This window comes from Aegilops tauschii, chromosome 7, assembly GCF_002575655.3.
Source record: "Aegilops tauschii subsp. strangulata cultivar AL8/78 chromosome 7, Aet v6.0, whole genome shotgun sequence".
NCBI classification, from domain to species: Eukaryota; Viridiplantae; Streptophyta; class Magnoliopsida; order Poales; family Poaceae; genus Aegilops; species Aegilops tauschii.
Genome location: NC_053041.3, coordinates 238,114,644 through 238,186,732, shown reverse-complemented (window position 1 = coordinate 238,186,732; position 72,089 = coordinate 238,114,644). Strand labels below are relative to the sequence as shown.

The following is a 72,089-nucleotide window of genomic DNA, read 5'->3' as shown; positions in this document are numbered from 1 at the left end:
TCGTCCTTTCTCTCTCTTCTGCTGTGGTCAGGTCTTGAGTCTTACTCAATACTCACACCTTGTAACACAGCCAAGAACTCCTTCTTTGCTGATCTATTTTGAACTCTTTCAAAATCATGTCAAGGTGTGCGTTCTTTGAAAGTATCATCGGGCGTCTTGATCTATCTCTATAGATCTTGATGCCCAATATGTAAGCAGCTTTATCCAGGTCTTCCTTTGAAAAACTCCTTTCAAACAACCCTTTATGCTTTCCAGAAATTTTACATCATTTCGGATCAACAATATGTCATTCACATATACTTATCAGAAATGTTGTAGTGCTCCCACTCACTTTATTGTAAATACAAGTTTCTAACAAACTTTGTATAAACCCAAAAACTTTGATCACTCCATCAAAGCGTATATTCTGACTCCGAGATGCTTGCTCTAGTCCATGGAAGGATCGCTGGAGCTAGCATACCTTTTAGCATCCTTAGGATGGACAAAACCTTTCTGTTTGTATCACATACAACCTTTCCTTACGAAAACTGGTAAGGAAACTTGTTTTGACATCCATCTGCCAGATTTCATAAATGCAGCTAATGCTAACACGATTCCGACGGACTTAAGCATCGGTACGGATGAGAAAATCTCATCGTAGTCAACTCCTTGAACTTGTGAAAATACTCTTTGCCACAAGTCGAGCTTCATAGACGGTAACATTACCGTCCACGTCCGTCTTCTTCTTAAAGATCCATTTATCTCGGATTTCATGGCTTTTAACCATTTGTCGGAATATGGGCCCACCATCGCTTCTCCACAGCTCATAGGTTCATCGTTGTCCAACAACATGACTCCCAAGACAGGATTACGCATTACTCTGAAGTAGTACGCATCCTCGTCGTCCTACGAGGTTTGGTAGTGACTTGATCCGAAGTTTCATGATCACTATCATAAGCTTCCACTTCAATTGGTGTAGGTGCCACAGGAACAACTTCCTGTGCCCTGCTACACACTAGTTGAAGTGACGGTTCAATAACCTTATCAAGTCTCCACCATCCTCCCACTCAATTCTTTCGAGAGAAACTTTTCCTCGAGAAAGGACCTGTTTCTAGAAGCAATTACTTTTGCTTCCAGATCTGAAATAGGAGGTATACCCAACTGTTTTGGGTATTCTATGAAGACGCATTTATCCGCTTTGGGTTCGAGCTTATCAGCCTGAAACTTTTTCACATAAGCATCGCAGCCCCAGACTTTTAAGAAACGACAACTTAGGTTTCTCTAAACGGTGTCGTCTCAACGGAATTGCGTGGTGCCCCTTTTAAAGTGAATGCGGTTGTCTCTAATGCCTAACCCATAAACGATAGTGGTAATTCGATCAGAGACATCATGGTATGCACCATTTCCAATAGGGTGCAGTTATGATGTTCGGACACACCATCACACTGTGGTGTTCCAGGCGGTATTAATTGTGAAACAATTTCCATAATTTCATAATTGTGTGCCAAACTCGTAACTCAGATATCTCTATGATCATATCATAGACATTTTATCCTCTTGTCACGACGATCTTCAACTTCACTCTGAAATTACTTGAACCTTTCAATAATTCAGACTTGTGTTTCATCAAGCAAATACACTCAGCATCTACTCAAATCATCTGTGAAGTGAGAACATAACGATATCCACTGCATGCCTCAGCACTCATTGGACTACATACATCAAAATGTATTACTTCCAATAAGTTGCTCTCTTGTTCCATCTAACTGAAAACGAGGTCTTTCAGTCATCTTGCCCATGTGGTATGATTTGCATGTCTCAAGTGATTCAATATCAAGTGAGTCCAAATGATCCATCTGCATGGAGTTTCTTCATGCATATATACCAATAGACATGGTTTGCATGTCTCAATTTTTTCAAAAATGACTGAGTCCAAAGATCCATCTACATGGAGCTTCTTCATGCGTTCTATACCAATATGACTCAAATGTCAGTGCCACAAGTATGTGGAACTATTATTACTATTTTATATCTTTTGGCACGAACATGTGTATCACTACGATCGAGATTCATTTTAGGTGCAAGACCATTGAAGGTATTATTCAAATAAACAGAGTAACCATTATTCTCCTTAGATGAATAACCGTATTGCGATAAACATAATCCAATCATGCTCAATGCAAACACCAAATCTCGATGGTAGAGGGAGCATGCGATGCTTGATCACATCAACCTTGGAAACACTTCCAACACACATCGTCATCTCACCTTTAGCTAGTCTCCATTTATTCCGCAGCTTTTATTTCGAGTTACTAACACTTTAGCAACCGAACCGGTATCTAATACCCTGGTGCTGCTAGGAGTACTAGTAAAGTACACATTCATATAATGTATATCTAATATACTTCTGTCGACCTTACCTGCCTTCTCATCTACCAAATATCTAGGGTAGTACTGCTTCAGTGACCGTTCCCCTCATTACAAAAGCACTTAGTCTCGGGTTTGGGTTCAACCTTGGGATTCTTTACTAGAGCAGCAAATGACTTGCTGTTTCATGAAGTATCCCTTTTGCCCTTGCCCTTCTTAAACTAGTGGTTCTACTAACCATCAACAATTGATGCTCCTTCTTGATTTCTACTTTTGCGGTGTCAAACATCGCGAGTAGCTCAAGGATCATCATAACTATCCCTGATATGTTATAGTTCATCCCAAAGCTCTACTAGCTTGGTGGCAGTGACTATGGAGAACCATCACTATCTCATCTGGGAGATTAACTCCCACTCGATTCAAGCGATTGTGGTACTCAGACAATCTGAGCACATGCTCAACGATTGAGCTTTTCTCCCTTAGTTTGCAGGCTTAAGAAACTTGTCAGAGGTCTCATACCTCTTGACGTGGGCACTAGTCTGAAATCCCAATTTCAGTCTTCGGAACATCTCATATGTTCTGCGACGTTTCAAAACGTCTCTTGTGCCACAATTCTAAACCGTTAGCATTACGCATTGAACTATCACATAGTCATCAAAACGTGTATGTCAGATGTTCCGCAACATCTACAGACGACGCTGAGGTCCAGCACACCGAGCGGTGCATTAAGGACATAAGCCTTCTGTGCAGCAATGAGGACAATCCTCAGTTTACGGACCCAGTCCGCATAATTGCTACTACCAACTTTCAACTAAATTTTCTCTAGGAACATATCTTAAACAGTAGAACTAAAGCGTATGACATAATTTGCAAAGACCTTTTGACTATGTTCATGATAATGAAGTTCATCTGATTATTGAACTCCCACTCAGATAGACATCCCTCTAGTCATCTAAGTGAATCATGATCCGAGTCAAACTAGGCCGTGTCCGATCATCACGTGAGACGGACTAGTCATCATCGGTGAACATCTCCATGTTGATCGTATCTACTATACGACTCATGTTCGATCTTTCGATCCCTTGTGTTCCGAGGCCATGTCTGTACATGCTAGGCTCGTCAAGTTAACCTAAGTGTTTTGCATGTGTTCCGAGGCCATGTCTGTACATGCTAGGCTCGTCAACACCCGTTGTATTCGAACGTTAGAATCTATCACACCCGATCATCACGTGGTGCTTCGAAACAACGAACCTTCGCAACGGTGCACAGTTAGGGGGAACACGTCTCTTGAAATTTTAGTGAGGGATCATCTTACTTACTACCGTCGTTCTAAGCAAATAAGATGCATAACATGATAAACATCACATGCAATCAAATAGTGACATGATATGGCCAATATCATTTTGCTCCTTTGATCTCCATCTTCGGGGCGTCATGATCATCTTTGTCACCGGCATGACACCATGATCTCCATCATCATGATCTCCATCATTGTGTCTTCATGAAGTTGTCACGCCAACGATTACTTCTACTTCTATGGCTAACACGCTTAGCAATAAAGTAAAGTAATTTACATGGCGTTATTCAATGACACGCAGGTCATACAAAAAATAAAGACAACTCCTATGGCTCCTGCCGGTTGTCATACTCATCGACATGCAAGTCGTGATTCCTATTACAAGAATATGATCAATCTCATACATCACATATATCATTCATCACATCCTTTTGGCCATATCACATCACATAGCATACCCTGCAAAAACAAGTTAGACGTCCTCTAATTGTTGTTGCATGTTTTACGTGGCTGCTATGGGTTTCTAGCAAGAACGTTTCTTACCTACGCAAAAGCCACAACGTGATATGCCAATTTATATTTACCCTTCATAAGGACCCTTTTCATCGAATCCGATCCGACTAAAGTGGGAGAGACAGACACCCGCTAGCCACCTTATGCAACTAGTGCATGTCAGTCGGTGGAACCTGTCTCACGTAAGAGTACGTGTAAGGTCGGTCCGGGCCGCTTCATCCCACAATGCGCCGAATCAAGATAAGACTAGTAACGGCAAGAAGAATTGGCAACATCAACGCCCACAACTGCTTTGTGTTCTACTCGTGCATAGTAACTACGCATAGGCCTGGCTCATGATGCCACTGTTGGGGAACGTAGCAGAAATTCAAAATTTTCTATGCATCACCAAGATCAATCTATGGAGTATTCTAGCAACGAGGGGAAGGGGAGTGCATCTACATACCATTGTAGATCGCGATGCGGAAGCGTTGCAAGAACGCGGATGAGGGAGTCGTACTCGTAGCGATTCAGATCGCGGTTGATTCCGATCTAAGCACCGAAGAACGGTGCCTCCGCGTTCAACACACGTGCAGCCCGGTGACGTCTCCCACGCCTTGATCCAGCAAGGAGAGAGGGAGAGGTTGGGGAAGACTCCATCCAGCAGCAGCAGGACGGCGTGGTGGTGGTGGAGGAGCGTGGCAATCCCGCAGGGCTTCGCCAAGCACCGCGGGAGAGGAGGAGGAGGGAGAGGGGTAGGGCTGCGCCGAAAGAGAGACGTTCTCATGTGTCTTGGGCAGCCCAAACCTCAACTATATATAGGGGGGGAGGGGGCTGCGCCCCCCTCTAGGGTTCCCACCCCAAGAGGAGGCGGCCAGCCCTAGATCCCATCAAGGGGGGCGGCCAAGGGGAGGAGAGGGGGGGGGCCCACTAGATGGGCCCTAAGGCCCATCTGGACCTAGGGTTTGCCCCCTCCCACTCTCCCATGCGCCTTGGGCCTTGGTGGGGGGGGGGGCGCACCAGCCCACTTGGGGCTGGTCCCCTCACACACTTGGCCCACGCAGCCTTCTGGGGCTGGTGGCCCCACTTGGTGGACCCCCGGGACCCTCCCGGTGATCCTGGTGCATTACCGATAACACCTGAAACTTTTCCGGTGACCAAAACAGGACTTCCCATATATAAATCTTTACCTCCGGACCATTCTGGAACTCCTCGTGACGTCCGGGATCTCATCCGGGACTCCGAACAACATTCGGTAACCACGTACAAACTTTCCCTATAACCCTAGCATCATCGAACCTTAAGTGTGTAGACCCTACGGGTTCGGGAACCATGCAGACATGACCGAGACGTTCTCCGGTCAATAACCAACAGCGGGATCTGGATACCCATGTTGGCTCCCACATGTTCCACGATGATCTCATCAGATGAACCACGATGTCGGGGATTCAATCAATCCCGTAGTCAATTCCCTTTGTCTATCGATATGTTACTTGCCCGAGATTCGATCGTCGGTATCCCTATACCTTGTTCAATCTCGTTACCGGCAAGTCTCTTTACTCGTTCCGTAACTCACATCATCCCGTGATCAACTCCTTGGTCACATTGTGCACATTATGATGATGTCCTACCGAGTGGGCCCAGAGATACCTCTCCGTTTACACGGAGTGACAAATCCCAGTCTCGATTCGTGCCAACCCAACAGACACTTTCGGAGATACCTGTAGTGCACCTTTATAGCCACCCAGTTACGTTGTGACGTTTGGTACACCCAAAGCATTCCTACGGTATCCGGGAGTTGCACAATCTCATGGTCTAAGGAACTGATACTTGACATTAGAAAAGCTCTGAGCAAACGAACTACACGATCTTGTGCTAGGCTTAGGATTGGGTCTCGTCCATCACATCATTCTCCTAATGATGTGATCCCGTTATCAACGACATCCAATGTCCATGGTCGGGAAACCGTAACCATCCATTGATCAACGAGCTAGTCAACTAGAGGCTTACTAGGGACATGGTGTTGTCTATGTATCCACACATGTATCTGAGTTTCCTATCAATACAATTCTAGCATGGATAATAAACGATTATCATGAACAAGGAAATATAATAATAACCTATTTATTATTGCCTCTAGGGCATATTTCCAACAGTCCTTGCGTGAAGGGGATGGTGGGAAGGACAATCCACAGGATCCCAAATCGCCATTGCTCTCAAGAGCTCGTTTCGTCAACTCTTGGGATTGAGAGGTTGACGAGTATACATGAGTACCTACACAAAACAAAGGAAAAGGGAAAATTGTGTGTGCGTGGTATATGTACACATCATCCGTCATGATGCGCACGTGCAAGTGTTGGTTAGCACAAAATAGCCAATGCTCAAATAAATGAGATGCGTGATATAGAAACATGTCATCCATCATGATAGGTTTGTTATTATGTATAACATAATGGAGACTCAAATTGTGTAATGCATCACGAGAAATATGTAGAGCATTGTTATTCATGGAATGCATATGGTGCGAGCAATTATGGAAGCATGCAAAGGATAGGATGTCTCAAAATCTCCTAATATGTATGAGGAAACTATGGGGGTCTCCTCAGGATCATTAGTGGAAACATCTCATGGAGAATATTTACAACATCCAAAACAAAGCATATTTGGTTCTATGTGATCATGGCATGACATAGTAGATGAATTGCGCAAATCATGTAAAGGAAGCATGGCAATATCATCACATGAAAAACAAAAGCCAATGACCATCATCTCGTCATCTATGCCATAAGTGCAAATAGGATTTATTTTAATGGGGCATGCATAGTTACTATGTTGAGATTGAAATGATGCAATATGGGAGATCTCACTCATAGCATATGACAAGTTCAATGGATTGTCAAACATGAAGTGACCAATAGAATTTTCACATGATATACTATGGAGCATAGCATCACAACTAGGCAATTCAACATGCTCATCATCATATTCATCATAAATGGGTGGCATATCGAAACATGACATAGTATGCGATGAATCCATAAGGTGATCATCATCATGCAAGCAATCATTTGTAAGATAGCCCACTAGTGGGACAAGAGGAGTACCATCACCTATGTTACCTTTGGAGCATCGCTCATGTGTTGTAGGTGTGGTGTCAAAGACCAAGTCGTGGTCATATTCATCTTGATGGAACCATGTGGGGGGTGCATCATCGTCCACCATGGCCATCGTCGTCTCCATTGGAGGTATGGACTCGTCGAGGATAGGCATGTCGTCATGTAGGAGACCTAGCACCAAAGAACAAAACACACTAGGGGTAGAGGTTAAGTCGTTAGAAATTGTAGTGGCCTCACAATCCGTCTCAACTACCTCACTCACTAAGTGTTGTGGCTCACTCACTCCCTCTTGGATGCTCTCACTCGTATGGTTGGTGGAGTCACTCAAATGGCTCGCAACCTCACATAGGATGTGTAGCATGCTCTCAAGTGTGGGGCTAGTGGTGGTCACACTCATCCTCTCATAGGAAATGCTCTTAGTGTCATGTATGGTGGAGTCACTCATGTCACTCATGTAGTAGTGGCTCTCCTCACATGGCACTTGGGGCATCTCGTCATATGTGGGTGTCGGAGAGATGTAGGTGCAAACGTCTCCATGCTCAACTCCTATCACCGCCTTGGTTGAAGGGCGTCCCATGCTCAACCTCCTCATCCATAGTGCCTCCAAAGATGAATGCCGTAGGATGTGGCAAAACATCACTCTCCTCCGAGACAAAAGATAAAGTCTCATAGCTTGACTCGGAGTATGTGTCCAATATGGGCACTGTCTTCATGTTGTTGAAGAGGTTCGTGCTCGTTGCCGTGGTCGAAGGGGATGGCCCTTGCTCGACCTTCTTGTCACCGTCTTGTTGTTGGAGGCCCATATGATGTGGCACCTCGTAGCTCGTCTCCATGACCGAAGGGAATTTCCCATGCTCGGCCATCTTCCTTGAGGGGCTTCCGAAGATGGAAGGGTCGCCCTCACTTGTAGGTGGTCGCCATGTCGTTGAAGATGTCGATGTAGGCGAACTCGTGGGAAGTAGGCGAAGATGTCGTACGTCCAAAGGCGAAGATGCCTTGATAGCACTTGGCGAAGATGCCGAAGTGGTGGTGGTAGCCGTAGCTCCGTCTTGGTGGTGCTCGTCTCGCGGTCTTCTCTTTTTCTCATGGAGCTTGGACATGGCGTGAAGTAGCGCTTGTTGGGACTTGTGCATTTGCGCTTGTGGAGCATCTTCATGTTGATGGTGTTGTTGTCGTACTTAAGCTCGTAGTAGATGTCGTTCATCGTCGTCGTGCACATGTTTCTTGGAGGTGACTTGCCCTTCATGACGATGTGTATCACGAATGTGATGGTGGTCGCCATGGAGATGTGGACTGTGACGCCCCCGATTTGACCGTACACTAATCATGCACGCAAATGTGTACGATCAAGATCAGGGACTCACGGGAAGATATCACAACACAACTCTAAAACATAAATAAGTCATACAAGCATCATAATACAAGCCAGGGGCCTCGAGGGCTCGAATACAAGTGCTCGATCACAGACGAGTCAGCGGAAGCAACAATATCTGAGTACAGACATAAGTTAAACAAGTTTGCCTTAAGAAGGCTAGCACAAAAGTAGCAACGATCGAAAAGGCAAGGCCTCCTGCCTGGGACCTCCTAACTACTCCTCGAAGCCGAACTCCATGTAGCATCATCCTCGGGATCTCTAGCTCCTGGACTCCAGCATCTGGTTGCGACAAACCGGTATAGAAAGGGGAAAAGAGGGAGAAAAGCAACCGTGAGTACTCATCCAAAGTACTCGCAAGCAAGGAGCTACACTACATATGCATGGGTATATGTGTAAAGGGCCATATCAGGGGACTGAACTGCAGAATGCCAGAATAAAAGGGGGATAGCTAGTCCTGTCGAAGACTACGCTTCTGGTTATCTCCATCTTGCAGCATGTAGAAGAGAGTAGATTGAAGTCCTCCAAGTAGCATCGCATAGCATAATCCTACCCGGCGATCCCCTCCTCGTCGCCCTGTTAGAGAGCGATCACCGGGTTGTATCTGACACTTGGAAGGGTGTATTTTATTCAGTATCCAGTTCTAGTTGTCATAAGGTCAAGGTACAACTCCGGGTCGTCCTTTTACCGAGGGACACGGCTATTCGAATAGATAAACTTCCCTGCAGGGGTGCACCACATAACCCAACACGCTCGATCCCATTTGGCCGGACACACTTTCCTGGGTCATGCCCGGCCTCGTAAGATCAACGCGTCGCAGCCCCACCTAAGCACAACAGAGCGGTCAGCACGCCGGTCTAACCCTATGCGCGCAGGGGTCTGGGCCCATCGCCCTATGCACACCTGCACGTTGCGAACGCGGCCGCGAGCAGACCTAGCAACCCACACGATCACGGCGGTTACGTCAAAGCGGTCCAACACGGCGCGCGCCACTCAGTCGCTGACGTCACGAAGGCTTCGGCTGATACCACGACGCCGGGATACCCATAACTACTCCCGCGTAGATGGTTAGTGCGTATAGACCAAATGGCCAGACTCAGATCAAATACCAAGATCTCGTTAAGCGTGTTATTTATCCGCGAACGCCGACCAGGGCCAGGCCCACCTCTCTCCGGGGTGGTCTCAACCTGCCCTGTCGCTCCGCCACAAAGTAACAGACGGGGGCCGTCAGGAACCCAGGCCCACCTCTACCGGGGTGGAGCCACCTGTCCTTTCAGCCCCCTCATCAGAATCACTTGCGGGTACTCAACGAGCCGACCCGACTTTAGTCACCACATGTGTCAGGTATATAATGTATATAGTATATACCCGTGATCACCTCCCGAAGTGATCACGGTCCCGTAGTATAGCAAGGCAGACGGACAAGAGTGTAGGGCCACTGATGGAACACTAGCATCCTATGCTAAGCAGTAGGATAGCAGGTAAGGGTAACAACTGTAGCAACAATGTCAGGCTATGCATCAGGATAGGATTAACGGAAAGCAGTAACATGCTACACTACTCTAATGCAAGCAGTATAGAGAAGACTAGGCGATATCTGGTGATCAAGGGGGGGCTTGCCTGGTTGCTCAGACAAGAGAGAGGGGTCGTCGGTGACGTAGTCGACCACAGGGGCATCAGCATCGTCACGGGGTCTACCGAAGAGAAGAGGGGGAAGAAACAGTAAATACATAGCAAGCAAGTACATAACAGGACAACAGGCAGAGCTAGACGTGTTCTAACGCGGTATGAGGTGATACCGGTGAAGGGGGGAGACATCCGGGAAAGTATCCCCGGTGTTTCGCGTTTTCGGACAGAGGAACCGGAGGTGAAATGTTACAGGTTTGCTATGCTACGGATGTGTGGCGGACGAACGGGCTGCGTATCCGGATTCGTCTCGTCGTTCTGATCAACTTTCATGTAGAAAGTATTTTCATCTGAGCTACGGTTTATTTTATATGATTTTCTAAAGTTTTAAATCATTTTAGAATTTATTTAATTTATTTAATTCAGCATTATCCAGAATAGTGCCTGCTGACGTCATCATGACGTCAGCATGATGTCAGCAGTCAACAGGGCGTTGACTGGGTCAAACTGACGTGCGGGACCCACCTGTCATTGACGGATTAATTAATTAACTAATAGTTTAATTAGTTTAGTTATTAGATTAGTTTAATTAATCAAAAATTAATTAGGTTAATTAATTATTTTTAATATATTATTATTATTATTATTATTTTTATTCCCATTTTTTTATCTTTTTATTTTACGTTCTGGGGGTGGGGTCCCCGTGTCAGTGGCTCAGGGGGGTGCAGCGGGCGCACTGGTGCGGGTGCTCGCACCCGACGCCATGAGAGGCGAGGGCGGGCGCGCCTGGGGCCTCGGTGGCCAGCGACAACGGGAGCAGCACCGGGCGTGGGGAGTTGCGGGGCACGCGCGCCGGCGAGACGAGCCGTGCCGGCCTTCGGCAGGCGCGGGGGGAGCGCGGTAGGCGCCGGCGGCGGAAGGCGCAGCCCCGGCGCGGCAGCACGGGCAAGCAGGGCCCGAGGCCACCGCGAGCGGGCGGCAAGGCGGAGCGGGGTCGCGCGGGCAAGGCGCCGTGAGCGCGGGCGCCGGACGCGCACGGGCGTGGAGGACACGGTCGAGGCCAGATCGTGTGCGAGCGCGAGGGGGCGAGGCGGTACGGTGCGGTGGCCGTGGTGGCGTTCGGCGATCCAAACGACGCAACGGAACTGGCGACGGTGATGGGGATAGAAGAGGAGGCGCTCACAACCGGTGTAGGGGAATGGCAGAGTGCTCGGGGTGGTCGACAGGGACGCGGTCGACGACGAAGAGGAAGGCGAGGCGGCTCCGGCGAGCGGCTTGAGGAGGAGACGAGGAGGCGAGATCCGGCGGGGAAGGCCCGGCGACGGCGGGGTCCAGTGGCATCGGAGGCGTCTTGGCGATGGCGGAGCGGTGGTGGCGACGGGCACCAGGGGCGACGGGATCTGGCAAGCAACGGGGGCGCCGTTGCGTCCCGATCCAGAACAGGGAGGAGGTCGAGGACGGGTGATGGGGCGCGGCCGTCGGGGCGGCGCCCGGGGCAATGGGCGACGGCGTCAAGTCGGGGGGGGGGGGGGACGGGCGTGCGGGAGGAGGGGATCGAAGCTCCTCCGCGCGTCGGCGTGTGTGTGGGTGGGTGCGTGCGTCGTGGGTGGCGGCGCAGGGAGGGAACGGGGGGAGAGTGGGGGGATCGTGCGGGAGAGGGTGGGTGAGGCCTAGGGTTTGCGGGAGTGGGGGACGGTTGGGCCGGCCAGGCGGCCTGGTGGTCTGGAGGCCTGCTGGGCCGTGGCCCAGTGGGCCAGGGGGTTGTTTTTTTTTTTTGTAGTTTCTTTATTTAATTTAATTTTTGTTTTACAAAAATTACCACTAGTGCCTAAATTTGTAGTTAACAACAAACTACTGTGAGATTAATCCCATAATAAAATAGTTTTAGCACTTTATAAATTCAATAGGCATTTGTTTAATTGTTTTCACTATTGTTTTAATTGTTTTAGAGCCTTTAAACATTTTATCAAAACTTGGTTTCTCCACCATAATTGCTTACGATTTCTTTGAAACAACCCGAACATTTTAGTTCTTGTTTTTGAAAACTTTTGTTGTTTGCCATATTTTGAAATTGAATTTTTATCCGGTTTTGAACGAACGCGAGATTATCAACACTAACAAAGGTGACGTGGCATCATTAGCGTAGGTTTACTGTAGCATAATTATCCGGGCGTCACAGGACGCGGACGACTTGCACTTGTATCATGTTTGCGCTCCGAAGACTTGTGACTTGAACGTCGCCGCCTTGAGGATGACGAAGGGAAAGTAGACTTGATCAAGGCTCGAATCTCCTCCATCCTTGCATCTTGCTCCTCCTTTTGTGCGGAAAGCTTGTTGTCGATGTAGTCCCTTTTCCTTGCTTCGGAGTGTTGTATGTCGATGGCGAAGTTGTCGATGCGCCATCGCAATCTTGATTGTGCACCTTGCTTTGGGTGTACCAAACGTCACAACGTAACTGGGTGGCTATAAAGGTCCACTACAGGTATCTCCGAAAGTGTCTGTTGGGTTGGCACGAATTGAGACTGGGATTTGTCACTCCGTATTACGGAGAGGTATCTCTGGGCCCACTCGGTAATGCATCATCATAATGAGCTCAATGTGACTAAGGAGTTATCCACGGGATCATGCGTTATGGAACGAGTAAAGACTTGCCGGTAATGAGATTGAACGAGGTATAGGGATACCGACGATCGAATCTCGGGCAAGTAACATACCAATAGACAAAGGGAATTGTATGCGGGATTGATTGAATCCCCGACATCGTGGTTCAACCGATGAGATCATCGTGGAACATGTGGGAGCCAATATGGGTATCCAGATCCCGCTATTGGTTATTGGTCGGAGAGGTGTCTCGGTCATGTCTGCATGGTTCCCGAACCCGTAGGGTCTACACACTTAAGGTTCGGTGACGCTAGAGTTGTTATGGGAAATAGTATGTGGTTACCGAAGGTTGTTCGGAGTCTCGGATGAGATCCGGAGATGACAAGGAGCTCTGGAATGGTCCAGAGGTGAAGATCGGTATATTGGACGAAGGGTATTGGAGTCCGGAATTGTTCCGGGGGTACCAGGCTATGGCCAGCATGTCCGAAAGGGGTTTCGGAGGCCCCGACAAGCGTTGGGGGGGGGGCTTATGGGCCAAGGGGAGGGGGCACATCAGCCCACTAAGGGGCTGAGCGCCCCTCCCACCCCATCTCACGTAACCTGGAGAGGTGGGGGTGCCTCCCCAAGGGCGGCCACCCCTCCCGGCTTGGGGGGCAAGTTTCCTAGGGGTGGGGGCGCCCAAACCAATCTAGGGTTTCCCCTGTGGCCGCCGCCCCTCCCCTAGGGAAACCCTAGGGCGCCGCCTCCTCCCCCTTCCCCCTATATATAGTGAGGGAGAGAGAGGGCAGCCGCACCCTTCCCCTGGTGCAGCCCCTCCCTCCTCCAACACCTCCTCCTCCGTAGTGCTTGGCGAAGCCCTGCCGGAGAACCGCAAGCTCCACCACCACGCCGTCGTGCTGCCGGAGCTCTCCCTCAACTTCTCCTCTCCCCTTGCTGGATCAAGAAGGAGGAGACGTCCCCAGGCTGTACGTGTGTTGAACGCGGAGGTGCCATCCGTTCGGCACTTGGATCGGATCTTCCGCGATTTGAATCGCCGCGAGTACGACTCCATCAACCGCGTTCTTGTAACGCTTCCGCTTAGAGATCTTCAAGGGTATGAAGATGCACTCCCTCTCTCTCATTGCTAGCATCTCCTAGATTGATCTTGGTGACACGTAGGAATTTTTTTGAATTATCACTACGTTCCCCAGCAGCAATAGCAACATACTAAACGATCAAGTGCTAAGCTAACGGAATGGGTCAAGTCAATCACATCATTCTCTAATGATGTGATCCCGTTAATCGAATGACAACTCATGCCTATGGCTAGGAAACTTAACCATCTTTGATTCAACGAGCTAGTCAAGTAGAGGCATACTAGTGACACTCTGTTTGTCTAAGTATTCACACATGTACTAAGTTTCCGGTTAATACAATTCTAGCATGAATAAGAAACATTTATCATGATATAAGGAAATATAAATAACAACTTTATTATTGCCTCTAGGGCATATTTCCTTCATGCACTGATACGTCTCCAACGTATCTATAATTTTTGATTGCTCCATGCTATTATATATTCTGTTTTGGATGTTTAATGGGCTTTATTATACACTTTTATATTATTTTTGGGACTAGCCTATTAACCCAAGGCCCAGTGCAAATTGCTGTTTTTTTGCCTATTTCAGTGTTTCACAGAAAAAGATTATCAAACGGAGTCCAAACGGAATGAAACCTTCGGGAGCGTGATTTTTGGAACAAACGTGATCCAGAGGACTTGGAGTGGACGTCAAGCAATCAACAAGGAGGCCACGAGGCAGGGGGCGCGCCTACCCCTGGGTGCGCCCTCCACCCTCGTGGGCCCTTCGTGGCTCCGCCGACCTACTTCTTCCTCCTATATATACCTACGTACCCCGAAACCATCCAGGAGCACCACGAAAACCTATTTCCACCGTCACAACCTTCTGTACCTGTGAGATCCCATCTTGGGGCCTTTTCCGGCGCTCCGCCGGAGGGGCATCGATCATGGAGGGCTTCTACATCAACACCATAGCCTCTCCGATGATGTGTGAGTACTTTATCACAGACCTTCGGGTCCATAGTTATTAGCTAGATGGCTTCTTCTCTCTCTTTGGATCTCAATACAAAGTTCTCCTCGATCTTCTTGGAGATCTATTTGATGTAACTCTTTTTGCGGTGTGTTTGTCGAGATCCGATGAATTGTGGGTTTATGATCAAGATTATCTATGAACAATATTTGAATCTCCTCTGAATTCTTTTATGTATGATTTGTTATCTTTGGAAGTCTCTTCGAATTATAAGTTGGGTTTGGCCTACTAGATTGACCTTTCTTGCAATGGGAGAAGTGCTTAGCTTTGGGTTCAATCTTGCGTTGCTCGATCCCAGTGACAGAAGGGGAAATGACACGTATTGTATTGTTGCCATCGAGGATAAAAAGATGGGGTTTATATCATATTGCTTAAGTTTATCCCTCTACATCATTTCATCTTGCCTAATGCGTTACTCTGTTCTTATGAACTTAATACTCTAGATGCATGTTGGATAGCGGTCGATGTGTGGAGTAATAGTAGTAGATGCAGGCAGGAGTCGATCTACTTGTCACGGACGTGATGCCTATATACATGATCATGCCTAGATATTCTTATAACTATGCTCAATTCTATCAATTGCTCGACAGTAATTTGTTCACCCACCGTAATACTTATGCTATCTTGAGAGAAGCCACTAGTGAAACCTATGGCCCCCGGGTCTATTCTCCATCATATAAGTTTACATCTATTTTATTTTACGTTCTTTACTTTTAATCTTTATCATAAAAATACCAAAAATATTATCTTATCATCTCTATCAGATCTCACTTTTGCAAGTGGCCGTGAAGGGATTGACAACCCCTTTATCGCGTTGGTTGGAAGGTTCTTATTTGTTTGTGTAGGTACGAGGGACTTGCGTGTGGCCTCCTACTGGATTGATACCTTGGTTCTCAAAAACGGAGGGAAATACTTACGCTACTTTGTTGCAGCACCCTTTCCTCTTCAAGGGAAAAACCAACGCAGTGCTCAAGAGGTAGCAAGAAGGATTTCTGGCGCCGTTGCCGGGGAGGTGTACACCAAGTCAAGTCAAGATTTGTTCTCCCGACAACGAGCCATTTCTGGCGCCGTTGCCGGGGAGTCTACGCACAAGTCAAGACATACCAAGTACCCATCACAAACTCTTATCCCTCGCATTACATTATTTGCCATTTGCCTCTCGTTTTCCTCTCCCCCACTTCACCCTTGCCATTTTATTCGCCCTCTTTTTTCGTTCGCCTTCTCTTTCGTTTGCCTCTTGTGTCCCGTGTGTCGTTATGGCTAGTCCTTTATCCGCTCCTTTGTCTCCCGAGTTTGAAGTTATTCACTTCAAACAAAGACAGGGAGAAAACTTAAAAGATGCTTGGTTTAGGATGATGGAATCTTATCGTAATTGCACCCTAGAGGTGAATTTTAGAATTTTGCTTCGCAATTTTTATGTCGGGCTAAATATGTCCCATAGAAAAATCATGGATTGTGTTGCCAAAGGAAATTTTATCGAAATTGATCCCAGTATCGCGCATGAAACTATAGAGGGAATAGTGGGAACACTACCTCAACAAAAGGGGCGAAGGGAGGAACCCATACCTCCCGAGCTTGATTTTGGGGACTTTTGCCCTATTAAATTTAACCCCTTTGATTACTTTTGCTTGCCACAAAGGAAACTTGCTGCTGAACGCAGAGAATACGGAAGGAGTTTTCACGATTTGCCTTACCATTATTATGGCAATACCTAGATCTATTCTTGCCTTTATGCCTAGCTAGGGGCGTTAAACGATAGCGCTTGTTGGGAGGCAACCCAATTTTATTTTTATTTCTTGCTTTTTGGTTCTGTTTAGGAATAAATAATCCATCTAGCTTCTGGTTAGATGTCTTTTTATGTTTTAATTAGTGTTTGTGCCAAGTTAAACCTATAGGATCTTCTTGGTTAATAGTTATTTGATCTTGCTGAAAATTCCAGAAACTTTCTGTTCACGAAAACAATTGTTGAAAATCACCAGAACGTGATAAAATACTGATTCCAATTGCAGTAGATCAATAAAAAAAATTTCTAGGTCATCCTATTTTGGTAGATTTTTCTGAGTTCCAGAAGTTTGCGTGAGATACAGATTACTACAGACTGTTCTGTTTTTGACAGATTCTGTTTTTCGTGTGTTATTTGCTTATTTTGATGAATCTTTGGCTAGTAATAGAGTTTATGAACCATAGAGAAGTTGGAATACAGTTGGTTTAACACCAATATAAATAAAGAATGAGTTCATTACAGTACCTTGAAGTGGTGTTTTGTTTTCTTTCGCTACCGGAGCTCATGAGATTTTCTGTTGAGTTTTGTGTTGTGAAGTTTTCAAGTTTTGAGTAAAGATTTGATGGATCATGGAACAAGGAGTGGAAAGAGCCTAAGCTTGGGGATGCCCAAGGCACTCCAAGGTAAATCCAAGGACATCAAAAAGTCAAAGCTTGGGGATGCCCCGGAAGGCATCCCCTCTTTTGTCTTCATCCATCGGTAACTTTACTTGGAGCTATATTTTTATTCACCACATGATATGTGTTTTGTTTCGAGCATCTTGTATGATTTGAGTCTTTGTTTTTTAGTTCACCACAATCATCCTTGCTGTACACACCTTTTGGGAGAGACACACATTAGTCGGAATTTATTAGAATACTCTTTGTGCTTCACTTATATCTTTTGAGCTATATAGTTTTTGCTCTAGTGCTTCACTTATATCTTTTAGAGCACGGCGGTGGTTCCATTTTTATAGAAATGTTTGTTCTCTCATGCTTCACTTATATTATTTTGAGAGTCCTTTAGAACAGCATGGTAGTTTGCTTTGGTTATAAAATTAGTCCTAATATGATAGGCATCCAAGATTAGGATAATAAAAACTTTCATATAAGTGCGTTGAATACTAAGAGAAGTTTGATACTTGATGATTGTTTTGAGATATGGAGATATTGATATTAAAGTTGTGCTAGTTGAGTAGTTGTGAATTTGACAAATACTTGTGTTGAAGTTTGCAAGTCCCGTAGCATGCACGTATGGTAAACGTTGTGTAACAAATTTGAAACATGAGGTGTTCTTTGATTGTCATCCTTATGAGTGGCGGTCGGGGACGAGCGATGGTATTTTCCTACCAATCTATCCCCCTGGGAGCATGCCCGTAGTGCTTGGTTTTTGATGACTTGTAGATTTTTGCAATAAGTATGTAAGTTCTTTATGACTAATGTTGAGTCCATGGATTGTACGCACTCTCAACCTTCCATCATTGCTAGCCTCTTCGGTACCGTGCATTGCCCTTTCTCACCTTGAGAGTTGGTGCAAACTTCGCCAGTGCATCCAAACCCTGTGATACGATATGCTCTATCACACATAAACCTCCTTATATCTTCCTCAAAACAGCCACCATACCTACCTATTATGGCATTTCCATAGCCATTCCGAGATATATTGCCATGCAAATTTCCAACGTTCCATTTATTATGACACGCAACATCATTGTCATATTGCCTTGCATGATCATGTAGTTGACATCGTATTTGTGGCAAAGCCACGATGCATATTTTTGTACATGTCACTCATGAGTCATTGTCCATCCCGGTACACCGCTGGAGGCATTCATATAGAGTCGTATTTTGTTCTAGTATCGAGTTGTAATCATTGAGTTGTAAATGAATAGAAGTGTGATGATCATCATTAGTAGAGCATTGTCCCAATAAAAAATAAAAAAATAAAAGAGAAAGGCCAAATAAAAAAGGAAGGCCCCAAAAAAATATAAAAAGGGGCAATGCTACTATCCTTTATTTCCACACTTGTGCTTCAAAGTAGCACCATGGTCTTTATAATAGAGAGTCTCTTGTTTTGTCACTTTCATATACTAGTGGGTATTTTTCATTATAGAACTTGGCTTGTATATTCCAACAATGGACTTCCTCAAATGCCTTAGGTCTTCGTGAGCAAGCAAGTTGGATGCACACCCACTTAGTTTCTTTTATTGAGCTTTCATATATTTATAGCTCTAGTGCATCCGTTGCATGGCAATCCCTACTCCTTGCATTGACATCAATTGATGGGCATCTCCCTAGCCTGTTGATTAGCTGCGTCAATGTGAGACTTTCTCCTTTTTTGTCTTCTTCACACAACCCCCATCGTTATATTCTATTCCACCCCTAGTGCTATATCCATGGCTCACGCTCATGTATTGCGTGAAAGTTGAAAAAAGTTTGAGATTACTAAAGTATGAAACAATTGCTTGGCTTGTCATCGGGGTTGTGCAAGATGAGAGCATTCTTGTGTGACAAAAATGAAGCATGACCAAACTATATGATTTTGTAGGGATGAACTTTCTTTGGCCATGTTATTTTGAGAAGACATAATTGCTTAGTTAGTATGCTTGAAGTATTATTATTTTTATGTCAATATTAAACTTTTATCTTGAATCTTTCGGATCTGAACATTCAAGCCACAATAAAGAAAATTACATTGAAGAATATGCTAGGTAGAATTCCACATCAAAAATTCTATTTTTATCATTTACCTACTCGAGGATGAGCAGGAATTAAGCTTGGGGATGCTTGATACGTCTCCAACGTATCAATAATTTTTTATTGCTCCATGCTATTATATATTCTGTTTTGGATGTTTAATGGGCTTTATTATACACTTTTATATTATTTTTGGGACTAACCTATTAACCCAAGGCCCAGTGCAAATTGCTGTTTTTTTGCCTATTTCAGTGTTTCACAGAAAAAGAATATCAAACGGAGTCCAAACGGAATGAAACCTTCGGGAGCGTGATTTTTGGAACAAACGTGATCCAGAGGACTTGGAGTGGACAACAAGCAATCAACGAGGAGGCCATGAGGCAGGGGGCGGGCCTACCCCCCTGGGCGCGCCCTCCACCCTCGTGGGCCCCTCGTGGCTCCACCAACCTACTTCTTCCTCCTATATATACCTACGTACCCCGAAACCATCCAGGAGCACCACAAAAACCTATTTCCACCGCCGCAACCTTCTGTACCCATGAGATCCCATCTTGGGGCCTTTTCCGGCACTCCGCCGGAGGGGGCATCAATCACGGAGGGCTTCTACATCAACACCATAGCCTCTCCGATGATGTGTGAGTACTTTATCACATACCTTCGGGTCCATAGTTATTAGCTAGATGGCTTCTTCTCTCTCTTTGGATCTCAATACAAAGTTCTCCTCGATCTTCTTGGAGATCTATTTGATGTAACTCTTTTTGCGGTGTGTTTGTCGAGATCCGATGAATTGTGGGTTTATGATCAAGATTATCTATGAACAATATTTGAATCTCCTCTGAATTCTTTTATGTATGATTTGTTATCTTTGCAAGTCTCTTTGAATTATCAGTTTGGTTTGGCCTACTAGATTGATCTTTCTTGCAATGGGAGAAGTGCTTAGCTTTGGGTTCAATCTTGTGTTGCTCGATCCCAGTGACAAAAGGGTAAACGACACGTATTGTATTGTTGCCATCGAGGTTAAAAAGATGGGGTTTATATCATATTGCTTGAGTTTATCCCTCTACATCATGTCATCTTGCCTAATGCGTTACTCTGTTCTTATGAACTTAATACTCTAGATGCATGCTGGATAGCGGTCGATGTGTGGAGTAATAGTAGTAGATGCAGGCAGGAGTTGGTCTACTTGTCACGGACGTGATGCCTATATACATGATCATGCCTAGATATTCTCATAACTATGCTCAATTCTATCAATTGCTCGACAGTAATTTGTTCACCCACCGTAATACTTATGCTATCTTGAGAGAAGCCACTAGTGAACCTATGGCCCCCGGGTCTATTCTCCATCATATAAGTTTACATCTATTTTATTTTACGTTCTTTACTTTTAATCTTTATCATAAAAATACCAAAAATATTATCTTATCATCTCTATCAGATCTCACTTTTCCAAGTGGCTGTGAAGGGATTGACAACCCCTTTATCGCGTTGGTTGCAAGGTTCTTATTTGTTTGTGTAGGTACGAGGGACTTGCGTGTGGCCTCCTACTGGATTGATACCTTGGTTCTCAAAAACCGAGGGAAACACTTACGCAACTTTGCTGCATCACCCTTTCCTCTTCAAGGGAAAAACCAACGCAGTGCTCAAGAGGTAGCAAGAAGGATTTCTGGCGCCATTGCCGGGGAGGTGTACACCAAGTGAAGTCAAGATTTGTTCTCCCGACAACGAGCCATTTCTGGCGATGTTGCCGGGGAGTCGTACACCAAGTCAAATCAAGATTTGTTCTCCCGACAACGAGCTATTTCTGGTACCGTTGCTGGGGAGTCTACGCACAAGTCAAGACATACCAAGTACCCATCACAAACTCTTATCCCTCGCATTACATTATTTGCCATTTGCCTCTCGTTTTCCTCTCCCCCACTTCACCCTTGCCATTTTATTCGCCCTCTTTTTCCATTCGCCTTCTCTTTCGCTTGCCTCTTGTGTCCCGTGTGTCGTTATGGCTAGTCCTTTATCCGCTCCTTTGTCTCCCGAGTTTGAAGTTCTTCACTTCAAACAAAGACAGGGAGAAAACTTAAAAGATGCTTGGTTTAGGATGATGGAATCTTATCGTAATTGCACCCTATAGGTGAATTTTAGAATTTTGCTTCGCAATTTTTATGTCGGGCAAAATTTCTGTGATGAACTACTTTCCAACTCGAGAGAAGGTACAATTACCTCATCAAGTTCTACTTTCCTCCCACTCACTTCTTTCTAGAGAAACTCCTTCTCTAGAAAGGATCCATTCTAAGCAACGAATATCTTGCTTTCGGATCTGTGATAGAAGGTGTACCCAACAGTCTCCTTTGGGTATCCTATGAAGACGCATTTCTCTGATTTGGGTTCAAGCTTATCAGGTTGAAGCTTTTTCACATAAGCATCGCAGCCCCAAACTTTAAGAAACAACAGCTTAGGTTCTTGCCAAACCACAGTTCATATGGTGCCGTCTCAACGGATTTAGATGGTGCCCTATTTAACGTGAATGCAGCTGTCTCTAATGCATAACCCCAAAACGATAGTGATAAATCAGAAAGAGATATCATAGATCGCACCATATCTAATAAAGTACGGTTATGACGTTCGGACACACCATTACGTTGTGGTGTTCCAGGTGGCGTGAGTTTGGAAACTATTCCACATCGTTTCAAATGAAGACAAAACTCGAACTCAAATATTCGTCTCCGAGTTCAGATCGTAGAAACTTTATTTTCTTGTTACGATGATTTTCCACTTCACTCTGAAATTCTTTGAACTTTGCAAATGTTTCAGACTTATGTTTCATCAAGTAGATATACCCATATCTGCTCAAATCATGTGTGAAGGTTAGAAAATAACGATACCCGCCGCGAGCCTCAACACTCATCGGATCGCATACATCAGTATGTATTATTTGCAATAAGTCAGTTACTCGCTCCATTGTTCCAGAGAATGGAGTCTTAGTCATCTTGCCCATGAGGCATGGTTCGCAAGCATCAAATGATTCATAATCAAGTGATTCCAAAAGCCAATCAGCATGGAGTTTCTTCATGCGCTTTACACCAATATGACCTAAACAGCAGTGCCACAAATATGTTGCACTATCATTATCAACTTTGCATCTTTTGGCATCAATATTATGAATATGTGTATCACTAAGATCGAGATTCAATAAACCATTCACCTTGGGTGTATGACCACAGAAGGTTTTATTCATGTAAACAGAATAACAATTATTCTTTGACTTAAATGAATAACCGTATTACAATAAACCTGATCCAATCATATTATGCTCAACGCAAACACCAAATAACATTTATTTTATGTTCAACACTAATCCCGAAGGTAAAGGGAGTGTGCGATGGTGATCTTATTAACCTTGGAATTACTTCCAACACACATCGTCACCTTGCCCTCAACTAGTCTTTGTTCATTTTGTAACTCCTGATTCGAGTTACTAATCATAGCAACTGAACCAATATCAAATACCCAGGGGCTACTATGAACACTAGTAAAGTACACATCAATAACATGCATATCATATATACTTTTGTTCACTTTGCCATCCTTCTTATCCGCCAAGTACTTGGGGCAGTTCCGCTTCCAGTGACCAGTCCCTTTGCAGTAGAAGCACTCAGTCTTAGGCTTAGGTCCAGACTTGGGCTTCTTCACTTGAGCAGCAACTTGCTTGCCGTTCTTCTTGAAGTTCCCCTTCTTCCCTTTGCCCTTTTTCTTGAAACTAGTGGTCTTGTTAACCATCAACACTTGATGCTTTTCTTGATTTCTACCTTCGCCGATTTCAGCATCACGAATAGCTCGGGGAATCATTTTTCGTCATCCCTTGCATATTATAGTTCATCACGAAGTTCCAGTAACTTGGTGATAGTGACTAGAGAACTCTGTCAATCACTATCTTATCTGGAAGATTAACTCCCACTTGATTCAAGCGATTGTAGTACTCAGACATTGTGAGCACATGGTCACTGGTTGAGCTATTCTCCTCCATCTTGTAGGCAAAGTACTTGTCAGAGGTCTCATACCTCTCGACTCGGGCATGAGTCTGAAATACCAATTTTAGCTCTTGGAACACCTCATATGCTCCGTGACATTCCAAAACTTTTTTTGAAGTCCTGGTTTTAAGACGTAAAGCATGATGCACTAAACTATCAAGTAGTCATCATACCGAGCTTTGCCAAACGTTCATAACGTCTGCATCTGCTCCTGCAATAGGTCCATCACCTAGCGGTGCATCAAGGACATAATTCTTCTGTGCAGCAATGAGGATAATCCTCAGATCATGGACCTAGTTCGCATCATTGCTACTATCATCTTTCAACTTAGTTTTCTCTAGGAACATATCAAAAAATAAAACAGGGGAGCTATACGCGAGCTATTGATCTACAACATAGATATGCAAATACTATCAGGACTAAGTTCATGATAAATTAAAGTTCAATTAATCATAGTACTTAAGAACTCCCACTTAGATAGACATCCATCTAATCATCTAAGTGATCACGTGATCCATATCAACTAAACCATGTCCGATCATCATGTGAGATGAAGTAGTTTTCAATGGTGAACATCACTATGTTGATCATATCTACTATATGATTCAAGCTCGACCTTTCGGTCTCAGTGTTCCGAGGCCATATCTGCATATGCTAGGCTCGTCAAGTTTAACCCGAGTATTCTGCGTGTGCAAAACTGGCTTGCACCCGTTGTATGTGAACGTAGAGCTTAACCCGATCATCACGTGGTGTCTCAGCACGAAGAACTATCGCAACGGTGCATACTCAGGGAGAACACTTATACCTTGAAATTTTAGTGAGAGATCATCTTGCTACCGCCGTACTAAGCAAAATAAGATGCATAAAAGATAAACATCACATGCAATCACATAAGTGATATGATATGGCCATCATCATCTTGTGCCTTTGATCTCCATCTCCAAAGCACCGTCATGATCACCATCGTCACCGGCTTGACACCTTTATCTCCATTGAAGCATCGTTGTCGTCTTGCCAACTATTGCTTCTACGACTATCGCTACCGCTTAGTGATAAAGTAAAGCAATTACATGGTGATTGCATTTCATACAATAAAGCGACAACCATATGGCTCCTGCTAGTTGTCGATAACTGTTACAAAACATGATATCTCATACAACAATTTATATATCATCACGTCTTGACCATATCACATCACAGCAAGCCCTGCAAAAACAAGTTAGACGTCCTCTACTTTGTTGTTGCAAGTTTTACGTGGCTGCTACGGGCTTCTAGCAAGAACCGTTCTTACCTACGCATCAAAACCACAATGATTTTTTGTCAAGTGTGCTATTTTAACCTTTAATAAGGACTGGGCGTACTCAAACTCGATTCAACTAAAGTTGGAGAAACAGACACCCACTAGCGACCTGTGTGCGAAGCACGGCGGTAGAACCAGTCTCATGAACGCGGTCATGTAATGTCGGTCTGGGCCGCTTCATCCAACAATACCGTTGAATCAAAGTATGACATGCTGGTAAGAAGTATGACTATTATCGCCCAGAACTCTTTGTGTTCTACTCGTGCATATAACATCTACACATAGACCTGGCTCGGATGCCACTGTTGGGGAACGTAGTATTTCAAAAAAATTCCTATGATCACGCAAGATCTATCTAGGAGAAGCATAGCAACGAGCGGGGAGAGTGTGTGCACGTACCCTCGTAGACCGAAAGCGGAAGCGTTTAGTAACGCGGTTGATGTAGTCGAACGTCTTCACGATCCAACCGATCCAAGTACCGAACGCACGGCACCTCCGTGATCTGCGTTCAGCTCGGTGACGTCCCTCGAACTCTTGATCCAGTTGAGTCCGAGGGAGAGTTTCATCAGCACGACGGCGTGGTGACGGTGATGATGAAGTTACCAGCGCAGGGCTTCGCCTAAGCACTATGACGATATAACCAAGGTGTGTTTCTGTGGACGGGGGCACCGCACACGGCTAAAAGATCAACTTGTGTGTCTATGGGGTGATCCCCTCCCCTGTATATAAAGGAGGGAGGGAGGAGGCCGGCCGGCCCCTAGAGGCGCGCCCCAAGAAGAGGAGTCCTACTAGGACTCCAAGTCCTAGTAGGATTCCACTTGGTGGAAGGGGGGAAGAAGGAAAGAGAGGGAGAGGGAGTAGGAAAGGGGGGCGCCGCCCTCCTTTCCCTTGTCCAATTCGGACCCCAAGGGGTGGGGGGCGGCCTGCCCTTGTTGCCCTCCTCTCTCTCTAATAGGGCCCATGGTGGCCCATTAGTTCCCCCGAGGGGTTCCGGTAACCCCTCCGGCACTCCGGTTTTACCCGAAACTATCCAGAACACTTCCAGTGTCCGAATAACATGGTCCAATATATCAATCTTTATGTCTCGACCATTTCGAGACTCCTCGTCATGTCCATGATCTCATCCGGGAATCCGAACAACCTTCGGTACATCAAATCACATAACTCATAATACAAATCATCATCGAACGTTAAGCGTGTGGACCTTACGGGTTCGAGAACTATGTAGACATGACCGAGACATATCTTCGGTCAATAACAAATAGCGGAACCTGGATGCTCATATTGGTTCCTACATATTCTACGAAGATCTTTATCGGTCAAACCACATAACAACATACGTTGTTCCCTTTGTCATCGGTATGTTACTTGCCCGAGATTCGATCGTCGGTATCATCATACCTAGTTCAATCTCGTTACCGGCAAGTCTCTTTACTCGTTCCGTAATGCATCATCCCGCAACTAACTCATTAGTCACATTGCTTGCAAGGCTTATAGTGATGTGCATTACCGAGAGGGCCAGAGATACCTCTCCGACAATCGGAGTGACAAATCCTAATCTTGATCTATGCCAACTCAACAAGCACCATCGGAGATACCTGTAGAGCACCTTTATGATCACCCAGTTACGTTGTGACGTTTGGTAGCACACAAAGTGTTCCTCCGGTAATCGGGAGTTTCATAATCTCATAGTCATAGAAGCATGTATAAGCCATGAAGAAAGCAATAGTAGTAAACTAAAATGATCAAGTGCTAAGCTAACGGAATGGGTCAAGTCAATCACACCATTCTCCTAATAATGTGATCCCGTTCATCAAATCACAACACATGTCTATGGTTAGGAAACTTAACCATATTTGATAAACGAGCTAGTCAAGTAGAGGCATACTAGTGACACTCTCTTTGTCTATGTATTCACACATGTATTATGTTTCCGGTTAATACAATTCTAGCATGAATAATAAACATTTATCATGAAATAAGGAAATAAATAATAACTTTATTATTGCCTCTAGGGCATATTTCCTTTAGTCTCCCACTTGCACTAGAGTCAATAATCTAGATTACACAATAATGATTCTAACACCCATGGAGTCTTGGTGCTGATCATGTTTTGCTCGTGAGAGAGGCTTAGTCAACGGGTCTGCAACATTCAGATCCGTATGTATCTTGCAAATCTCTATGTCTCCCACCTGGACTTGATTGTGGATGGAATTGAAGCGTCTCTTGATGTGCTTGGTTCTCTTGTGAAATCTGGATTCCTTTGCCAAGGCAATTGCACCAGTATTGTCACAAAAGATTTTCATTGGACCCGATGCACTAGGTATGACACCTAGATCGGATATGAACTCCTTCATCCAGACTCCTTCATTTGCTGCTTCCGAAGCAGCTATGTACTCCGCTTCACACGTAGATCCCGCCACGACGCTTTGCTTAGAACTGCATCAACTGACAGCTCCACCGTTCAATAAAAACACGTATCCGGTTTGCGATTTAGAATCGTCCGGATCAGTGTCAAAGCTTGCATCGACATAACCAATTACGACGAGCTCTTTATCACCACCATAAACGAGAAACATATCCTTAGTCCTTTTCAGGTATTTCAGGATGTTCTTGACCGCTGTCCAGTGATCCACTCCTGGATTACTTTGGTACCTCCTTGCTAAGCTAATAGCAAGGCACACATTAGGTCTGCTAGACAGCATTGCATACATGATAGAGCCTATGGCTGAAGCATAGGGAACATCTTTCATTTTCTCTCTATCTTCTGCAGTGGTCGGGCATTGAGTCTGACTCAACTTCACACCTTGTAACACAGGCAAGAACCCTTTCTTTGCTTGATCCATTTTGTACTTTTTCAAAACTTTATCAAGGTATGTACTTTGTGAAAGTCCAATTAAGCGTCTTGATCTATCTCTATAGATCTTGATGCCCAATATATAAGCAGCTTCACCGAGGTCTTTCATTGAAAAACTCTTATTCAAGTATCCTTTTATGCTATCCAGAAATTTTATATCATTTCCAATCAACAATATGTCATCCACATATAATATCAGAAATGCTACAGAGCTCCCACTCACTTTCTTGTATATATATGCTTCTCCAAAAGTCTGTATAAAACCATATGCTTTGATCACACTATCAAAACATTTATTCCAACTCCGAGATGCTTGCACCAGTCGATAGATGGATCGCTAGAGCTTGCATAATTTGTTAGCATCCTTTGGATCGATAAAACCTTCAGGTTGCATCATATACAACTCTTCTTCTAGAAATCCATTCAGGAACGCAGTCTTTACATCCATTTGCCAAATTTCATAATCATAAAATGCGGCAATTGCTAACATGATTCGGACGGACTTAAGCATCGCTACGGGTGAGAAAGTCTCATCATAGTCAACTCCTCGAACTTGTCGAAAACCTTTCGCAACAAGTCGAGCTTTGTAGATAGTAACATTACCGTCAACATCAGTCTTTTTCTTGAAGATCCATTTATTCTCGATGGCTTGCCGATCATCGGGCAAGTCAACCAAAGTCCACACTTTGTTCTCATACATGCATCCCATCTCAGATTTCATGGCCTCAAGCCATTTTGCGGAATCTGGGCTCATCATCGCTTCCTCATAGTTCGTAGGTTCGTCATGGTCTAGTAACATGACCTCCAGAACAGGATTACCGTACCACTCTGGTGCGGATCTTACTCTGGTTGACCTATGAGGTTCGGTAGTAACTTGATCTGAAGTTACATGATCATCATCATTAGTTTCCTCACTAATTGGTGTAGAAGTCACAGGAACAGATTTCTGTGATGAACTACTTTCCAATAAGGAAGCAGGTACATTTACCTCATCAAGTTCTAATTTCCTCCCACTCACTTCTTTCGAGAGAAACTCCTTCTCTAGAAAGGATCCATTCTTAGCAACGAATGTCTTGCCTTCGGATCTGTGATAGAAGGTGTACCCAACAGTCTCCTTTGGGTATCCTATGAAGACACATTTCTCTGATTTGGGTTCGAGCTTATCAGGTTGAAGCTTTTTCACATAAGCATCGCAGCCCCAAACTTTAAGAAACGACAACTTTGGTTTCTTGCCAAACCATAGTTCATAAGGCATCGTCTCAACGGATTTAGATGGCGCCCTATTTAATGTGAATGCAGCCGTCTCTAAAGCATAACCCCAAAACGATAACGGTAAATCAGTAAGAGACATCATAGATCGCACCATATCTAGTAAAGTACGATTACGATGTTCGAACACACCATTACGCTGTGGTGTTCCAGGTGGCGTGAGTTGCAAAACTATTCGGCATTGTTTCAAATGAAGACCAAACTCGTAACTCAAATATTCTCCTCCACGATCAGATCGTAGAAACTTTATTTTCTTGTTACGATGATTTTCCACTTCACTCTGAAATTCTTTGAACTTTTCAAATGTTTCAGACTTATGTTTCATTAAGTAGATATACCCATATCTGCTCAAATCATCGGTGAAGGTGAGAAAATAACGATACCCGCTGCGAGCCTCAACATTCATCGGACCACATACATCAATATGTATGATTTCCAACAAATCTGTTGCTCGCTCCATTGTTCTGGAGAACGGCGTTTTAGTCATCTTGCCCATGAGGCATGGTTCGCAAGTACCAAGTGATTCATAATCAAGTGATTCCAAAAGTCCATCAGAATGGAGTTTCTTCATGCGCTTTACACCAATATGACCTAAACGGCAGTGCCACAAATAAGTTGCACTATCATTATCAACTCTGCATGTTTTGGCTTCAACATTATGAATATGTGTATTAATACTATCGAGATTCATCAAAAATAGACCACTCTTCAAGGGTGCATGACCATAAAAGATATTACTCATATAAATAGAACAACCATTATTCTCAGATTTAAATGAATAACCGTCTCGCATCAAACAAGATCCAGATATAATGTTCATGCTCAATGCTGGCACCAAATAACAATTATTCAGGTCTAAAACTAATCCCGAAGGTAGATGTAGAGGTAGCGTGTCGACGGCGATCACATCGACTTTGGAACCATTTCCCACGCGCATCGTCACCTCGTCCTTAGCCAACCTTTGCTTAATCCATAGTCCCTGTTTCGAGTTGCAAATATTAGCAACAGAACCAGTATCAAATACCCAGGTGCTACTGCGAGCTTTAGTAAGGTACACATCAATAACATGTATATCACATATAGCTTTGTTCATCTTGCCATCCTTCTTATCCGCCAAATACTTGGGGCAGATCCGCTTCCAGTGGCCAGTCCCTTTGTAGTAGAAGCACTCAGTCTCAGGCTTGGGTCCAGACGTGGGTTTCTTCTCCTGAGCAGCAACTTGTTTGCCGTTCTTCTTTAAGTTCCCCTTCTTCTTCCCTTTACCCTTTTTCTTGAAACTGGTGGTCTTGTTGACCATCAACACTTGATACTCCTTCTTGATTTCTACCTCCGCAACCTTTAGCATCGCGAAGAGCTCGGGAATTGTCTTATCCATCCCTTGCATGTTATAGTTCATCATGAAGCTTTTGTAGCTTGGTGGCAGTGATTGAAGAATTCTGTCAATGACACTATCATCCGGAAGATTAACTCCCAGTTGAATCAAGTGATTGTTATACCCAGACATTTTGAGTATATGTTCACTGAAAGAACTATTCTCCTCCATCTTGCAGCTGTAGAACTTATTGGAGACTTCATATCTCTCAATCCGGGCATTTGCTTGAAATATTAACTTCAACTCCTGGAACATCTCATATGCTCCATGACGTTCAAAACGTCGTTGAAGTCCCGGTTCTAAGCCGTAAAGCATGGCTCACTGAACTATCGAGTAGTCATCAGCTTTGCTCTGCCAAACGTTCATAACATCTGGCGTTGCTCCTGCAGCGGGTTTGGCACCCAGCGGTGCTTCCAGGACGTAATTCTTCTGTGCAGCAATGAGGATAATCCTCAAGATACGGACCCAGTCCGTGTAATTGCTACCATCATCTTTCAACTTTGCTTTCTCAAGGAACACATTAAAATTCAATGGAACAACATCACGAGCCATCTATCTACAACAACATAGACATGCAAAATACTATCAGGTACTAAGTTCATGATAAATTAAAGTTCAATTAATCAAATTACTTAAGAACTCCCACTTAGATAGACATCCCTCTAATCATCTAAGTGATCACGTGATCCATATCAACTAAACCATGTCCGATCATCACGTGAGATGGAGTAGTTTTCAACGGTGAACATCACCATGTTGATCATATCTACTATATGATTCACGCTCGACCTTTCGGTCTCAGTGTTCTGAGGCCATATCTGCATATGCTAGGCTCGTCAAGTTTAACCCGAGTATTTCCGCGTGTGCAAAACTGGCTTCCACCCATTGTATATGAACGTAGAGCTTATCACATCCGATCATCACGTGGTGTCTCGGCACGACGAACTTTGGCAACAGTGCATACTTAGGGAGAACACTTGTACCTTGAAATTTAGTGAGAGGTCTTCTTATAATGCTACCGTCAATCAAAGCAGAATAAGATGCATAAGAGATAAACATCACATGCAATCAATATGAGTGATATGATATGGCCATCATCATCTTGTGCCTTTGATCTCCATCTCCAAATCACCATCATGATCACCATTGTCACCGACGCGACACCTTGATCTCCATCGTAGCATCGTTGTCCTCTCGCCAACTATTGCTTCTACGACTATCGCTACCGCTTAGTCATAAAGTAAAGCAATTACATGGCGATTGCATTTCATACAATAAAGCGACAACCATATGGCTCCTGCCAGTTGCCGATAACTTGGTTACAAAACATGATCATCTCATACAATAAAATTTAGCATCATGTCTTGACCATATCACATCACAACATGCCCTGCAAAAACAAGTTAGACGTCCTCTACTTTGTTGTTGCAAGTTTTACGTGGCTGCTACGGGCTGAGCAAGAACCGTTCTTACCTACGCATCAAAACCACAACGATATTTCGTCAAGTTAGTGTTGTTTTAACCTTCACAAGGACCGGGCGTAGCCACACTTGATTCAACTAAAGTTGGAGAAACTGACACCCGCCAGCCACCTGTGTGCGAAGCACATCGGTAGAACCAGTCTCGCGTAAGCGTACACGTAAGCTGGCAGGAGCTGAGGTTTTTGTTTTTTTTTTCTGAAAGGGGGTGGTTTAGGGGGTAATTTAGGGTGTGTTAGCTAGCTAACAGAGAGAAGTGTCCTCTCTTATTTCCGTGCTTGGTTTACCAACGCTACTGCTATGCCTAAACATGGCTTAGATTAAAGTGAAGGCAACATGTGGTGCATGTCGAAAGTAATACTAATCCTAACTTGACCAAGTTTGGATTAGTACTACTTTCGACATGCACCACATGCTTGTTGCCTTCACTTCAATCCAATCCATGTTCATTTTACCCATTGATATATAATAACTCTTCATGCCCGCATCATGCATCATCATAATAATAAGTCCTACTAATCATCATCATACAACTTCTACTCGTTATTAATAACAAGTCATACGATCATCATCCTCATAGTCATCGAACCAACCCTACTTAATTGTTCTAGGCACATGATCATCCGTATTAGGTAGGACCTAAATACCCTCTTTAAGGTAAAATAGCATAAAACAATATAGACCCCGACTCTCCATTATGGAGAATGGAGATCATCCTGTCTCCAATTCTTGCGCTTCACTTCCTTTTGCTTCCAAGAACCTCCTTACGACTGTCCATACATTTTTCCCATTCCTTGATTTTCATGTCTCCACTTCTTTTAGAAATCCGGTATGGACAGTTGAGATTCGTAGGATGACCTGGACGTATGTTCAAAACATCAAGGCGACCACTCTGATACATCAGATGAGGCACACAATCATTCGGGATTTCCTGTTGAAAAACATATAGTAATAACTTCGTAGTTAGCAATGTGGTTAAGTTTTAAAAGAATTTATGCAAAAGATGCACGAATGTCGTAATACTAAAAAATCTTACCATGGCATCTCCATGGATGTTACCGTAGTTCAACACGTGCACTAGTGGCACGTATTGACCATAATGTGGAGGAGTTTTACAATAGATATTGTAATTCTCAAGATCAGTACAAAATCCGACCAGATGATTTTTCTCCTTATAAGTTAACTCAGAGCCATCGGTGTAGTAGGTTCTGTCTACCATGTTCCGCACATTGTTTGAACAATCAAAATAAGCTGTCAATGGAAATAAGCTGTCAACTATTTTCAAATGAACAATATAAATTAGTTAATAACTATTGAGAAACTCACATAGTGGTAGAATTGAGGCGTATCAACAAGGACCCAAATGTCCATATTGTCTTGGTCGATGTCAGGATCACCAAGATCCATGGTGACAAGCATACCCTCATCAAAATCATACATCTTGCAAAATGCTTCCCAATTTTTGCAACCAAAATGGGTTACGCTCTCAGAATTATACAGATTTACTTCAAAATCCATATCATGATGGGTCCTTAGGTGAATTTTCTTTGTTTCCATACTTTCATGGTCTTCAAAACCCATCCTCTCCAAGACATAGCATCTTGCATGGCATGGGATAAGCTAGTCGAATTGTAAAATATGAAAATTACACGTTGAAATAGTTGAAGTCGTGCTTAATTACGAAAAAATAACACTTGTCGTCGTTGCGTACCGTTTCAACATCGAAGGTCTCCTCCAGCTTAATGCTGAAGCGTCGACCTTCGTCCAGGTGAGGCCTGTCGCACAGACCTCGGTCGTCATGGCACTAGTCGCACTCCCCCGGTAGACTTTCGTCGTCCGAGTACGACATTTCCTATGTTCATAATTCAAATATTAAACTTGTATAATTAAATATATGTACTAAAAAACCTAAATTTTAGCATTCAAAGTAGGAGTACTTTTCCAATTTGAGCATTCAATAAGCAAAACCAAATCGTAAAATAAAGTAGTATTCAAATTAGCATGCATTCAATTATAAGCAAAACTACATCGTCTCTTGCGTCCGTACATCGTCGAATATTATCACTAATACACCTCGAATACTATCATACATATAGCATCGCTAATACAGCTAGAACAGTAGCGCCCGACGGGTATCGGCGCGGGCGGTGGACACCCAAAGAGAAGGAACCATCACAGGATCACTCCAGTGAGATCCCTGAAGAACCTTCCAGGTATTATCGAACCTGCCCTCCAACGCAACCATGTAGCGACGGACGTGCTCGTCCTCCTCGCTGACACGGTGATGTACCACCTCCGCGGTGTCCGGAAGCCTCGGCATCGTCACTAGCCCACGCGACCGCCACCAAACAAGGATCGGGTCAACGACAGGCTGGCTCCTCACCAACCTACGCCCCCCGGAAGGTAGCACCTCCCAATACCAGCCCGGCGGAGCCCAGTCCCGGATATGGCCCCTCTGATCAAGCCGGCCTCCTCCGCCGAGTCGACGATGAGGATGCGGGATAGGCATCGTCGACGTCGATGCGGGAATAATTGCTTGAACTAAAAAAAATAAACTACTTCTATATATAGTAAAATAAAGTAGTTTTCTTAAATCAACTAGTTCAACTACTACTAAGCACTTAATTACTATAAATAAAATAAAGTAGTACTTACTAAAAATAAACTACTTCTATATATAGTAAAATAAAGTAGTTTTATTAAATCAACTAGTTCAACTACTAAGCACTTACTATTAATAAAATAAAGTAGTACTTACTAAAAATAAACTACTTCTATATATAGTAAAATAAAGTAGTTTTATTAAATCAACTAGTTCAACTACTAATTAAGCACTTACTTTAAATAAAATAAAGTAGTACTTACTAATAATAAACTACTTCTATAGTAAAATAAATTAGTTTTATTAAATCAACTAGTTCAACTACTAAGCACTTATTATAAATAAAATAAAGTAGTACTTACTAAAAATAAACTACTTTAACTAGTTCTATTATTTATCGACCCCCCCTCATGTCGAAGTTATCGGGGAGGGGGTATATCGAGAGCGACATACCCGATAAAAAATAAGAAGAGGAAGAAGAAGAAAAAAAAAGAGGAGAAGAAGAAAGGAATAGAGGAGAAGATCGAAGAAAAAAAAGAAGAAGAAAAGAGGAGAAGAAGAAAGGAATAGAGGAGAAGAAGAAAAAATAGAATATTTTTCTTCTTCTCCTCTATTCCTTCTTTTCTCCTCTTTTTTTTTCTTCTTTTTCATCTTCTTATTTATTTCTCCTCTTCTTCCTCTCCTTCTTCTTCTCCTTTATTCCTCTTCTTATTTTCTTTTTACTCTCCTTCTTTTTCTTCTAAATATGAACATATATACATAAATGACTTTGATCATACACAATTTTCCTATACATACACAATATGAACATATACATAAATTGACAAAGAAAATTCTATGAACAAAAAAAATCATAAAAATTCTATCAACATAAAAAATCTAACTTTTGCATATTCTTTGCATATGAACATACATACATTTTCTTATTTTTTCTTAAATATAACTTTTGCATATATGAACATACTTACATAAATTATACATACATGAAAAAAATCTATGAACAAAAAAACATCATATATGAATATTTTGTATATACATCCATATCCATCCATCCATTCATACATACATACATACATACATGGACAAAAAAATGCTATGAACAAAAACATCAGTAGTTATTTTTTTTAATGATTTGGCCTCAAAAAGGCTTTTATTAGTATTTTCAAACTCTAGAATGACCTTTTGGCACTAGAACTATTTCAAATAATTCTTTTCAAATGCCACAAAATTTTTGAGGAGTCCTCTGATGCCTATAGATCATCTTTATTCAAAAACCCACTTTGGTCATTTGAAAATTTTGAGCACAACTTCCATTTTTCAATTTTGGTCCAATCTTGGCATTGAACTACAACCTTATTTTTCCTTGCTAAAAAATTCTGAATTTTTTACATCTTGTAGTCCTTCCTACTAAACCCTTAAGTCGAGAAGGGCAGCCCCAATTTCATCTAGCAAGTCCACCAAAAAAATTCATGTAGTTTCTATCGAGCACTAAATTTTAATAAAACTTGCACTAACAAGTTTTTCCTTTTATCAAACCAACTTGACCATCTTCACTAACATCCAAGGAGACATCATCCTACCAAGTTTCACATAAACAAAGTTCCCTTGCTAGCCCTAGCATTTCATCAAACACCTTGTGGACATGGCTGAAAACATGCAATTCTCTGAAACTTTGCACTGAACCAACTTCACCATCATCACATACATGGAGGAAGGACAGAGGAGAGGGGTGGGAGGGAGGAGGGAGTACCGGCCTGTCCGGTGGGCACTGGTGCGGCGGCGTTGACGGTAGGGCAGGGGCGTGGCGTAGCGTCGGGGCAGGGCAGGGGCGCGGCGGCGTTGGCGTCGAGGTCGAGGCAGGGGCGCACGGCGGCATCGTCGGGGCAGGGTAGGGGCGCGACGGCGTCGGGGCGAGGCAGGGGCGCACAGCGTCGGCGTCGGAGAAGGGCAGGGGCGCACGACGTCGGTGTCGGGGCAGGGCGGGGGCGCGGCGGCGTCGGGGCAGGCAGGGCGCGGCGACGGTGTCGGCGTCGAGGTCCGGCAGCCTGGCGGCGTCGAGGTGTTCATCGGTGTCGAGGCGTTCGGCGGCAGAGAGGCAGGGCGCGGAGAGGCAGATCGAAGAACTGAATGAAAAATTTGACAAGTGCTGCTTATATACACACAGCATTGGTCCCAGTTTGAGGCAGGAACCGCGACGAATACCCACCTTTGGTCCCGGTTCGTGCCACCAACCGGGACCAAAGGTCTCTTTTCAGCAGCCCAAAGGGCGGGAAGTAGAGGCCTTTGGTCCCGGGAAGTAGAGGCCTTTGGTCCCGGTTGGTGGCACCAACCGGGACTAAAGGGGGGGGGCATTGGTACCGGTCGGTGGCATGAACTGGTACCAATGCATACCTTTAGTCCCGGTTGGTGGCACCAACCGGGACTAATGGCCTTGTGCTGCCCGCTTCGCGGCACGAAAGTTTAGTCCCACCTCGCTAGTTGAGGGAGCTCGAGAGTGGTTCATAAGCCCCACTCCCGCTGCCCTCTCGAGCTCCTCTCAAATGCAGGCTTTCGGGCCTAAACACACTGTATCTGCCTGTGGGCCTGCTGGGTCTTCTGTGGGCCTGAATCCTGGCCCAACTAGCTGGGTTTCTAGTCGTATTCAAGACGTGATGGCCCAGTAGGTGGCATTTTTTATTTTTTTCCAGTTTTTTTGTTTTCTTTGTTGCTTTTTTTTATTTTGTTATAGTTTATTTTATTTTGTTTCTGCTTATTTATTTTATAAAAGTTCATTTTATTTTATTTTATTTTGTTTCTACTTATTTATTTTATTTTGTTTCTACTTATTTATAAAAGTTTATTTTTTTATACTTATTTATTTTATTTTCTTTTTTGCTTTTTGTATTTATTTTATGAAAATTCTTTTTGCTTTTAATGTTTTTCACAGAAAATACTTTGATAATTCTTTCTACTTATTTATAAAAGTTTATTTTGTTTCTACTTATATATTTTATTTAAGTTTATTTTATTTTATTTGGTTTCTCTTTACATCATCAATTTTCAACCCTTTTTGACTTCATTTGTTATTTTTCATGCATTTACTGATTATTTTGAGCTATAAGACCCTGAAATTGAAAATCATTTCAAATGAACTCTGAAAAGGTTGAATATTGGCATGGTATCATCATTTCACCCACATAGCATGTGCAAGAAAGTTAAGAGGGTTACGGCAAAAACTGGATGCACTTCGTGTACAAAACGGACAATCTCTTTCGAAGTATCAGGATTTCATACGGAAACTCGTCTGTTACAAAGGGATTTCATTTTTTTAACTTATTTGAACTCCTGACTTTTTGTGTGTTCAAAATGCACCATTCAAAGCACAATCATCAATTTTCAACCCTTTCTGACTTCATTTGTTATTTTTCATGCATTTACTGATTATTTTGAGCTATAAGACCCTGAAATTGAAAGGCATTTCAAATGAACTCTGAAAAGGTTGAAAGTTGGCATGGTATCATCATTTCACCCACATAGCATGTGCAAGAAAGTTGAGAGGGTTACGGCAAAAACTGGATACACTTCATGTACAAAACATATAATCTCTTTCGAAGTATCAGGATTTCATACGGAAACTCGTCTGTTACAAAGGGATTTCATTTTTTTAAACTTATTTGAACTCCTGAGTTTTTGTGTCTTCAAAATGCACCATTCAAAGCACAAACATCAATTTTCAACCCTTTCTGACTTCATTTGTTATTTTTCATGCATTTATTGATTATTTTGAGCTATAAGAACCTGAAATTGAAAAGCATTTCAAATGAATTCTGAAAAGGTTGAAAGTTGGCATGGTATCATCATTTCACCCACATAGCATGTGCAAGAAAGTTGAGAGGGTTACGGCAAAAACTGGATGCACTTCGTGTACAAAACGGACAATCTCTTTCGAAGTATCAGGGTTTCATACGGAAACTCGTCTATTACAAAGGGATTTCATTTCTTAAAACTTATTTGAACTCCTGACTTTTTGTGTGTTCAAAATGCACCATCCAAAGCACAATCATCAATTTTTAACCCTTTCTGACTTCATTTGTTATTTTTCATGCATTTACTGATTATTTTGAGCTATAAGACCCTGAAATTGACAAGCATTTCAAATGAACTCTAAAAAGGTTGAAAGTTGGCATGGTATCATCATTTCACCCACATAGCATGTGCAAAAAAGTTGAGATGGTTACGGCAAAAACTGGATGCACTTCATGTACAAAACGGACAATCTGTTTCATACGGAAACTCGTCTGTTACAACAGGCATTTCAAATGAACTACGAAAAGGTTGAAAGTTGGCATGGTATCATCATAATAGTTGTGGAGAGAAAGTCTTCACTTTTTCTTGGCTTGTGTCCTTTGCTTATTGCGCCGTAACCATGGATAATCTTCATCGTTTATCAGGATGCTTGGGTCAGCCTTGACTTTGAACGGAGGAATTTCATGAAACTTTTCATAATCTTCAGACATGTCTGTCTTGCCCTCCACTCCCATGATGTCCCTTTTTCTGAAAGAACTATGTGGTGCTTTGGCTCATCGTATGATGTATTCGCTTCCTTATCTTTTCTTTTTCTCGGTTTGGTAGACATGTCCTTCACATAGATAACTTGTGCCACATCATTGGCTAGGACGAACGGTTCGTCAGTGTACCCAAGATTGTTCAGATCCACTGTTGTCATTCCGTACTGTGGGTCTACCTGTACCCCGCCTCCTGACAGATTGACCCATTTGCACTTAAACAAAGGGACCTTAAAATCATGTCCGTAGTCAAGTTCCCATATGTCCACTATGTAACCATAATATGTGTCCTTTCCCCTCTTGGTTGCTGCATCAAAGCGGACACCGTTGTTTTGGTTGGTGCTCTTTTGATCTTGGACGATCGTGTAAAATGTATTCCCATTTATCTCGTATCCTTTGTAAGTCAATACAGTCGAAGATGGTCCCCTGGACAACGAGTACAACTCATCACAAACAGTGTTGTCACCTCTGAGACGTGTTTCCAACCAACTGCTGAAAGTCCTGATGTGTTCACATGTAATCCAGTCGTCGCACTGCTCCGGGTGTTTGGAGCACAGACTGTTCTTGTGTTCATCGACATACGGGGTCACCAAGGTAGAGTTCTCTAGAAATGTGTAGTGTGCTTGAGACCAAGAATATCCGTCCCTACATATTATTGAGTCCCCTCCAAGCGTGCCTTTTCCAGTCAGTCTCCCCTCATACCGTGATTTAGGGAGACCTATCTTCTTAATGCCAGGAATGAAGTCAACACAAAACCCAATGACATCCTTTGTTTGATGGCCCATGGAGACGCTTCCTTCTGGCCTAGCGCGGTTACGGACATATTTCTTTAGGACTCCCATGAACCTCTCAAAGGGGTACATATTGTGTAGAAATACGGGGCCCAGAATGACAATCTCGTCAACTAGATGAACTAGGATGTGCGTCATGATATTGAAGAAGGATGGTGGGAACACCAGCTCGAAACTGACAAGACATTGCGCCACATCACTCCTTAGCCTTGGTATGATTTCTGGATCGATCACCTTCGAGAGATTGTATTGAGGAATGCACATAGCTTCACAATGGCTAATCGGATGTTTTCCGGTAGAAGCCCCCTCAATGCAACCGGAAGCAGTTGCGTCATAATCACGTGGCAGTCATGAGACTTTAGGTTCTGGAACTTTTTCTCTGGCATATTTATTATTCCCTTTATATTCGACGAGAAGCCAGTCAGGACCTTCATACTAAGCAGGCATTCAAAGAAGATTTCCTTCTCTTCTTTGGTAAGAGCATAGCTGGTAGGACCTTCATACTGCTTTGGAGGCATGCCGTCTTTTTGTGCAAACGTTGCAGGTCCTCCCGTGCCTCAGCTGTATCTTTTGTCTTCCCATACACGCCCAAGAAGCCTAGCAGGTTCACGCAAAGGTTCTTCGTCACGTGCATCACATCGATCAAAGAGCGGACCTCTAGGTCTTTCCAGTAGGGTAGGTCCCAAAATATAGAGCACTGTGGAGTGCGCTGCTGCGGCGATGGGGTATATATAGGCAACTCATTTGTCCCGGTTCATGGCTGGAACCGGGACTAAAGCTCCCCCTTCTGTCCCGGTTCGAGCCACGAACCGGGACCAATGGCTGTGGGCCAGGAGCGAGGTCCATTGGTTCCGGTTCGTGCCTAGAACCGGGACAAATGGGTCGAAACGAACCGGGACCAATGCCCACGAGGCCCCGGCCGGCCCCCTGGGCTCACGAACCGGGACTAATGCACCCCATGGGTCCCGGTTCGTGCTGAACCGGGACTAATGGGCTGGCCAGGCTCGAACGAAAGCCCTATTTTCTACTAGTGTTGTATCGCCCACAACTCACTTGTGTTCTACTCGTGCATATAACATCTACGCATAAACCTGGCTCGGATGCCACTGTTGGGGAACGTAGTAATTTCAAAAAAATTCCTACGCACACGCAAGATCATGGTGATGCATAGCAACGAGAGGGGAGAGTGTTGTCCACGTACCCTAGTAGACCGTAAGCGGAAGCGTTATGAGAACGCGGTTGATGTAGTAGTACGTCTTCACGATCCGACCGATCCAAGTACCGAACGCACGGCACCTCTGAGTTCAGCACACGTTCAGCTCGATGACATCCCACGAACTCCGATCCAGCAGAGCTTCACGGGAGAGTTCCGTCAGCACGACGGCGTGATGACGGTGATGATGTGGATTATGGTGGAGGGGGGCACCGCACACGGCTTGGAACAATCAACTTGTGTGTTCTAGGGTGCCCCCCCGCCCCCATATATAAAGGAGCAAGGGGGAGGCCGGCCGGCCCTTGGGGCGCGCCAAGGAGGGGGAGTCCTCCTCCTAGTAGGAGTAGGACTCCCCTTTCCTAGTCCAACTAGGAAGAGGGAAGGGGGAAGGAAAGAGAGGGAGGGGGAGAGGGAAAGAGGGGCCGCGCCCCCCTCCCCTAGTCCAATTCGGACTCCTCATGGGAGGGGGCGCGCCACCTCCTGGTTGCTGCCCTCCCTCTCCCCTCAGGCCCACTAAGGCCCAATACTTCCCCGGGGGTTTCCGGTAACCCCTCCAGCACTCCGGTTTTCTCCGAAACCACCCGGAACACTTCCGGTGTCCGAATATAGCCGTCTAATATATCAATCTTTATGTCTCGACCATTTTGAGACTCCTCGTCATGTCCGTGATCACATCCGGGACTCCGAACTACCTTTGGTACATCAAATCACATAAACTCATAATACCGATCGTCACCGAACGTTAAGCGTGCGGACCCTACGGGTTCGAGAACTATGTAGACATGACCAAGACACGTCTCCGGTCAATAACCAATAGCGGAACCTGGATGCTCATATTGGTCCCTACATATTCTATGAAGATCTTTATCGGTCAAACCGCATAACAACATACGTTGTTCCCTTTGTCATCGGTATGTTACTTGCCCGAGATTCGATCGTCGGTATCCTCATACCTAGATCAATCTCGTTACCGGCAAGTCTCTTTACTCGTTCTGTAATGCATCATCCCGCAACTAACTCATTAGTCACATTGCTTGCAAGGCTTATAGTGATGTGCATTACCGAGAGGGCCCAGAGATACCTCTCTGACAATCGGATGACAAATCCTAATCTTGATCTATGCCAACTCAACAAGTACCATCGGAGATACCTGTAGAGCACCTTTATGATCACCCAGTTATGTTGTGACGGTTGGTAGCACACAAAGTGTTCCTCCGTTAATCGGGAGTTGCATAATCTCATAGTCATAGGAACATGCATAAGTCATGAAGAAAGCAATAGTAGTAAACTAAAACGATCAAGTGCTAAGCTAACGGAATGCATCAAGTCAATCACATCATTCTCCTAATAATGTGATCCCATTTATCAAATGACAACTCATGTCTATGGTTAGGAAACTTAACCATCTTTGATAAACGAGCTAGTCAAGTAGAGGCATACTAGTGACACTCTATTTGTCTATGTATTCAACACATGTATTATGTTTCCGGTTAATACAATTCTAGCATGAATAATAAACATTTATCATGAAATAAGGAAATAAATAATAACTTTGTTATTGCCTCTAGGGCATATTTCCTTCAAAAACCACTTTCCTTATATGAAAATTTATCTCTGAACTATTTGAAGCTCCTCATGGTGTCCCGGATCCCATCTAATACACCGAACTATCTTCGGTCTCACCATTATGAATATCCCATTACTACCCTAGCGTTAGCGAACGTTAAGTGTGTGACCCTACGTGTTCGAGAACATGCGGACATGATCGAGACAATTCTCCGATCAATAATCAATAGCGGGACCTGGATGCCCATAGTGACTCCCACATATTCAATGAAGATCTATATCGCTTTGAACCACGATGTTAAGGATTCAGATAATCCTGTATACAATTCCCTTTGTCTCGCGATATTTTACTTGCCTGAGATTCGATCATCGGTATCACCATACTTAGTTCAATCTCATTACCGGCAAGTTCTCTTCACTCGTTCTGTAATACAATATCCCTGTGACTAAACACATTAGTCACATGCTTGCAAGCTACTTAGGATGTTGTATTACCGAGAGAGCTCAAAGATATCTCTTCGTCGTATGGAGTGACAAATCCCGGTCTTGATCAATACAAACCAACTAGTATCTTTCGAGATACCTGAAGAGCACCTTTATGACCACCCAGTTACGAAGTGGCGTTTGATATCCACAAAGCATTATTTCGGTATTAGGGAGTGGGACAATCTCATGGTCTAAGGAATAGCCACTTGATATTAAGAAAGCTGTAGCAATTAAACTAGCTAAGTGACGTGGTCTGATGCCAAGCTTATGAATGGGTCTGTCCATCACATCATTCTCCTAATTATGTGATCTCGTTATTAAATGACAACTCATGTCTCTGGTTACGAAACCTTAACCATCTTTAATCAACGAGCTAGTCTAGGTTAGGCTCACTAGGGACACAGTGTTTGTTTATGTATCCACACGTGTATTTGAGTTTCCAGTTAATACAATTATAGCATGAAGAATAAACCCTTATCAAGAACAAGGAAATATGATAATAACAACTGTATTATTGCCTCTAGGGCATTATTTTCAACATAATAGAGGTGTGGCAGAGTGTAAGAGGAAATCTAGGAAGAAATAGAGGACTTGACACCCTCGGGTGGTGATGAAATTGATGGCCACAGAAGCTTCGAACGGTGGAACTCCGGAGAGATTTAGTCGGCTCATACATAGGGTGGCTCTCATGGCTAGGGGTCAAGAATCGATCGATTCTTTTCGATTCCATTTCAGGAGCTCGAGGAGACCGGAAAGAGGACGACATGTGAAGAATATGACAGGTGGGACATTGCTGGCAGCGGCTGAGAGGAAAAATAAGAAGCAAAGAGGTTGCGGTGTGTTCAACGGGCCTTGGCCAAAATTGGCTGGTGCCGCATTGACTCACGGGCTGGGCGAAGAATATCAATGGGCTGCTGGCTGCTCAAGCTGCGGCCCAAACATGAATAGGGCTCTCTGGCTATTAATTAGCAGGAAAACGAATATGGCTATATAAAATGTCTATTCGCTTACCCTAAAAACCAGAAAAGAATATTACTAGCAGTATATAGTACAAAAATATATACTCAACCTCAACCTTTACTTAAAATACATACAATATTTGTAAAAACTTTATTTTGGGCTTTATAAATATTCTCTAAAATAAATTTAGGGTTCTAAATAATTCCAAAAATGCTTTTGAACAACATCCAAACAAATATTCAAATAATTTTTGAAGCACTTCCCAACTCTTTTTATATTGACAGAGTCATATTACCTTCTCTCTTTTGATTTTCTCATTGAGTTCGCATTGTTTCAAATATTAAATCAAAATAAGGTCCAAAATGAATATTTGTTAATGTGATTTTATTCTCTCTCTTTTGAACATTCCTTTTAACTATAAAGTTTCAAATCCTAGGCAAAATTAGCAAAACTCAAGCAATACAAGAAAGTTTTAATTAATCCAATGTAAATAATTAGCATTCCAAAAATTTAAAATTTTGGGGATGTTACAATAAACTTTGAACAAATCTCTATTTATTGTAAAACTGACTCCTAATAAACATACTCATTAAGTCGCATCACCCTAAAGAGAACAATTGTTGGACTATATCGAGGATCAATCAAATAAGTTAGATCTCACCATTTGGAGCCTAAGAAAAAGCATGTTCTTTAGTTAAAAGACACATCCTTTGGCAAGAAGATAACTTCTTCATGGAAAGACACATCCCTCGATGAAAAGATGTCTTTTGTAAAAAAGGCAAGTCACATGGTGAAAATATATCTCTTCATGGAAAGACACATGTGGTAGTGAAATGATGTTTCTTCCTGAAAAATATTAGAAAATAATGAAAAGAAATGCGGGAATTGTGAGATTCAAAATATATATTAATTTATAACTTCCCAAAAGATGCGACCAATCAATTTGCCTTATTTGTCCTGGAAAACTAATTTATCAAAATTTAACATTTCAATTGTTTAATTCAATTATATTTAAACTTTGCAACTCTATTCCTAAAACAATAAAAAATATATGCATTTCAAATAAAACTCACTGTTTTTTAATAAAACTCCTAGCAAAGTGCGGGCTTCATACACTTTTTTCATGATGAACCTATTTTTGCGAGGTAAAAGAAATTTTTATTCGATGTTTACAGAGTTATAATCGAGAGGCACAGGTTCCTTAATACATGGGGAACTAATTAAGCCACACCGCAAAACAATAATACATGACTGACCAGCAGCACCACTGATGGTATTTTCTAGATATTGACTTTTTTCTCTAAAAAAGTGATCAAAGTTTACAAAACATGACTTTGAATCTAATAGACACTATATTTTGAAATGAAAGGAGTAATTTAGGGAATACTCTTTTAGCAATCGCATTGTTGTCTTTTTTTTTTCTTTTTTGACCGGAGCGCGGTGGTATTTTCAATGTGGGTGAAATACATATAGTCGAGAACTAGCCCAGATGAATGAATACCCCCGAACGCGGCCCACGACGCGGGTGGAATTCGGCCACTGGCCGCGTTCAGAAGTCGGCGGGGGTCATTCGCCCGCGACCTTCCGGCGAGCCCTAGCGACGACGACGGCGTGGGCGCAGTCTCATCCCTGGCACGCGCCAACGAGGAAGACGGGAGGAGTGGCCGACGGGCGGCCGCGCCTTAGCTTCCGACCACCACCGCCGCCGCCGCCGTGGGAGGTGAGCACCCCCTACCTCTTCTGATCTCTTTTCAGTTGTTCAGTTCTATATAAGGTCGATTCAGATTGATTTTTTTTTAACGGAGTCAGATTGATATAGAGTTTGCTAGGAGTAATTTTTACCCAAATAATTTCTCTTTCACATTGGAAACGTAGTTGGAGGAAAACCTATTAGCAAGCATTAATCGGATACCAAGATGCTGGGCTCCAGATTCATCGAGTTCGAACTGGAATATTCAAAAACCAGGAACCTTTCAGTCGGCGACGTCGTCCGCTCCGATGAGATCTTTGCCGGAGGGCACGTCTGGAAGATATACTGCTACCCATATGGCACCAAGAAGGCCAGCACAGGCAGATACGTCTCCCTGTACCTACGGCTCGTCAGCAAAGCCAAATGTGTCAAGGCCATCTTTGAGGCTTCCCTGCTACGCAGGGGCGGTCCTGGGCGTGCAAAAAGATGCACCAAGGTGTACCCACCCAATGGCATCAGCTCTAGGAGCAGGGGATGGCATGAGTTTGTAAGCCGAAGCGATCTGGAGTCTGGTTCCGTCCGGAAAGGATGCGTTACATTCTTATGTGGGATCACGGTTCTGTGTGACAGCTCCATTGCTGTGCCATCCTCGGACATAGAGAGCCATCTTGGCGGTCTGCTGGATCGCTCCGAGGGGACGGATGTTTCATTCTGCGTGAAAGGCGAGACGTTTCACACGCACCGGGCAATTCTCGCCGCGCGGTCACCGGTCTTCAGGGCGGGGCTCTTTGGCCCCATGGCCGAGTCTACAATGGCGTGTGTCACGCTGCACGAAATTGAACCTTTGGTGTTTAAAACCCTGCTTCGGTTCATGTACACTGACTCCCTGCCTGTGGACAGAGAGCTCGGGGACTCTATCACTGATATGGTAAAGCATCTGCTTGCTGCATCGGATCGGTATGCATTGGACCGGTTGAAGCTCGCATGTGCTCAGAAGTTGTGGGAAGGTGTGTCGGCTGATACGGTTGCGGATGCTTTAGCTTGCGCTGAGATATACAATTGCCAAGAGTTGAAGAGCAGGTGCATTGACTTTGTTATGGCAAAAGATAATTTCAAGAAGACTGTGTTGACTGAAAGTTTCATTAGCTTGTTGCATAAATTCCCCTCTATTCGTGCTGAGCTGAGAGCGAAGGTTGGGAGTTGAGACATAGGTTAGTGGGATGCATCTCCACTTATGTTTCAGGCGTCAAGGATTGCTTTAGTACGGTTTTATGATATTTTGGGCTTAGTTTAGGGACTACTATATCATATGGGAGGTTGATTTCAAACTGTTCCTTTTGCAGCACTGGATTAGACGAAAAAAATCGTTGCCAAGTGATACTGGCAAGTAAGGGGACATGGAGGAAATCGTGGTACAGTTCAGATACAGAGCTATGGATGTGCACTGTCCTGAAGCTTTGTAGGCTACTTTCGGTTCTGCACCATTTTGTCCTGGATGTGCACACTGTCCTGAAGCTTGTTTGGATGTCCATTTCGGCTTTTCTGATAATGTAACTATGCGTTGTCTTAACTCCATGGCCCCTCAAAAAAACTCCATGGTCCCTTATAAACTATCTCAAACTACTATAAGTTTGGTTTTGCAATGAAAAAGCCGCTGGGTGCCCGTGCTAATTCTTCAGTTAAAATGAGAGAATTGCCGTGACTTATTTTCATCAGTTATCAATTTTAACATTCCACATGATTTCCTAACAATCGTTTCACTCTTTTAACTTAGTTTAGGGATAGCTATATGATAATGATCGAAAACCATATATAGCTAACGATAAGAGTTTCACATAGCCAACACTAGCACGTCTTTTGCTGGGCACACGTAGTCCCCTCCTTCCTTCCTTACTTCACTCCCCTGGCACCTCATCCTTCCGGCATTCAAGACCCTTTCCTCTCATGTTTTCCTCACGCTGCCCACAGCTCCATCTTCTCATGTTTGTGTCATGCCAATAATAGCTATTCACCTTACGTTTGCCACTGCCATGGCCAGCTAGTGAGCAACCTCCTTTCCTTTCCCCTTGTTCTTCAGTGTCGCAAATGAAGCACGTGCCCTCCAGGGGCCGCCACGTTGGTGAAGTCTACACCAGATTGGGAAGGTGGTGGTTGTTCTAGGATTTTGGAGACATCTTTATGGTTTTACGAAATGTGTTCTGTTTATAGTTGAAAGCTCCTAGTCCATATGTTGGAAGATGTGATTCAAGCTATTTTTTGGTGAAAGTTCCTGAACATCAGTTGCGAGACCAAATTAGTTCAATGTGTTTGGATATCTCGTCAAGAAATTCATGTTTTTTGTTGGAAGCTTGTAGTTCTCTAGTTGTAAGATTGAAGTTTTCGGAGTTGGAAGTTCATGAATCTTTGGTTGGAAGCGTGCAGTCTTGGGGCCCTATCTGGAAACCTTCACGCACCACAAATCCTCCAATATGCACTCCAGTTCTCGATTCTGCACTCTGCCAAGGCCTCAGATACCCCAAATCGTTAGCGTTGGATATGGTGCCACATCTATCTTCTCTTGTGGCCCCGCAGTTGAGGGAAGTAGCAAATGAGTGGATATGGGTCTTGACTTCGGGGTCCGGGAGATGGATGTCGACTTTCGTACCGGTGACGTCGGCCTACCCGATCCAAATCAAAGACAGAAGGGTTTGCCGCCATGACGGTGGTAGCGGAGGAGGTCAAATTGCAAGTGGCTACACTGCAAGGCAAACATATGAACAAGCCTCTCACAACGCTAATCTTGGACACGTGGAGGAGGTTATGAGAGCATCTCCAATTGATTTGGTAAATTTGGTGACTGTAGGAGAATTTAGTTTCACCTAGTGGGTTTTGATGATTAATGACAAACAATTAAGGGACTAGCATGTTTACCGAGTGTACAAAGATGATATTGTCCCTAATGATTTTGTTTAACCAAAGGATTTCGACCTCTAAAATTGTTTAGGAAACACTAAAGTCTTGGGTTTTCTTAGTGAAGAAACAATAGATGTTAGGTAGAAATGTTTATCCATTTATTCATTGATTCAAAAGCCAACCCGTACTATTAAGAGGGGTTCAGATTGTGAAGTAAGATTGAGATTCTTTACTTTGCTCAAACATAGCCCATTTTTATACACATGGTGAAGACTTGGAATCTACTTTCACGTGAACCTACTAGCTTCACTAACTAAGTTGAATACATTCAAAGAATCAACGTGGTTGAGGACTCAATGTCTAGTTCTTAAGTGTCACTAGAATTAGTTTCTTCACTAAGGCGTTAGGGAACTCAGTCCTTGAAGTTGCCCTAGGTTCTTCAGAGAACCAGTGCGCGTGTTTTCATTTGCAAAATTACCATTGCACTCTTTTGCGAGTGGCACGTTGGTGGGAGCGCCAAGCTATAAATAGCTAATAAACCACAAGTATAGGGGAAAATTGTAGTCCTTTTCAATAAGTAAGAGTGTCGAACCCAACGAAGAGCTAAAGGTAGAATTAATATTCCCTTCAAGTTCTATCGATCACCGATACAACTCTACGCACACTTAATGTTCGCTTTATCTAGAACAAGAATAAAAGTAGTACTTTGTAGGTGTAAAGGGATAGGTTTGCAACATAATAAAGAACGTGAAAATAAAAGTTAGGTGCTATTTTAATAAAAGTGCAATTAGATTAGTATAGCGAGCGTGGAAAAGTGACGGTAGAAATTGTGGAATTGTCCCTAACCAATTGGCTAAGTTACTAGATCGATAGCAAGTTTTTATGTGGGAGAGGCCACCGCTGGCATGTCATCCATTACTTGGAATTCTACGCACTTATGATTGGAACGAATAGCAAGCATCCGCAACTACCAAAGTTCATTAAGGTAAAACTCAACCATAGCATTAAGAAATATTGGTCCCTCTGCAATCCGTATGAATCAATTTCTGTGGTAGGAAGAAGTTTCTGTCACTGTTGCCCTCTAGTGCATAGTCTTATCAACATACAACTAACCATATGGTGTGATCCACACGCACGCTCATATGATGGGCACCAAAGGAAAATAACATAACCACAAGTAAATTAAACTAATCATAGCAATTCACCAATTACCCCAAAGGATAACAAAAATCTACTCAAACATCATAGGATGGCAACACATTATTGGATAACAATATGAAGCATAAAGCACCATGTTCAAGTAGAGGGTACAGTAGGTTGCGGGAGAGTTGACCGCTGAATATAGATGAGGGAAGGTGATGGAGGTGTTGGTGAAGATGACAGAGTTGTTGGAGTAGATCGACGTCACACAATGATTGCCCGGCGGCATTCCGGTGCCACCAGGAGAGAGGGGGGAGAGCCCGCCTCCTCCTTCTTCTTCCTTGGTCTCCCACTAGATGGGAGGAGGGTTTCCCCTCTGGCCCTTGGTCTCCATGGCTCCCGGAGGGTAGGAGCCCCTCTGAGATTGGATCTCTCTGTTCTCTTCTATTTCGCGTCTGTTTTTGGACCCCTACACTGTTTTTATATTCCCGGAGATCCAATAACTCTGATTGGGCTGACATTTTGATGGGATTTTTATCCGAAAATTATCTTTCTTGCGGCGAAAGAAGGGCGTCAACTGACTTACGAGGGAGCCTAGGTACCTTGTGGCCACCTCAGGCACCGTCTTTCGTTGATTCTTCTTCCCAAAAACCACATATATTCCAAAATAAATCTCCGTAAATTTTTATCGTGTTTAGACTTTGTTTGATCTGGATATTCTGTGAAACAATAAACATGCAACAAACATGAACTGGCACTGGATCAATATGTTAGTCCCAAAAATAATATAAAATGTTGCCAAACGTATATGAAAAAGTTGTAGAATATTGGCATGAAACAATAAAAAATTATAGATACAACGGAGACGTATCGGCATCCCCAAGCTTAATTCCCGCTCGTCCTCAAGTAGATAAATAAAAAGATAATTTTTGATGTGGAATGCTACCTACCATAATCTTGATCATATAATCTAATCATGGCATGAATATTAAGATATGAGTCGTTCAAAGCAATAGTCTATGATTTCTTATAAAGACATCAATACTCAGGCATACCAGCAAACAATCATGCCTTTCAAAATAAAAATGCTAAAGAATGCTATCCCTAGCCCGTCATGCTCAATCATTGATCCAGTCATGATGCACACAACATTAACTATACTCAATGCATAAAAATGACAATAGTGTTGTCCAGCTGGTGCTCGAATGAGAAGGCGATGACTCAACAATAGAAGTAAAATAACATAAAGTAAATAGATAGGCCCTTCATAGAGGGAAGCATGGATTTGCGAAGGTGCCAGAGCTCGAAACTTAAATCAGAGATGAATATATTTTGAGAGGTGTATTTTTCGTGTCAACGTCACGGTCGAGGATACTCAATATCTTCCATGCTAAACACATTATTGGCGGTTTCCAAGCAGAAAGGTAAAGTTTACTCCCCCTCAACCATTCAAACACAAACCATGGCTAGCGGAATCCTCGGGTGCCCTTCATACAATCAACTTTCTAGGGGACTTTGTTTCATTATATTTGTTTCATTTTGATTACAGGAATGGGCATCCCAATTACCAGCCTCTCTTGTGCAATGACAAGTGAATAAACACCCATCGTGAGAATAATCCGCTTAGCATGGAAGATACCGACCACCCCTACCGCTCCATGAGCGGTACGGGCACACAAAACACATGCTTATTTGAATGATTAGAGGCGGCACATGCAAATTTACTTGGAACAACAGAGTAATATCGCATATAGATAGATATGGTGGATTCATCTGGAAAAACTTTGTTTTAAGGGTTTGGATGCCCAAGCAGTATTCCCGCTTAGTACAGGCGAATGCTAGCAAATAGATTGAGAAGCGACCAACCATAAAGCGACAACGGTCATAATCATGCGTTGCGAATAATTAACATCGGATACTAGCATGAGTAGGATATAACTTCATCGCATAATTGGAGATTATAAGTTATGCTTTGGGAATCAAAAACTACAATCATTCACTAGTACCTCCAACATATTACCATCTGAATATCGCGAAACTATTGCAAGGAATCAAACATATCATATTCAGTGATCTACAAGGTTTATGTAGGATTTATGACTAACCATGTGAATGACCAATTCATATTGACTCTCTAAACAGATATAAGTGAAGCATGAGAGTTTAATTCTTTCTACAATAGACCACGCTCTAACAAATATAAGTGAAGCTAAATAACATTCTACAAATAACGGTTTTCTGTATGTAGAGAAACAAGCATCCAAACTTCAAATGATATAAGTGAAGCACATGAATCATTCTATAAAGCCATACTCAAAAGATATAAGTGAAGTGCAAAGAGCATTCTATAAATCAACCAAGGAGTACCTCATACCAGCATGGTGCATTACTAAAAGAAAAATAAAAAAGCACACGACGCTCCAAGAATTTACGCATATCATGTGAACAAAACAAAAACCGAGACATACCGATAATTGCCGAAGAAAGATGGGATGCTTCGAGGGCATCCTCAAGCTTAGATGCTTGAGTCTCCTTGAATATTTACTTGGGGTGCCTTGGGAATCCCCAAGCTTGAACTCTTACCTCCCCTCATTTTTCTCATATCGATACCTCCTCGATCTTCGAACACTTCATCCACACAAAACTTAACCTGAACTTTTTATTAGAGGGGTTAGTACAAATAACATATTAACATCAAATCCCATCATGTCCTGCCATAACACTATTGTATAATTATAATCAAACATTACCCACTGTATGCTATCACAATTCTATGGCTCCCAAGTCAACGGGGCTCAACAAGATTTCAAACATAAGCAAATAACGAAACTATAACAGCAATATGTGAAAACAAGACAGTATGTAAAGATGCAGATGGTACATATACTTCAGTAACTCAAAAAACCTGAAAAATAGGACTAAATAATCAACTTATATAGCAGTATTGTATAAAAAAATCAGATTTTTTGCACGTTCCAGTAAATTATCAAAATTCACGCACTATAGCAAAAGTTTATGTTTTTGCACAACACACACCAAAGAAGCAATTTAAACACACTAAAGGTAAATCTTTGCAAATTATTTTTACAATACAATGGATTTGTACAAGGGGATAATTATTTTTGTTGAAAAGTTTCTTTAATCAAGTTTCACAAAGTTTTCATGGGCATGGACAAAGTTCAAGGACGTCCCCCACTTCAACGGTGTTCGTCTTTCTCACTTTCACTTTTCATTTTGAATTTTTTTATGTTCCCCTCTATGTTTTTTGTTTTTAAACTTCTTAAAAGCACACAACACAATAAAATGACTCTTAAAACTTCTGAGTTGTCTCCCTGGCAACGCTTCCTTTAAAGCCATTAAGCTAGGCATAAAGTGCTCAAGTAATTGATCCACCCGGATCCCAAGGTATATCAAAGCCGATTTTAATTAACAATGATTTATAATTTAGTAGTGAGAACAAAGCAACATATATCATGCAATGACGAAGTCTAACTCTTCCTATGCATCGGACTTTCATAAAACAACAATTCATGCACACAAAGTAAAGGCCAATGCATAGTACAAATAGTTTCTTATAATTTTATCGTGTTGGAAACACAGAGAGGACTATATGTAGTTCCTCTCTCATAATAATTGCAATTAGGAGCAGCAAGCACATGCATATTATATCTATCAGAATCATCATGTGTAGTAGTAAAACGCAACCCATCAATACAATCCTTAATAAGCGCAAACTTCTCCGATATAGTGTAGTTGGTAGAATTCAAAAAGATAATAGGACTATCATGTGTAGGTGTAATAGCAACAATTTCATTCTTAACATAAGGAACTATAGCAAGTTCATCTCCATAAGCATAATTCAAATTGGCATCTTGGCCACAAGCATAGCAAGCATCAAGTTCATCCAAAAAGGATATTTCAAAAGAATCAAAGGGATCATAGCAATTATCATAGCATTCATCCTTCAGTAAGCATGAAGGGAAATTAAACAATGTATGAGTTGAAGAGTCACCCTCATTAGAAGGTGGGCACGGGTGATCAATCTGCTCTTCCTCCTTTTGTTCTTCGCTCTCCTAGTCATATTTTTCATCTAATGACCTCACAGTTTCAGCAATTTCTTCTTCCATAGACTCCTGCAAAATATTAGTCTCCTCTTGGACAGCGGGGACTTCCTCAATATATTATTTAACATAAGCATTAGAAGCATAGTTTTCATACCAATATTTAAGTATGGCAAGATTTTTAGATTTGTAAAGAGTAGCATCATACTTTTCAATCAAAGAAGCAATTTCATAGGCACCCTTAAAAGAAACAAATTGTTCAATATCATAGTAACTATAAACACCTTTGGCATCAGAAGATAAGATTCCATTATCCGTAAACTCACATTGGTAGAGAAGGTGTTTTTACAATCTTCAGAAAAACAAGTAAAATCGTATATTTCACATAAATTCCAAGCATAGCCCACAAACTATTAATATGATGCCATAAGAGTTTCCCTTTTTGAGATAAGCGGTGTCACACAAAATAAGCATGCTCATCTAATAATTTTCCCTCAACTAAGCTAGTTGGGTTTCAGCACGAGGACAAAGGGATCGAAGATGATCCAAGTAGAAAGCTTCAGCAGTATGATAGATTTTGGGTGGTTGTTCAACGATTGGGTTAGCAAGTACAACTAATATTTTTGGTATTTTACATTTCCTACCCATAACCAAAGATATAAAACAAGATCACAAAATAAAACTACTTAGTGATAAAGCAAACAAGCACACACGAGAATATCAACCCCACACTATTGTTCCCCGGTAACGGCACCAGAAAAAGGTCTTGATAACCCACAAGTATAGGGGATGAATTGTAGCCCTTTTCAATAAGTAAGAGTGTCGAACCCAATGAGGAGCAAAAGGTAGAATTAATATTCCCTTCAAGTTCTGTCGACCACCGATACAACTCTACTCACACTTAACGTTCGCTTTACGTAGACAAGAATAAAACTAGAAGTACTTTGTAGGTGTAAAGGGATAGGTTTGCAAGATAATAAAGAACGTGAAAATAAAAGTTAGTTGTTGTTTTAATAAAAGTACAATTGGTTAGTATAGCGAGTGTGGAAAAGTGGTGGAAGGATTTGCGGAATTGTCCCTAACCAATTGGCTAAGTTACTATGTCGATACCAAGTTTTTATGTGGGAGAGGCCACTGCTAGCATGTCATCCCTTACTTGGAATTTTGTGCACATATGATTGGAACTATTAGCATGCATTCGCGAATACCAAAGTTCATTAAGGTAAAACTCAAGCATAGCATTAAGATATATTGGTCCCCTTCAATCCCATATGAATCAGTTTCTATGGTAAGAAGAAGTTTTCATCACGCTTGGCCTCCAATGCATAGTCCTATCAACATACAACTAACCATATGGTGTGATCCATACGCGCGCTCATATGATGGGCACCAAATGAAAACAACATAACCACAAGCAAATTAAACCAATCATAGCAATTCACCAATTACCCCAAAGGACAACAAAAATCTACTCAAACATCATAGGATGACAACACATCATTGGATAATAATATGAAGCATAAAGCACCATGTTCAAGTAGAGGGTACAACGGGTTGCAGGAGAGTGGACTGCTAAATATAGACGAGAGAAGGTGATGGAGGTGTTGGTGAAGATGATGAAATTGTTGGAGTAGATCATCATCACACGATGATAGCCCTTGCGGCGTTCCGGCGCCACCAGAGAGAGGAAGAGAGAGACTCCCTCCTCCTCCTCCTCCTTCTTCCTTGGTCTCCCCCTAGATGGGAGGAGGGTTTCCCCTATGGCCCTTGGTCTCCATGGCTCTCGGACAGGAGCCCCTCTGAGATTGGATCTCTCTGTGTTCTCTTCTGTTTCGTGTCTGTTTTCGGACCCCCTTCACCATTTTTTATATTCCTGGAGATCCGTAACTCTAATTGGAATGGAATTTTGAGGGGATTTTTATCCAGAAATTTTCTTTCTTGTGGCAAAATAAGGGCGTCAACCGACTTACGAGAGAGTCACAAGGAATCTAGGCGCGCCTAGGTGCCTTGTGGCCACCTCAGGCACCATCTTCGTTGATTCTTCTTCTAAAAAATCACATATATTTGAAAATAAATCTCCGTAAATTTTTATCGCGTTTGCACTTCGTTTGATATGGATATTCTGTGAAACAAAAAATATGCAACAAACAGAACTGACACTGGGCACTGGATCAATATGTTAGTCGCACAAATGATATAAAATGTTGAAAAAAGTATATGAAAGTTGTAAAATATTGGCATGAAACAATAAAAAATTATAGATATGACAGAGACATATTAGTAGTCACTGCACCCGCTAGATGCGGGTGGTTGCTCGAGCACATTTCCACCCTGCTTGCAGAGAGCATCCACTCCTTTTAATTTCAAGAAAACAAAAACTACGCGAGCCCAACAATGAGTTTTAATTGTCTTTCCCTTGGTGAAGGTTGATTAGGAGTTATCGTAATCCCTCACTCGTCAAGGCAAAATGGAATATTATTTTTCTCCCGAGACAAGTCTAATACATTCGCACATATGGACAGAGCCCTCTACTCTCACGTGCCTCTTTCTCCTTCCAAGTGGAGGGTTCACACTCACGGTTGTGTCTTCATGCTCTCGTCTAGCTGACAGGTGCATCGATGTGCTTTGTCGGTACAAACTGCAACAAAGGTGGTGGTTGACGATAACCCACAAATATAGGGGATCAATTGTAGATATTTCGATAAGTGCGAGTGTTGAACCCAACAAGAAGTAGGGGGAATGGGCCAACACAAATTAGCAAGGGATCTGTGTAAAATATGCAAAGATTGTTTGGTTCTTTGTTTGATCGAGAGAGCAAGTGCAAGAATGTAAATTGCAACAAAAGTAAATGAGTGCAGCAACTGACCCAATAGTTAATTCTTCTAAAGTGAAGCCAATGGTGTTTCTTATATGGACAAAATCATTCTCGATGACTGCTGATAAATAACATCACTATGATTATGGACAAAATCTATGCAGTAACCATGTTATTTCACCTAGTTCTGTTGCCCGTAACTTTCATTGTTTTGACAAGTGTTGTATGGTGGAGCCTATGTTTATGTACTACTCTTACTTGGACAATATACATACTTATGATTATACTCTCTATGCAAGCATCTGCATATACAAAAGTATAATTAAGATAAAATCTAAACATAGCATTATATTCTATGGCTCCCATTTACTCCTCGGAAGATATTAGTAAACTCGGGGTTCGGTACTCTTTGTCACTATGACCACACATCCTAGATAAACTTATCACATAATGCTCTCCTCTATGCCAATATAGGTGAAGTGACATGCAGTCGGCGTTCGCACATCATCAATAAAACATTGAACTTTCTGCAATTTCACATACTCCCTCCATTTTTTTATATACAAGGCCATAAACTCATATAAAAGTAACAAGGTAAAATTTAATGTCTTTCTTTGTAAACCAACTTTTTGGTTTACTGGGATCATTAATACGCTACATGCATGCAAGGAAGGAATAGGAAACTGAGTGGAGTGTCATTATGACTATATGCATGTAATACGAGGAAATATTATTAACTTTTGTCTTGATTATTGTTGGTGGGCTTGTAGAGATGAAAAATGTATTTTCCATAGTGGCCTTGTATAAGTAAATGGAGGAAGTAGTTACTATCAACATAGTTCCTCCCGGATCCTCAAGAATGTAATGGACCACTCACAATCCATCATAATGAACATGGTTATTGGGGTAATGATATGGATAACAATCTGAACATACAAATCGTCCATCAATAAACCACTAAGCATCACCTACAAAAGCGGTAATTAAGACCATGAAGTGATCTTTTTTATATCTGATGTAATACTCCATACATTTAAAAGGGTATGGTGATGGAGATGGAGATGGTGAAGATGGAGTTGGTGATCTCAGCAGAATAAGCCCTCCGGGAGAGAAATTGCTATGTGTGTTTCAACCTCACCCCCGCAAGCGAAAAATCCCGCCAAATAAAATCAAGGTTTCTGGGATGATATAGGACCAAGTTTGCTTGAGAGTGGCCAGTGGGTACCTTGTGGGCCCGTGTAGTGGCTCTACGCAGCCCAAGGCCTGGCCATGTGGTGGCCCATGTGGGCCCCATAGACAATGCCCTGGCCTTAGCCTGCCCCCACTCTCTCCTTCTAGGAATGTCTCCGAAAAATATTTTCTTTGTTGATCTTATTTTTGGTGCTTTCTGGCAGTTTTCCAACACTTCCTCTCCTCGGCTGCAACATATGAAAAATAAGAGGAAATAGGAATAAGAATGGTTTGATAATGTGCAAAACATGGATACTAGTGAGGGATTTACAATAGGAAATAGTGATGCAAACTAGACATATAAGTGGTGCATAATAAGTAGGCCTGCAAGTGAGGTGATGCGGCAAGGAAGCGTGGACGCATCCGACTGGACGATGGGAGAAAAGGAACACCACAAGACGGAACTCTTGAACTGAATGTTGAAAAGAGAGAAGTACCCATGTCCACCTGGATGAAGATTAACTTTTTTTGGAAAGGAGGATCAAATCCTAGCATCTACATCAGCTCATTCACACAACTATAACCAATTGATTATTCAAGATGCAAAGGTTAGCTAATCCCATCATACCATTTGAATGCGGCAAATGTCCATCCCGTCCAGTAATGCCTCTCCGGCATTGAACAGGCATAGACACCGGGGACACAGCATGGGCGACACTCTAGGCCGGTGAACCTCTTCAAATCTACTGCCAGTGAGAGGTCATGTCCGCTCTGGGCTGGTGTCAATGCGGAGCAACCGCTCTAGAGAGGAATGAATGTGGGCAACCGCTTCGGGCAGGAAAGGGGGAGGGCGAGCACTACAAAAAAGACACATCCGCAACATTTTGGGCCGAACAATTTTTTTTTCTGTCATGCTTATGACACTTCTATGACGATAACTCTGACAAAACCTGGTATCATCATAGATGTGGTGAGCTCCTACTTCTATGACAAAAAATCATAATAGAAAATGGGATTTTCGTCCTGGGCGGGCCGGAGACGTAGCTGCATGACATTCTTTGGGCCGTCCATGACGGAAAAACTGTGGTAGAAGCGAGGGCGAGGAAAATATCGGGGAGTTCCCGGTTACGGTGGGTGGCCGGGGGCCGAGCGATGCGTGTTTCTCTCGTACACGTACGCATGTGGGTGCGAGGCGTTGGGCCCTGACTGAACCCGAGCGATTGCACTGCAGGCTACGCGTTATTGAACCCGAGCGATCGATCGATGGCTGTTAGCTGAATCCGATCGAGCGATTCCTTCGCTACTGCTGCTAACTGAAGCCGATCGATGCTGCCTCTGGATGAACAACGAGAGTTGTTGGGGGGGGGTTTGGATGAACAGTTCCCGGTAGAGGGTTGGATAAACAGGACCCCGTGGTAGTAGAGGCCGTTGCCGCTGGATGAACAGGACCCCGATCGATCGAGCCGGTGGAGGGCTGGATGAACAGGACCCCGTGGAGGGCTGGATGAACAGGACGACCCCGTGGAGGGCTGGTTGAACAGTAGCCGGTGGAGGGCTGGATGAACAGTAGCCCGTGGAGGGGTGGTTGAACAGGACCCCGTGGAGAGGGCTGGTTGAACATTAGCCGGTAGAGGAGCGGTGGAGGCTGGATGAACAGTGGCTGGTGGAGGCAGGAGGGAGATGCCGTGGATGAACAGTCGCAAGTGGAGGCTGGAGGAGGTCGACGGTGGATGAATAGTAGCCCGTGGAGGCAGTCGATGGTGGAGATGAACAGTATCTCGTGGAGTCCCGTTTTGCGGTACGCCACACCCCTCCTGATGAACAGGACCCCTGTTTCGACCGTAGCGCTCCAACACAAGTCCGTTTCCTCCGTTTTGCGGTACGCCACAGCCCTCCCGATCAACAGGACCCCGTTTCGACCGTAGGAGGTCCAAGAGAAGTCCGTTTCCTCCGTTTTGCGGTACGCCAGACCCCTCCCGATGAATAGGACTCCGTTTCGACCATGGCCGGTCGAACACAGGGCCGTTTCCTTCGTTCTGCGGTACACCAGGCCTCGTTTCGATCGGCTGTTCCGTCCAAGCCGGTTGGCTCCCGATGAACACAACGTATTCCGTTGCCTCCTGATGAACACGATGCATTCCGTTGCCTCCCGATGAACACGACGACGATGCAGTTTCTCTGTTCCGACCCAGCCATGTACACGAGCCCTGGCCGTACGTATGCGCGAGTAGTCGTTCCAGACCCCGCCCGTATGTACGTACGTGGCCGTATTTACTTTCTTGCACCCTGGCTGTACGTATGTGTACATGCTACATGTGCGCCTCTACTACGACACATGCCCTTCCTTACACCACCACGGTTCATCGCTGCAGCCTGTAGACAGACCGATCGACCAGTATGTACGTACACGTTCGCGACCAGAATGACAACGCTACGTATGCTTCGACCTGGTGGGTCCCGATTGTCAGGCACTTCCTTGCGTGCGAAGATGTAGCTGGTGGGTCCCAGCAGTCAGGGAGGAAACTTTTTTTTGCAAAATACGGTGGCCCGTCTGGTGGGTCCCTGCTGTCAGGTGGAGGAATCATTATTTTCCGCGTAATAAGGAGGCACTTCCTTGCTGCGGCCGTGGACCCAGTTGTCAGCCTCTGCACGTACAGTACTCTTCCGATGGAAGTCGTTCCTTGACCACGTTGACCACGCCGCACCGAGAGCACCAGGGCGGTGGACGACGGCGAGGCCTAGGAAGGGGACGACGCAGTGCCGGGGAAGACGCGGCAGTGGATGCCCACGTGGAGAGGAGTACGAGGGTTCACTGGTTCGGCTGTAGTGTGAGGCTGCCGTCGCCGTAGAATAACAGGGGGTGTGGGCGAGTAGAGGGTTGGCCTGGCCAGCGGTGGGAGTAGTAGGGGGCGGTGAGGCCTCCACGGGAGGCACGAGCAGGCGGCACGACCGACGCTGGTTTGGGCGGCTGGAACAAGAAGACCAGAGGTTGAAGAAGCACTACGGCTGTTGGATGGACATCGTACGGTCACTGGAGCTAAAATCGTTCATATTGACTAAGTTGACAAAGCGCTCCGTCCCCGTCAACTTAGTAGGCCCACAAGTCAGCCTCCCACTATGGTGGGTCCCAGCTAGCAGGGGGAGTAGTCATTTTTTTGTGCGTAATAAGGAGGCACTTCCTTGCGTGCGAAGATATAGCTGGTGGGTCCGAGCTGACAGCGAGGGGAACGTTTTTTTGTGAAATACAAAGGCCCTTCCGGTGGGTCCCAGCTGTCAGGTGGAGGAATCATTATTTTGTGCGTAGTAAGGAGGCATTTCCTTGTGTAGGCCCCTACTGTCAGCCTCTTCCGATGGCTGTTGTTTGTTGACCATGTTGACCTCGCCGCGCCGAGAGCACAAATGCGGTGGACGAGGGCGAGGCCCAGGAAGGGAATGACCCGGAGCCGGCGAAGCCACCGCAGCGGATGCCCACACTGAGGGGAGTACGAGCGCTGACTGGTCAGCTGCGGGGTGAGGCTGACGTCGCCGGAAAATAACAGGATGTGCGTGTAACGCCCACGATGCGGCTATATCTCCCACGTGTCGAGGCACGACTTAGAGGCATAACCGCATAGTAGGTATTGTCGCAAGAAGGGTCATCTTCACACAATCCCATGTAATGAACAAGAATGGGATAACGAGAGTTGGCTTACAATCGCCACTTCACACAATGCATAAATTAATTCATACATCAACCAAAATCCACACATAGACCGACTACGGTCAAATCCAAATGAAAATAAGATAACCCCAAATGCTAGATCCCCGATCGTCCCAACTTGGCTCCACTACTGATCATCAGAAAACGAAACATAGTAACGACCACGTTCCTCGTCGAACTCCCACTTGAGCTCGGTTGCGTCATCTGCACTGGCATCGTCGGCACCTGCAACTGTTTTGGTAGAATCTGTGAGTCACGAGGACTCAGCAATCTTACACCCGCGAGATCAAGACTATTTAAGCTTATAGGAAAGGACGGTGTAATGAGGTGGAGCTGCAGCAAGCACTAAGCATATATGGTGGCTAACATACGCAAATGAGAGCGAGAAGAGAAGCAACGCAACGGTCGCGAAGCTAGAAATGATCAAGAAGTGATCCTGAAACTGCTTACGTTCATGCATAACTCAAACCGTGTTCACTTCCCGGACTCCGCCGAGAAGAGACCATCACGGTTACACACACGGTTGATGTATTTTAATTAAGTCAAGTGACAAGTTCTCTACAACCGTACATTAACAAATTCCCATCTGCCTCATAACCGCGGGCACGGCTTTCGAAAGATAATACCCTGCAGGGGTGTCCCAACTTAGCCCATTATAAGCTCTCACGGTCAACAAAGGATAAACCTTCTCCCGGGAAGACTCGATCAGTCTCGGAATCCCGGTTTACAAGACATTTCGACAATGGTAAAACAAGAACAGCAAAGCTACCCGAATGTGCCGACAAATCCCGATAGGAGCTGCACATATCTCGTTCTCAGGGCACACCGGATGGGCAAGACGTCGGGTTGGCATAGACCCTGGTTGCCCAGGGGGCGCCGGACATCGCCTAGTTTGGGCCAGCACTCGAAGGAGCACTGGTCCGGGGGTTTAAATAAAGATGACCCTCGGGCTCGCGAAAACCCAAGGGAAAAGGCTTAGGTGGCAAAAGGTAAAACCAAGGTTGGGCCTTGCTAGAGGAGTTTTATTCAAGGCGAACTGTCAAGGGGGTCCCATAAATCACCCAACCGCGTAAGGAACGCAAACTCAAGGAACATAATACCGGTATGACGGAAACTAGGGTGGCAAGAGTGGAACAAAACACCAGGCATAAGGCCGAGCCTTCCACCCTTTACCAAATATATAGATGCATGAATTAAATAAGAGATATTGTGATATTCCAAAGATATCCATGTTCCAACATGGAACCAACTTCAACTTCACCTGCAACTAGCAACGCTATAAGAAGGGCTCAGCAAAAGCGGTAACTTAGCCAAACAACGGTTTGCTAGGAAAGGATGGTTAGAGGCTTAACATGGCAATATGGGAGGCATGATATAGCAAGTGGTAGGTAGCGCAACATAGAAATAGAACGAACAACTAGCAAAGCAAAGATAGAAGTGATTTCGAGGGTATGGTCATCTTGCCTGCAAGGTTCTCAGAGTTGTCGAAAGCTTGATCCTCGTAAGCGTACTCAACAGGTTCCTCTTTCACGAACTCGTCTCCCGGCTCTACCCACAGCAAGAACACAAGCAATGGAACCACAATCAATCACGGAAAATGCACAAGCAACATGATGCAAAACATGCATGATATGCGAGATGTGGTATGCGATGCATATGCGTGCTCCGGAAGAAAAAGAATGAACAAGGCAGTAACTTGGCAAACCAAGTATGCCACTGGAAAGATGAGATGATTTCGGTCGAAATCGATATAAAGATCACCGGAAACAGATGCACGGTTTGCAAATGGCAAGCAAAACAAGTATGACACGATTCTGCGATCAACAGCATGATAGCACTTAGAATACATCAATTAACTATGCTACAGCACTCCAACATAGCAACAAAGCATATGGCAGCAATCTACAGGAGATGCTGGACAAAAGATGAACACTGAGCAACGGCTAGATCACACCATAACAGGTTCAAACAAGCATGGAAAAAGTGCAAAAGATATCAGGTTCACAGACTTGGTGAAATTACTAGACATGGCAGAAACAGCATCAGGTAGCAATGTTCAGAGCAAGAAAAACACATGCTACAGGAACCTCACATAGCAAAACAAGGCATGGCATGAATCTACTGAATACATAAAACAAAAGTCCCTTACTAACTATGAGACAAAAAGGAACAGAAGATATGATGGCACCCATGTAAACATAGCAAGTTTCGTTAACAGGTTTCAGCCTTAGCAGAAAACAGAGCATGGCAGAAACAGTATTATGAAGGCATCTTTGTGAGCTTGATTCACTCATCACAAAGCAATGCATGACAAAACAAGCATACCTAAAGCAAGATGGCATGTTTATGAAGCTAACCATGGCAAGGGCAAGTTCACAGAATGTATGGATCAACTACAACAACCTTGGCAAAATTGAATATCATGTTAACAATCTGCCAGGAATATTTTATAGCAACCGTAGAGCAAGATTAAGACATGCTATGGCACTCCATAATTGCAAACAGGGGCATGGATGGATAGAGCACAACTATATCTACAAAACATCCTTACTAAACATGCCCAAAAGAAGCATGGATCTCTCTGTAGCCACATGGATACATAGCAACAAAATAACAGCAGTAACAGACAGTGAAAATCCTAAGTCCCTGAAAACAGAAACATCACGAAGCCTAGTTTGCATACTTGTGCTAGTTACCACATAGATCACAAAAATACATGGCATACACCTCTGTAAAGATGGCATGGTATAGATCAAAACACCTGTAGAGCTTATGCCCATAAGATGCACACATCAAATGCAACAAAAATAACAAAACTCCAAGTTCTGATAAGTAACAGCCGTAAACATCATATAGCACTTTTGCACTAGAGATTTGGGCATCAAGATGTTCTCAAATAAGAATGGCACAATGGAACAAAATGAAGAGCATCTCGAGGCGAACATATCAACATATTACATGCACGAAACGGAGCAGTATGCATGGAGTTATGATGCGATAAACAGAGCCACTTATTGCAAAAATGTCGGGACTTGGAGAAAAACGGGGAGAGGTGAAAGTCAACCTCTCGGTGGATCTGGATCGGGGCGCACGGACGCCGAGGCAGCGGCTCGCCGGAGTCAGAGCCGCAGCGGCCGGAGCTCGAGGTCGGGGCGCCGGATCCGGCGAGGGGGAAGACCGGGCGCGGTCGCCGGCGCGACGTGGAGGCGCGGGATCCGGCGAGGCCCGCGGGAGGGCGCGATGGAGGCGGCACGGCGGTCGGCGGCGGGGAAGCGGCGACAGGCGGCGGGCGAGGAAGAAGGCAGCGGCGGCGGCGCTCGGGCGGCGCTCGGGCGGCGCTCGCGGGCGGGAGGACGAGGGCGGCTCGCGGGCGCGCTGGAGGAGGAGGACGGGGCGGCGGGCGGAGGAGATGGGCTCGGGGGGGGCCGCACGCGGGCCGAGCGGGCCGGCGACGTACGGGCGGCGGGGGCACCACGTGTCGCGCCCCGGTTGGCTGCGGGCGGCGACGGCTTTCGTCCGGCGCCGGGCGGACGTGTCCGGCGTGCGGAAGGAGCGGGGCTAGGGTTTGGACCCGGATTTCGGAGGGGGAGGTGTTTATATAGGCATAGGGAGCTAGGAGAGTCCAAATGAGGCACGGTTTTCGCCCACACGATCGTGATCGAACGACCGAGAGCATGGAGGGGACTTAGGTGGGTTTTGGGCTGTTTGGAGGGGGGTTTTGCTGCAACTCACAAAAGGACTTTGCGGTTACCCGGTTAACCGTTGGAGCATCAAACGACCTCCAAATGGAACGAAACTTGACAGGTGGTCTACCGGTGGTGTACCAAGGCCACTTGGCAAGACTTGGTCCATTCCGAGAACGTTCAACACCCACTCACGAAAAGAAACAAGAGGGGTGCGCCGGTGCACGTGGGAGTGTCGGATTGCAAAACGGACAACGGGGAAAAAGCTCGGATGCATGAGACGAACACGTATGCAAATGAGATGCACATGATGACATGGTATGAGATGCATGACATGAACAAAATGCAAAACAAAAAAGAAAAACCCGACCACGAAGGGAATATCATAACACATAGCCGAAAATGGCAGGAGTTGGAGTTACAAATATGGAAAGTTACATCCGGGGTGTTACAGTGCGGGTGGGTAGAGGGATGGCCTGGCGGCAGCACGACCACCCATGGGAGGAGGGAGCAGGCAGTCCCGCCGGCGCTGGTTTGCGGGGCTGGAGCAGGAAGATCAGAGATTGAAGAAGCATGGCGGCCGTTGGATGGACATCCAATAGTCACTGCTCTGTCTTGACTAAGTTGACAAAGCCTTGCGTACGCGTCAAAACTTTTTTTAGGACAGCGTCATCGTCAACCTAGTAGGCCCAGAAGTCAGCCTCCAAATCTATGGAAAACAGCAGACAACCCATTAGCCATTATTTTCAATAATTTACAACCCATTTGCTATTTCTTAAGGATATTTGAAGCCCATATTCTTTTTATTAGCATTACAGACCACATATTCTGGGCACTGCTAAAAAATTCAACGAAATTTTGCATATTTCGGTGGGGTTTGAACTCTTTTAATCACAAAATTTCGAGTCATGTTAAAAATAATTTTAAAAAATTATATCAAAATAAATTTCAAAAAACAATTCTCCGCAAAAAAATGACTGAAATTTAAAATCTTAACTAGCAAGATGCCCGTGCGTTGCACGGAACATGAAGATGCATTTGTATGAGTAGTTTATCTTCTGGGAGAAAAGACGATATTTTAATGTAATTGCCAGTTGGCTTTGGTTTTTATAAGAGTAGAGAGTAGAGAAATCCAGAAAAATGATATTTTAATGTAATTGCCGGTTGACTTTGGTTTAAAAATTTACAAACCATTTCTTACAACTTATAGCCCATTTTCTGGGGAAGCCCATTTCTTACTACTTACATCCCTCCTCGTCTTGAAAGATTTGCAGCCCAGCGGGGCTGAGAAAAGCAAGTAGGCCTCGGTCTTGGTATTCTCCAAAAAAAGAACTGGGCTAGCCATTTTCAGAAAGAAAAAAGATATCAACTGGGCTCGTCATGTGCTTAAATAAAAGCGTAAGCATGGGCTAGACGGGCCACAGCCCCCGCACAATGCGCAGTTGAGCTCCATCTCTGAAACTAAAAAACAACTGGGCGAGCTGCTGGGTCCCTGGTGTTATCTGCTCGTTGTGTAATTTTATTGTTTAGCGACTACATTGACAATGGCGTGGGACCTAGTTGTCAAACAATTAGGAGGAAGTATTTTTTGGCTTGTAATAACGAGGCACCTGCTTGCGTAATGCAATGACCCTGGTGGGTCCCTACTGTCAGCCTCTCCACCTACAGTCATCTCCTGATTCCTCTTGGTTGTTGACCATATTGACAATGCCAGACGGCGGCGGGCACAGCGAGCGAACCAAGGCACAGAACGACGGCGAGGCCTCGGACGGGAACGAACAGCAGCCGTGGAAGATGCGTTATTGTATTGGCAGGTGGAGGGGAGTACGAGGGCAACAACATGCAACTCAAGCTTACAAACGATACAAAAAGCCCAAGGATAAATTGTTCATCAAATTTTTAGACAAAACCCAGATTGAACATGGCAGTAACATCTAACCCCACCTGTCGTGGAATTGTCACGGCAGATGTCCTCGTGCAAGGACTCAGTCATGGAGCCATCGCAACTAGGAAGCTTAAAGGGGTTAAACGGGACAAAGGACATGAGGATTATATTGGTTCGACCCCTTACGGCGAAGGTAAAAGCCTACTCCAGTTGAGGTGGAATTACTTAGGGTTTCGATGACCAGGGAGCTAAACTGCTATGCCTGGTTATCGATCTGATCTTACTTGTCCTGAACCGCCGCTGGGTCGTCCCTTTATATAGAGAGGTTAATGCCCAGCGGCTCTCAGAGTCCCGACCGGCTTATAAACAGTGTCCGGCTCGGACTGCTAACTATTCTTGCCTTACACTACAAGTCACGCCTTAACGGCGGTTTATCACTACGGGCCGTAAGCCGCCTCTAGGCCTTAGGCCCATTACTGAACCGCCATCCTCAAGCTTGATATTGGGCTTCATGTGATGACCGTCAGAACATAACCCGGCCCCTCCTGGGCGGGTGACTCCAGTAGTTATATCCCAACATTAGGCCCCAGATCGATTTGAACCGGTTCATGTCAATCTTCAATACCTTAAGGAAAGATCTTCTGGCTTCTGTTTGCACAAAGGCTATAACCCGCCGTGACGTCATCTTCTGGATTCTTGGTAACCCGCCGTGACGTCATCCGCCATTAATGCATGTTTTGCTCAACGTATCTCAACGGATCCTTATCTTAATAACTGTCCCGAAAACCGAGGCGTCTCTGTAGCTGGATAATCATGTCTTCAGCCTCCTCGTTTCTCGTGCCCATTCATCAGCCGTCCCTTATAAGTAGGCCCGGCCCTTAGGTCTTCGTCATTCTTCCCTTTCCATCGTCTTCCTCCTCTCGACGCCTCAGAGCCCGAGCTCCGCTGCCGCCGCCGCCGCACATCCCGTCTACACCAACCAAGGCCGCTGCATCAACCTGTATTGACCAGAGAACCGCGACGCACCTCCGCTGCTCATCAGCACCAGTAAGTCCTCGCCGTCCCGTATATTAGATCCGCATTAGGGTTCGCGAGTTCTTCTGTGTTCTTCGTGGTTCCTCGCGATTCCTTCGCAGTTCTTCCACAACGACCTCCTTTGATCCAAGAGTAGTGCATAACTTCGGCGGCAGTCGTTTCACACCCATTTTCAATACTAGCAGATCCCTTTTGCTTGCAAAAAGACCTCATTTAGAGCTTATGAACTTCTCTGTATCGGTTTTTAGGTCTAGAAATTTTCTTTTCTGGACGATTGTTTGATCCAAAATAATCCCTGCAATCTGTGAAACTTGTTTGTGCAACACTTAGGCAGAAAACTGCATCTGTTAGCCATGGCGGCTCATATCGCCAGCTTAAAAGAGGCCATGCTTTGTGAAATTTCCAGATCATTCATAATAGAGTTAAATAACTTAATTGCTCATGATATTCACGGCGGCTTAAATAACCTGACACAATTAGCCATATATCATTAGGCCCCTTCATAAGCCGCCATCTTGAATACTGAACTGAAATCTTCCTCCGGCTTAAATTTGAACCGGAAATTTTATTTTTTCATAGGCTTCCATCTTTCGCAATGCCGCCTAAAGCTCCCAAAGCACCCATCACATGCAACTGGGTTAGATCCAACGTCACTGACAACATCTTAGCTGATTTTGTAAAGAAGGGTTATCTGCCAAGGGAAGAGATCATGTCTTATCGTGCTCCTGACCCGTCAGAAGAGAAACCTCATCCCAAGGAGGGGGAAGTTGTCATATTTACTGATCACATGAACCGGGGCTTTGCTCCTCCCGGCTCAAAATTCTTCAGAGATGTACTGCACTTTTTTGATCCGCGACCTCAAGACATCGGACCCAATTCCATGTCAAACATCCGCAACTTCCAAGTGTTCTGTGAGGTGTACCTCGGAGAAGAACCCAGCTTGCTACTCTTTAGGGAGTTATTTTATTTGAACCGCCAGAATGAATGTGCCAACGGGCCCAGCTTGGAGCTCGGTGGAATCTCAATCCAATGACGGAGAGATTGTCTCTTCCCTTATGCTGAGCCGCCAAGCCACCCGAAAGATTGGAACCAGACATGGTTCTACTGCCAAGACACTTCTCCGGCTGACGAGAACCCTCTGCCTGGCTTTCGCGCCCTGCGTCTGGAGTCAAATCACCCCTTGCCAGACAAATTATCTCAAGCTGAACGTCAACCACTTATTCCCACATCAACAAAATCAAAGCTCTTCTGGGGAACGGCCTAAACGTCATTGATCTGGTCCGGGTCTGGATTGCCTGGCGGGTGATTCCTTTAAGCCGCCGCCCCGGCTTGATGTGTGATTACACGGGCCAGAAGGATGGTCCTCTTCGGCATAGTCCAGACGACTTACCTGAGGACGTCATTGATGATACAACCAAATCTCTTCTGAACGAGAGTCTGGCAGATTGCGGGAGAGTGGGCTTAAGCCCTTTCTGCAAGGCTAACCCGACTCCAGCGGTAAACCATTGACTTGAATACTTCACCTTCCATTTTAACGATTTTGTCTTAACTCACTAACCTTTGTTGTATTTTACAGGCTAATGATAAATTCTGGAAGGTCAAGTATGACCACGAAGCTGCCAAGAAAGCCAGAAAAGTTAAGAAAGCCGCTCCCCGTAAGAAGGGGAATAAACCTAGCGCCTCGGACCTGCTTCATCTGGAAGACACCTCCGAGTCAGAGGTAGCTCTTGATTCTTTAGGCTCCTTTTTTAACCATCTTATTGACACAGATTATCAGCAGGAGGACACCGGAACGAGTCATGAAGTGAATGAAGAGGTAACTATAATTACCTCCGACTCCGAGCCTTTGTCGAGACAGAAAGTCCGAAGAGTAACCCGGAAAGTAAGATTTTCACATCCTTTAGCTTATCAAGATACTCAATTTCTTTTGAAGCGACAGATTTATGAGAGTCGGAGGCAGACCCGGACCAGCAAAGATGCAGACCTCTCCTCCGGCTTACCCGAAGCATCAAGGAATCGCCGGACTGAGGTTATCTCCAACTTATATTGTTTATATCCTTTGGCGGGCGTCCCTCGTCAACCACTCAATTCTTCTGATTCAAACTACCAGGGAACTTCGCCTTCCTCCGGCGACTCAATGCAGTCCAGCTTGCCGGCTTTGAAAACCGCTCCCGGGTAATGATGATCAGTTGATTTTGTACTTATCTTACTCATGTTTTTGCACTAACCCTTTGACTTGCAGTGTACAAGTGAAGCCCAGCAAGAGGGCGAAGAAAAATAAGCCGACCAAAGAGCCGGTCCTGGCTGAGCCGGAACTCAGAACGGCTGCTCCTAATGCCTCTGCTGATGAGTCGCCGGCTGTACCATCTCCTGATGCCACCGCTGCTCCCACTGTTGAACAAGCTATGGAAGGTTCTGAGAACCCGGAGATCCCCAGCCCGGCTCATCCAGATGATCCGGATGTTGAGATCACCCGGATTGAGTTTGTCGAACCGGGACGACCTACCGTGCTGGCCAAGTGCTCTGCCAAGGAAGAACTTCTGGAGCGCCGCCGGGCCAAGTTGGACATCACTGATTATGCTCATTTGAGCATTGAAGATATTGTCTCTGGCTATGTGAATCCAGTGCACAACAGCCGGGATCTGGAGATTGACATGGTGAAACAAATACAGCAAAAATCTGAGGTATAACTCTCTTTCTTACTCCATAGTTATACTTACCATGCCAGCCCCCAAATCTATTACTTATGATAAAATATGTTGTAGACTTAATACCGGCTTAGTAAGCACTGCAAGAAAACCGGCTTACCTGGTAGCACTCAAGGTCCGGTTTAATCAGCATATCTGATCCGGTCATTACCTTGTTTTAATCAAGTACTTGAACAGCAATATGCATTAGCCCCCAAGTGCCAAGTACCTTTGCTTGCAAAGTGCTTGGGACTTATTTCCATGAACCGCCACTGTAAATAGAGCTCTTCAGCATACATTAGCCCCCAAGTGCCAAGTGTCTTTGCTTGCAAAGTGCTTGGGATTTAATGTTCCATTATAATCACCCTAACTGTGACCCGACATTTATACAGGCCGCCGTCAAGCAATTTGAATCGAAGATCTCTGATTTAAAGAACCGCCTGAAGACTCAAGAAAATGAAACCCAAAAGGCCAACTCCAAGTTTGAATTCAGTGAATCTGCTCAAGAGAAACTGAAAAAGAAATTTGAAGCAGAGAGAAAAGCCTGGGCGGATGAAAAGACGGCTTTGCTCAGCCGGGCCGAACAAGCGGAGGCCACTCTTGCTGAAACAGCCGCCGAGCTATCCGGCTTAAAACACCATGTTTCCCAGATGGTCTCCGCAATTTTTGGTAAGTTACTCTATAAGTGTTTAGCTAGTTTACATCTTTTTCAAAGAGCATCTCAATTGTCATCAGCTTACCTGTCTTTGCAATACAGGCCCCAGCAGCTCCAATCTTAATCAAAACGTACTGACAAAATTGAAGGCAGTTTATACCTTGGTAGAGCAACTTTATACCGGGTCACAACCTGCCTTAGCCGTTGTGGCTCTGTCAAATGAAGTTCCCACTCACCTGGCGAATGTACTCAGGCGGCTTGCCGTACTTCCTCAACGCTTCCAAGAGTTGGGACGGGCTTCTGCAAAAGCCGGAGCTATAGCCGCTCTGAGCCGGGCCAAGGCGTTTCTACCGGAGCTAGACCCGGCCGACATCGCCCTTGGGTATCCCAGCTTGAAGGAAGACGGCACCCCCTTTGACCAGAAGGACTTCGCCGCTTGTGTGAAGAGCGTACGCCCTGTGGCCACTTTGATTGGCAATGACACAGATCTTACCAAATATCAACCGGGCTATGACGCGGAGAATCAGAGAATCCCAACACCACGCTATGAAGCAGTCAGCCTGATTCCTCCAACTCGTAAGCATACCTTCACCCCTGAAGTTGACCCGGCCGGGTTAATTGATGATGAGGCTCAATTTGAAGCCTTGAGTGGCATTGACTGGAAATCATCAACCTTCCAGGTCATGGAAACAGCCGGAGGAGCGGAGAGGGATGACCCGGAAACCTCAGGCCAACAACGCCCTTGATCTCGCAGGCGGCTCATGGTTATGTCTTAAAAGACGATGCCTCACCTTTTGGACTCGGGGAGTCATGTAATA

General features: G+C 44.2%; 1 protein-coding gene across 2 annotated transcripts; it reads left to right on the top strand.

The window, feature by feature from the left end:
* The first annotated feature begins 45,360 nt into the window (after positions 1-45,360).
* Positions 45,361-47,233, top strand: LOC109787484 (BTB/POZ and MATH domain-containing protein 1). 2 transcript variants are annotated; one of them, XM_020346030.4, is made up of 3 exons: positions 45,361-45,578; positions 45,734-46,759; positions 46,892-47,233. In XM_020346030.4, the coding sequence occupies exon 2, from the start codon at positions 45,775-45,777 to the stop codon at positions 46,750-46,752; it is 978 nt and encodes a 325-aa protein (XP_020201619.1). In that variant the 5' UTR covers positions 45,361-45,578; positions 45,734-45,774; the 3' UTR covers positions 46,753-46,759; positions 46,892-47,233. The 2 variants fall into 2 exon arrangements, 1 of the variants encoding a protein (XP_020201619.1); XR_002238559.4 differs by lacking the exon at positions 45,734-46,759 and having other exon boundaries at positions 45,367-45,578.
* Positions 47,234-72,089: the final 24,856 nt, after the last annotated feature.

Bases quoted from the DNA above. Each gene is read 5' to 3' on its own strand.
- LOC109787484 (XM_020346030.4), top strand. From the start codon at position 45,775: ATGCTGGGCTCCAGATTCATCGAGTTCGAACTGGAATATTCAAAAACC.